This window comes from Chinchilla lanigera, unplaced genomic scaffold (genome assembly GCF_000276665.1).
Source record: "Chinchilla lanigera isolate Chin_1 unplaced genomic scaffold, ChiLan1.0 scaffold00003, whole genome shotgun sequence".
NCBI lineage: Eukaryota > Metazoa > Chordata > Mammalia > Rodentia > Chinchillidae > Chinchilla > Chinchilla lanigera.
This window is the reverse complement of record NW_004955404.1, coordinates 24,418,944-24,491,032: the sequence shown is the minus strand read 5'-3', so window position 1 is coordinate 24,491,032 and position 72,089 is coordinate 24,418,944. Positions and strand designations below refer to the sequence as shown.

At 34.0% G+C, this 72,089-nt stretch overlaps 1 protein-coding gene across 1 annotated transcript; it reads right to left on the bottom strand.

Moving 5' to 3' along the window:
- Positions 1–51,283: 51,283 nt before the first annotated feature.
- On the bottom strand, positions 51,284–54,639 carry Slitrk1 (SLIT and NTRK-like family, member 1). The gene has a single exon (XM_005374122.2). It carries the CDS (start codon positions 53,732–53,734, stop codon positions 51,644–51,646), a length of 2,091 nt encoding a protein of 696 aa, XP_005374179.1. The 5' UTR covers positions 53,735–54,639; the 3' UTR covers positions 51,284–51,643.
- Positions 54,640–72,089: the final 17,450 nt, after the last annotated feature.

Sequence of the window (72,089 nt, the reverse complement as noted above, 5' to 3'; positions counted from 1 at the left end):
TTTTAGATACAACAGACTTTATCACTGCAGTGCATAGGAGAAGAAAATTTCTAGCCATCTTTACTTTCAAGTAAATCCCTGTAGATGATTAACATGATACAAGTGACATAAGAATATGTGTGGAAGATTACTTTTCAGATATTTTTGATGGTACCAAAAACGGCTATAAAAATCCTTGATTTAAATTTGGGCTGTCTCCCTCATCTCACTACCAGATTTGAAAACAGTATTTAACCTTAAATTAGCTATAAAGTTGAACCAATCATCTGTCTTTCATACTAACTAGTACATGTGGTGCTCAAAAGAGTTTGCAAGTGGTAAAATGCTGCAAGGTCAGAAGTCAATCTGCTTTATAAGCAAAGAGAAAAAGAAAAGCAACTAAACTGAGGTTCTGTAGAACTGCACTTCTTGCCTAGCTTGATTTTACTTCTCATTAGCTAGGGGACCATAAGTAAAATATTTCTTCTAGATTTTAGGGTTTTTTTGGTTTCATGAAACAAGGAGCTGTTGATTGAGATAGATTCTAAGTCTTTTCTAGCTCTAATTTGTTTTATTTATAGCTGAAGACATTTTCTAAGTTTTGGTTCTCCTGTTGGTATTTTTTTCATTGACTGAACTCTTCCACTCCTGACTGACCTTAAGTAGTTGTACTATGACTTTCTTAAAACCATATTCTATGGCTATTATGTAGAGAATCGAACCTCAGGCTGTTTTTTCCAGTTTTTCAACCATCAGAAGTTTTCCCTTGTATATGTGAGAAGTATATCAAATGTTATGTTAAAAAACTGAATCACAACCATGTCCCTCTCCAAAAGTGAAGCAAAAATATTCTTTCTTCCAAATTTTCTGTCAAAGTGGCAATGCAAAAACTTTACAATATAATTTTGAGTTTAAAAAGAGAAAGACAAAAACTAGTCTTAACTTTTCCTTTTTTCATCATTCTTTATATTATCCAGTGACAAATTCTGCAAAATGTAATACTTAAAACATTGATCTTTTCTACACAGGCTACATATTCATATTCCTAAAATAACTTCCCTACATTTTTGACTGCCTTATTTTATTTTCCATCTAAGTGTAATGCAGATACAATATTCACCAGAAAGAGGATAATATGCTCACTTTGTTTATCCTTCACTTCTAAAGTCCTGTCACCACTTTACTCTGTCATTTTCACATTTTCAAAGGGCTAAGGCTATGTCCTGCCTTATCTCTTACTGTCTATAAAATATCAACAGTAAAACTTTTTACTTAATGTAGTTGTGCATTCATGCCGAATAAAAACTTAGATTAAGGGCCAGAGATACAATTCACTGATACAGCACTGGTCTTGTCTGTGCAAAAACCCCTGGGTTGGGTCCTTCTTAGCCCACCAGCTGTTCTTCCCCAGGTTAGACCTCTGGAAACCAAAAGAACAGCCTACTGGTGAAGAATCTACTCTTCGTAAAGGTAAAAAGGTACATTTTCACCTCTGTACATCTTTCACATTTAAGATTGTGCCTTGTTTTACTCCTGAGATGCGAGCTGCATGATAAGAATGAGGGAAATGAACCTGACTCCTTGATTTTAGTTTACTGTCTTTACTAGATAGCCTGAATCAAAAGATTTATGACAGTAGAGAAATTCAATTAAAAGTACTTAATAGACAAACAATTTATTAATCAAGTAGGAAGACATAATGAAAATTTTTAAATATCTACATAAATTGACATTGTCGTTCAGTGTACAAACAAGATGGATCTGTAGCTGTCATTTTCACATTCATATATCATTAAACATTTCCTGGTGTTTTTTTTTTTTTCTTTTTGAGACAAGAGTCCCACTATGTTGCCCAGGCTGGCCTCAAATTCATGGAGATCCTTCTGCCTCAGCCTCCCAAATGCTGGGATCAGAGGTGTGCACCACCACAACAGACACGGTTAAACTTTTCAACCATTTAATTTTCCTATTCTGATCGCATGCTCACATTATAAGGGGTCTTCAAAATAATTAAGTAAAAAGATAATTTAGGTCATGAAATACTCAATACAACTGAAAGAAGAGATAAGTTATAGGTATGGTCACATCCACTAGATACTGGCTGAACATTAACTCTGATTCTGTATTAGTTTCCTAGGTCTTCTACAGCAAAAGTCTTCTATAAAGTAGATGGTTTAAAACCACAGAAGTTTATCCTGTTTTTGAGCCAATAAATCTAAAACCAAGATGTTAGAAGGATATATTTCCCTCCGACCCTAGGTGCAATCCCTCTTTGCCTCTCTAGCTTCAGATAGTGGCAGTCAGTCCTTACTGTTCTTCGGCTTGAGGCACAGTTCAATCCATAACAATTAGGAAAGGAACTGGTTTCTTTCAGTGCCATCTGAGACACAGCTAGGAAAGAATGTAGCATCTTGCACATTCCCAGAATTGTTATTGCTGATGAGCACGCCTCCGAGTTAGTTAGAAATCTATACAATGGCTAATACTGATCGGTCCATTCATCATGTGGAACCAATAGCACATTTCTTAGACTAGAATGGAGCAGAGGCTCTAGATCTTGAAATGTGCTCTGAGGTAATAATCTTGCTGAGAAGCCTTTCAGAAGTCAAGAAAAGTTTGTTAAATTTCTATGGCACAATTTTAGTAGTGCTAAAATGATTTAGAATACATTTGTTCAATATAACAAAACAAAATGATACTGAAGAAAGTTTGTTTCCATGAGATGCATCATCATAATAATAAATCAGGAATGTGTGCTCCATAGCACACATCTCTGGTGTATCAAGCACACCCAAGATTGTACCTTAACTTGCTTCTCCAAATACGTCCTACATGTGTCTCTGTAGAAGGGAGGGCAACCCATTTTGTCCAAAACATAGGAGTCCTTTGTTTTTATATACACTGCTTCAAAGACAGTTAAGCAAGGATGAAATCATATTCAAAAGGAAGAGTCTGGGTGCCCGGAATGGCTCTGCAGGCCACACTTCCATGGAGATTCTGTGGATCCCACCCTCTCCACCGTCACCACTCATATGACAGTCACAGTTTGCAGAGTGATGGAAATTGGCGTTTTTCACAGTTATGTTTGAATATAAAAGAAAGGGTTAAGAATTGTTAGGCTGAATAATGATTATTCTGTGACTACAGTGAAGGCATGAGAGAGTTATATAAGGCATGTATCATGTTACTATATGTACTTTTGTGTATGAAGTGGTCAGTTATTTGTAGGACCATTTATTTAACAGAGAAATAGCTAAATTTAAGAAAAAACATCTGAAAGTTAAGGAATAGCAAAATAAAACAAATAGAAAACTCAAGGGACTACTAGGCATTCTATGAAACCTTACATCATAAATATAAAGCTCTAAATTTGGCCCTAAGCAGATATTTATTTATTTATTTTTACCCAGAATCAAACTCAGGGTCTCATAATTGCCAGGAAGGGTCTGTGCTACTGAGCTATATCCCTGGTCCCAGCTCTTTATTATATTATCCACTTTTGCCTTTGCTGAATCCATTTTAATTCATCCAATAAAGAGATGTAACACTTTATGTTATGTGTTTGTATATTTATATAATTTTACTGTTAGGAAACACTTTTGACACGAATAAATCATTAAGAAATTTACAATACTTTCTCCTCTGCAGAAACTAAGAAAATTTAGGCCTTGTCAGAGTATTGAAGAAAAGTTCTGAAATTGAACTTCTTGCAGCTGTAGAAATCAATGTTAGCAAACACTGGATAAAATAATAGGAATTTTTTACCAAACTATTTGTGGAAATAGCTTCACATTCAATATTGCTTTGAACACAGAATAAAACCATTCCAGGCATTATTTATGTAACAAGTTTCAGAGGGAAAAATAACATTTCCAGAACTTAACAAAATTAAGTTGTACAAATAACTGTTAAGTGTTCTAACAACATTAGTGCAAGAAACACTGCAATAAGAACTAAAATATCTTGACTACTAAACTGTGGTGATATTAAAAGCGTTGTGCATTTCAAATGCAAAAAGCTATACCTTCTATTAATTAACCTAAATATTTTTTGTCAGGCTTGGTATGATAGCACCAAGGGATGCCAGAACCTTAATTGTGTGCGAGTCCTGAATTTTTGCCAGTTCTGGATGCCATCTCATTAGCATATTCATAAGTCACAGCCTTGTGCAGGTGCCAGAATGCTGCAAAATGTTTCGAGACTATTTGTTGCAGCAATAGAGGAAACAGTAAATTAGCCTTAAGAAAAAAAAAATATATATGTAGTATAAAACATAACATTTAATAATGTAAAATAACTGCAAAGGCTTTTTAGTAATTATTCTACACCAAATGAAGCAATGGATTTTTATGTAAACAGTGTAAATGATAAGAATCCAGAGCAGAGGAAATAAAGCTTTTCTTTTACTGAATGATTTAGGAACAAGGTAGAGTTTTTAAATGACCAGTTAAAACTTTCAAGTGCAAAATACTCTGTGTTCAAGGGGGAAAAAATGCATTGAGAAATTGAGAAATAAACTACTGAAGATTTCAATTTTAATGAGGAATATAATTTCTCAATGCAAATAAGTAAATTATTTTCATTAAATAGTATGCTAAAAATGTCATAAAATATAATAATGCTCAACATCTAATCTCTTTCAAATGTACACATATTTATGCACATATGTGTAATGTTAATGAAGCTTTGTTAAGAAACTGTCTTGTTTTTAATCTATTTACTTCAGAAAATATCCAGTCACATTAAGAGAATATTGGGGTACCCTAAGATGTTTTAGTTTCTCTGCATGTTTCCAGAACCCACAAGAATAGTATCACACAAGCACACACACTTTTTGCTTTGCTGAAATTATTGGATCAATGTCTTACATACTCCCACTGAAACCTAAATACTAAGGTTATTTTATGCTTTATTTTTGTTTTGTATAGAATAAACCAATAAAGAATAAAATCTGTCAGCTTGAGTAATATTTTAGTCCCCAAATCTAGCATTGCTATATTTGATAAAAAACATGCATGACATTTATATCTTGAACATTTGTGTATATCTGTGTGTCCATGTGATATATGATTGTACGCATGTATGCATATATATATAAACACATGGATGGGTGTTTATACATTTATGTGTATACTTAAAAATATTCACATTCATACATATAGGTGACATCATTGAAATATTTATGAGACGTAAGTCTCCAGGCTAAATTTTATTTTAAAAATATTATGTTTGTACAAAATAATGCAATGCAATAAAAATATATGGGAGTTGTAATGAAGTATGAGTTTTGCTTACATTTAAATTAAACTTTTTACTCTTTAGCTTCTAAAAGATATTTGTATGAGCTGTGTATACTTCAAAAATAAAAAGCAAAAACAAAATCTTGAGGTCACTAATTCTATTACATTTTTTTTTATATTGGGCATTTAGACACAATGCACCTCTATTCTTTGCAACTTCATTCTTACTTAGTTCAGTTCATTTATTTGGACAACTATTAGGGGCTTTCCTGGGGGAAGACAGTGTAAATGCTCTGGGCTGAGGAAATAAGAGAACAGAGCACATTTTCCAAACTAGCTTACTGTTAGGTGAGCGAGACAAATAGTTAGAAATTGCAAAATGATGCAGAGCATACTATGATAAAGTTATGCCTACGGAGCTTCTCTCCTGATTCTCACCTTTCCTCGTTATAGAAATTATCTTCTTAATTTGAAATGTTATGCTAAGCAATCAAGACTTCAGGCAGACAAAAAGTGAGCAGTGTAATTTGATCTTCCCTTCATCACTTTTGAATCTTAGGTCTGCAGAGGAGTAAAAGACAAAGGAACATTTTAAAACAAACGTCTGTAATAGCTATGGATTTTCTACTGGCAGTCAGCCAACTTCACGTGAAAGCTAGAAACCTTTGTGAACCTAGAGACGCATAATCTTCACAATTGAAATTTGTTATGTTCATAAAACTGAACACTAATAACAAAAAGTACTTGTGAATTTTTCAAATTGAGGTAGTATTTCCCTCATTAATCTAATTATATTTTGCTGTCCATTTCTTGTTTCACTCTTAGAATGAAAGAAAAGTGGGAACACATTAGCAGAGAATTCTAATATGACATATTCTCTTTGACTGTACTACTAATCTCAGAAATAGTCATTGTACAATTTATAACTCATACTCTTTAAATTTCAAATTGGTTGTTGGATTAAAGAAGTAAATATTATTCCTACCTTGTAACTTCCTCAACTTCCTAAATTGAACAAATGGATTCTAGGGAGAGTTTATCTCTCACTATCTCTCTCCCTCCTCTTCTGTCTTTAAAATACACACACACACACACACACACACACACACACTGAATACGCAACTATATAGCCTGGACAACAAACTAAAAAAACCAGAGGTCATCAAGAGGGAAATCCTTTTGATCTATTCGGTCTGTATACGGATATTACCTAGAATTTAACAGGTCAGTCTATTACATAGATTTTGCTCATATTACCGGTCATTATACTTATTTTCTTGATACTTCATATCCCTGAATTTTAATAATGTTACTCACCTGAAAATTACATATCATGTATCTGAAAGTTTTGTCTACTTAAACAGCAGGGCTTCTTCCTTGAAAATCATTCTGAGGAAGATTATATTTGAGATGAGAATTTAGGTGGAAAGGTGAAGACACCAATGTCCCACCCTAATACTGAGTTATCTCTTTAAAAAGGCATAATTTTCCCAGTGCTTCAGTGCTCATTGTAATCAGGAATATCAAGATAAGGCTGTGAAGGAGCTACCCTTCATGGAGTAAAATACAGCTTAAAATTGAGATGCAAAAGTTCATTTTGGCATAAAAATCTTTTTAAAGGACACAGATAAACTTTTTCCTACGTTAATTATATCTTATCTTGACCTTTCATACAGACTCAAAATTGCATACATTTGCTTAAGTCTCATCTTTTTCTATGTCCTCTTCTTGGCTATGGAAATTTAATTTTAAATTGGTAATTTAGCATTATTCATTCTCCATGAGTTTTGAGGAAAATAACCTCTTAATTTTTTCCTTAGAAAATAAAACACTAATTCAAGATTTCTCTATTAAATATATTATCATCATCTATAATGTTTCTTTGTGAGTAATACAAATGCAAATCACGAATCTGTCACATCTCATTGATTTTCTTTTTCATTTCTTTTGACCTCTATGTGCCTCAATATCTGCAACCACAAATCAAAAATTTCTGCGGCATACCTTTTCTGCAAGAGTACAGTAAAACAAAAAACAGACAGGAAAACCATTTTAGGCTATACTTTAGACATCTTGTCTATAGAAAACGAACACACACGCACATATTCTTCTGATTAGACATTTTCTCTGTGTAAATATTATCAAAAATCACCCCCGAAGTCACTATTAAACTACAGTGGCTGAACTTTTGATCATCGTCTGAATTATATGTGTCCATCAGGGACCACGCAGCCACTGGGCTGAGGAAGGGTTTGCGGAAGCTCCCACTTTCTTCTTAAGATTTTAAATAAAAGTAGCAACTGATTGTTAATATTATTTGCCCTTTAAAATATGCATTCAAAATGCCTTTCTCTTCAAGTAGCTTATTTTTGTCTTTATGATGAAATTGCAGTACAATTGCATCAGGTTTTTCTTATGAGCAATTTTTCTTTAAGTTGTCAGTATTCTTGTCCACATAATAATAGCTGAAAAACATTAAAAATTATACCCTAATTTACAGTAAAAATAAATACTGGGTATTGATTTGAGGTAAAGTGTTCCTTTCCATTATTACTTACTGAAAGGTATTTATTCACCTATTCATCAATCATATGTTAGATATTTATTTTGTTCCCTTCCCAGTACTATTCTATAATAAAATATACTCAAAAGAATTATAAATGAGGGTAGACATTATTTCCAAGTGTCTACTTTCTGTATCTCAAGAACTAAACAGATCTCTGTGTACTTTCCATTTTATCACCAATATAACCCAAAAACATTAACACCTTAATGCTTTTGGAGAAGAAAGAAGCAACAGAGAACTTTAGAAAGTTGAAACAAAGTGGTAGAATCCAAACTGTGTTAACCCAAAACTCATGATATTTTCATTATACTTGAGAGCTAAGTATTCACAAATGATTTGACAGAAAATATAATGTATAAACCAGGCCAAGAGGATAAACAAGATTTTCCCAGACTGTTGACAGATATCCCATGATATGACAACAGTTTATGAAACAAAAGCAAGGTCTACCTTTGAAGACCTGAGTAATTCTACCCGTGCCTAATTGAATCATAGAGAGTACTATAACACAAGGAGTAGGCACAGGACATTGGAGGTAGTTGAGATGGTTTTGTTATAAGACTGACAGTCAAAGTATGAGAATGAAAAACACCAAGGTTAGGGAAAGGCAAGAAGCAGGATGATTTTATGTGATGGTATGTAACTAGTAAAATAGGCTGGAATTAGGACAGCCACAGAAAAAATGGAGTGGTTGGAGATAATAAAACATGTTTCTTTCACCACTGATGGTTTGAGAAATAGTCATCTGGATGATTTAGCTCCTGACTTTCTGTGAGAATTGGAGGGAAATGACTGAAGATGTTGAAGTTCCTATTTGGAAAATTGGGTAAATCTTGTCATTATCATATTATGAATTAAAGAAGGATGTGAAGGGAGGTTAAATTTATTACATCATGTTTTATGAAGGATTACCATAAAGCATATGGATACATAAAAGCAAGTGTGAAAGGAGAGCAGACCTTGGACAATGCAAGTATTTAGACAGTGAGCATAACAAAAGAATCAAAACACACTAAAAAAAGGGAAGGCATAAGAAATTTCTTAGAAATGGAGTACACAAATACTTTTCAATAGATAGTTATCAATATCACATACATATTCTAAGAATTGAAAACAAATAATTCTAAGAAATTAGAATCAAAATGGACCACCCAAGTACATAAAATGCAAAAAAATTTTCCAAAAGACTATAAGAAACATAAATTTAATAAATATAAGTAAGAAGTGGAGTAAAGGCACAACCAACATTCATGTATGCTGAAAGATGAAATGAGTTTATACAAATAAAGATAAATAAGGTAGTCTATTATATCAAAATATTTATTATGAAAAGAGAAAAATTTGTAAGAGACTGAGCTAAAAGGTAAGGGCAATAAGGTTAAAAATTTTTCACTCTCTCTTAATTATGTTTTATGGTGAGAAAAGTTTAAATAATCTTATACACTGCATAGACAAGAACCCAAATTAAGAGGAAGGGAGAAACAAAAGAGAGGAGAGAGATGATGATAGATGAGAGAAATTAGCTAAGAATTAAATTTTCAGATAAGGAACTATGAACTATGATTCAAAATGCAAAAGGCAATGGTCCTTGAAGAGAAAGGAGAGAAAAGGAAGGTAATTTTGTACTCGGCGCGCAGAAGAAAAGAACTTAAATACTGTAGTCATGCTAAAGACAGAGAAAAAAGTAAGTTGAAGGAATGATGGCTAAAGATGTATACTTTCACAATTTTTGAAAGGTAGTCATCTACAAATATAACTTGAGCTGAAGGTAGAATATAAGTTTGAGACACATAAGTAAATTGGTCATTAAGAAGTGTGAGAGAGGAGAAGACTTGGGAAAATATGACCTTCCTTTATAAATGACTCAGAAAAAGTCAGAGAACTGGTTCTTAGGTATTCCCGTTAGACACAATCTGAATGATTTTTCTCTGTTGGCTCAGGAATAGTTATCTTGAATGTGAAATATGAATTGAACATTAACAAGGCAGAGACAGGTGCCAAAGAAAAAGGTCACATCTTTCTTACTTCCCACTTAATTAGTAATCAAGATGAATCCACAAGATATCAGTTGTCCATGTCCATAACGTTTTCACAACATGCTTGGATGTACCCATAAAGAACTTAGCTTCCATCAATTTCTTTATAGAGAGAAAACTTTCTTTTACTTTTAATACTTCCTGTACAGCTGCTCACCACAGCCTGCAGTCTCCTAAGTCATTCTGAATTCATCTGCTTTCATACTCTACCTTGCTGCCTAGCCACATCAGATTTCAGTTTTTCCCTTTCTTTTCTTAGGGAGTTCCTAAAATCCTCTTCACTCACAATCTGCCACATGGACACTTTCGTTTCTCCTTTCAAGTTTCTCATCAAATGTCACTCCACTAAGCCATCCCTAAGCAATCTGGTGACTTTGTTTTCCGTCTCTGCATTTAGTCACACCTCCTTTATCTTTATGAAATTCTACCATATCGTCCAAACTTATTTTCTATTACTCTCTGAAATCATGTTATAGTAAGCTAAATTTTTTACTTTACTTTTTTTGATTGGCTTGAAAGATAACTTCAGGAAATCACAAATTTAAAAATGTATTTACTCTATTATCTGAAGTCCCTGCAATAGTCCCTTAAAAATAACATGACTCAAAGAAATTATTAATGAACAGTTGAATTGGTTAAAAAGCAAAACAACAACAACAAAACAAAACAGCAATTGCCTGAGAGTACACCTTTGGCAGAACTGTGAGGTGAGGTCCATCATGAAAATAACTGCGAAAGAAGAAGGGAGAGGAAGAAGACATGGAGGCAGTGGAGGAATCATATTTGGCTGCATATCACTGCTTTAAGTATGTTATTTGAAAGATTTCTCTCCATCTACTCAGAATAATATCCTCCAATGAAATTCTCCAAAAGTTTTGAACACGAGATGTGTAGGTAAAAATGGGTGTGCAATTGGAGTGAGAGGTTGGTTTTCACTTTATAAGCTTCTATACATTCTATATATTCTAAGAAAAAAGTTTAAAAGAAAGAAATTATGTGATATTTAAGCAAACACTTTCTATAAATATAATTTTGAAGATGTGATACTTACAACTTCCTGTTTTTAAGAAAATCAAATCTAATTATACATCATTTTAATTTTATTAACTTTTGCCATGAATTATTTGGAAAAATTCTGTTGAACTTCTAAATCATCTTCACCAAAATCTTATGTCTTCATTGTCACAAATTATTTCTACAGTATTATTATGTTATTAAATTGAAAGTTATACAAGCATGGGTGGACATTTTTATTTAGTAGCCTAAAAGAAAATAAATATCTTCCTAAGTTTCTATCATACTAAGTCTTAGAGGGATGGGCTTTGTCATCATTTTTTTGCTGTTCCCATAAAGCAAATATTCTACAGGGGAAATATTAAATCAACTTTTTCCCTTTTAACACACTTCAGTCTTCTGTATCGAATAGTAGATGCACAGGATAGAAATTCTGACAAGTTACTCAAATTCAGGAAAAGCATGCAACCACACAGTTTTTCCTAATATGATTAAGAGAGTACTTCAGCCAAAACAAGAACACATCAGCCTTGGCTATCAATATTACGGAATAAAGGAACTTTTGAAAATGTATGCAATATATCATATATAAAACTAATATTTTGCTGGGCATGGTGGCACACGCCTGTAATCCCAGCACTCGGGAGGCTGAGGCAGGAGGATCGTTGAGAGTTTGAGACTAGCCCGGGCTACAAAGTGAGCTCAAGGCAAGCCTGACCTGCATAGCGAGACCCTGTCTCGAGAGGACAAAAAAAAAACCAACAAACTAATATTTTGTTAACTAGAAGTTTATCTGGGACTAATTAATGGGACAATGTGAAATATTTTATATTTTTAAATTTTCTTAATATTTTGTCTTTTTTATTAAATTTTTTTAATATTTTGAAATTTCTTATAAATTTCACTAATTTTTTTTCTGAAGCTCCGTAGTATGCATTAACTAGAAGAGTAAGTTCCAAGAAATCTAGTGGGTGCCCAAAATCTCAGATAATTCTGAACTCTCTATACTTTTATTTATAATTATAAAAAATTTAATTTATAAATTAGGAAGAGGAAAAGAATAACCAAAAAAAACTAGTAGTGAAATAGAAACAATTATCATAATATACTTATTAAGTGACTGTATCCTCTCTCTGCTTCTGAGCATCATGCTTATGCTTCCTTGTTCTTACAACAACAAATGACAGGAAGCACGTTGTGGTTTCTCTTTATTATAACTACATTTCCAGAATCATAATTCTTGTACTATGTCGTAATTGTTAAGTAAAATAAGGATTACATCAACACACACAGTGCAATACTGCCAACGTCAATCTATTAATGGCTGTGAAGTGATCAGAGTGTAGACAACGTGTGTAGCTCTGATATCCTGGACAAATGGATAATTCATGTCCTCAGCAGGACAGAACACTGTGAGCTTTCACCACACTAAAAGAAATGTGAGATTTAGAACTTATCAATCATTCATTTCTAGAATTTTCCATTTACTGTTTTAGACAGGGATTGAGCATGTGTAATGAAAGGCTCAGAATGCAGAATACAGATTGTCAGAGAACTGTAAGTAGAGCAATTTTTATATAAATATGCCATAAAATGAACCAAAAATTAAACCAATCAAAAATAAAAAACACCAAATTTTCCTAAGTCACAATACTGATGGATGTCATGCACAGGAGAGATAAGAATGGCAGATAGTTTCCACCTGTGCTAACTGAATCCATGAGTGTAATCATTGCTACTAGGTCCTTTCTGTCTAGGAGAAAAGAGACAACTAGTTCAGACAAATAAACATAATTTAATGGATGGATTAACTTGAATTTTAAAAATAATATATTTATGCTCCATACATTGGGGAAAAGATGTTGCAAGAAATATATCTAAAGTTTAAAAATGAAACCTCAACAATACACACAGAACGATATAAACAATTTTAAATTACAAAGTATATGTACATTTTCTTTTCTAAAAAGATATAAACACTGCCAACCAATGACATTTGATAGAAAATTGAAAAAATTGAAATAAGTACTAGATTCTTATAGTGGACTTTCAATATAGCCTAAAATATATATAAAGCAAAAACTTCCTATCCCTTCATTGATCTTTGAAGGAAAAAGTTTTAAATTTTAAATTAAGTTTATTGGTACAATTTAGATGTACATAAAGACCATATTCATCAGAGGCAATTTGTATCTTTAAATATTTTGATTTCTCTTTTTCTGTGAATCCCTTCTCCTCCCTTCAACCCCTTTTCTCCTGCCTACTTACAAAGGTTTCCATTTCATCCATTTTTCTATTGTTTTTTTTCTTTTCCCTTTCCTTCCCTATTTCATTGGGACACGTTATTAGACAGTGAAGGAAAATGTTCCAGAATTTAACTGCAAAATTCATATTGAAAGAGACTAGAATTAGGATTTAAGGCAGGTAGATTTATAATTCAATGTTTGTATAATCATTAGTTCAAATATGAAAAGTAATATATTAACACCTGGTAAGTGTCAGGTATAATATGTTGAATATGATACATGTTCATGCATACAGCTCTTGACACTTACACAATTAATACTTCATTTTTGAAACTGTGATGGTATACTACAAGCAAAAAGAGAAATTTGGACATTTACAATAAGCAAATCTAATGTATCCTGAATTACTAATGGATACCTTGAGTGAATTACAGCATATATTTTATGCACATGTTGGATTTTCTACAACTTTTCTAGTTTTGTGTACTGTGTTTTATTGTTTGCATAGGTTTCAAAGACTGAATTCCAATTTTGGCTTTAGGAAATGATAATGCTCTTATTTTATTATTAAAATAATCTCTCTGTCAGAATATTTCAGAGTATTTCTTCTTTGTATTTCCTCTACTTAATTTCATAAATTTTCTTTCAAATAAAACAATTTAAAAATCAAGATTTAAAAATAGGATAAAATTAAATAATGTCTTATTTCAGCAAACCATTTTCAACACAGAAGAGCTCAAGCTGTTTACACTGTTTAAAACTGAGATGTGGATGAGGGTAAAGTAGAAATGAAATCAGATATTACATATTTCAATAATAAATAGAAGCTCAAATGCATTATAAAGTTCTAAAATTTTCTATACATGTGAACCAAGCAAAGCTGATCTCATCACAGCAAACATTTATCGCTACACTGACAGAGATGGTATAATACTACAGTTGGAAAGTTTGGGTTCTAATCTGAACTGAGCCTCAGCCTCATTATTTGTGCATTACAGATGGTAAAAGTTCACAACATTGTTGAGAAAATTTCACAGAAAAATATGTGACTGAATCTACAATGCACAAGTAGAAAATACTGTAAACTTAAAGCGGTCATAGAAATAGGGAAAACAAAGGCTTGGATGCTGATATAATAAGATTATTCTTAAGGATTCAAAATTGCAAATCACAAAGGTCTCAATTACTCAAAACAAATTATTTATTTGTATTAACAGAACTTAATATAATTTAGCCCTAATTGGATTACGGGATATATTTCTATCCAGTTGAGAATTTCATCCTAGACACAATTTATCTAAAAGAGTTCAAGTGCTTTTTTTTGTTTTTCTAGATTTTTGTACATAATCAAGAACGTTGCCAAGTCATACTGTATTCTAAAATTCCTAAAATATCTCAGTCCTCAGGCAATTTCACAAATTGTGGAAGCAAGTTCACCATAATGTTGAATTCTACAAGTGCTATATCTTGGTCTTAAGCACTCAATAGGAGAATTGCTCTTGAGGTAACATAGAACAAGATTAAAGTGACTATTAAATTGCACAGGTGCATTGGCAGAAGTGGATGCCTCATTTCCAATTTAAGAAAAATTCCCTTGCCAATCTTTTTTTTTTTTTTTTTTTTTTTTGCTAATGAGCCATATTGATGATGACAGATTTCCCCAAAAATGATACCACTACAAAACTGAGTGCATTAGTGAGATGAACATATGTTAGCTTCTGGAAATAATAATAAAAAGGAAGAGAGGAAACTATATCATATTGGTCCCTAACCTATTGTTCCGTATGTTCCAACTCAGGAATTAGGGGAAGCACACTATCATTTACATGAAAAATAAAATGTATGGAATTTGACAAAGTTACATTTTAATCAGACACATAAAAATACAAATAGGCCAACACAGTAAATAGTATCAAAATTGTGACAACTATTTTATCTATAATTGTGTTTCCTTTAAAGTGTTCTTCAACAAAATGTGTTTTGTTCAGATTTAAAACACTATAAAGTGCATGCTTTATATACTTCCTTTAGGTGATGATTCTACAGGCTGGTAGATTTTATTGCCTAGAAAATAACAGTGAAACTGACCCAATTTGTTCTCCTGTAATTCCAAGTACTTATTTCTAGATTGTTAGTTTGCCCTGCGTGGTGCATCTGAGAAAGGACGGTGACTTATGCTGGGATTTCTTGAGGGCAGTGAGCAATCATTATAGTATTTTTTTTAAACTGAAGGTTTAATTGTTTCTAAAATTTATTGTTAATAAAAGGTGGGATGTGGATGAGAGTAAAGTAGGAATACCATCAAATTTTTACATTATTCAATAATAAATAGAAGTTCAAAATACATTGTAGAGTTAATAAAATTTTTTTAAAATCCGAAACTATGTGAAAACGCACAAAGGGACTTCTATGGATTCCAGCAAACATTGCTCCTGCGGAACCTGTTGCTACATCTTTTCCAATAATACAAAAGCCATCTATGGCGATTTTTTGTCAGATTCCCGAATCTGCTTTGCAAATTTTCAGGCATTGCAAAACTGCTGAAGTAGTTAACATTCTACTTCAGTTTCCCCTTAAGGAACTTAGTTTGTTTACTTTGCAGTCTGTGAATGCTTCAGCAATTTTTATGCCCTGTGTCACACTATCCATCCTCAAGCCAGACCCTGCCCAGGGCAGAGCCACTGCAGTGAGTATCATTTCTATGCAGATGAAATAGCTACACTCCAGGATCCACTGGTGATAATTCTAACTTTGTCGATCTGGACTATCGAAAATTGCTTCTCAGAAATGATGATAAACTATTTTAGAAACCTGGATGAATATGTTGAATCTCTGTTGTGAAACTATGTTTTATAGTCAAAAAATTTATTGTATACTAACATTTTTCTGAAAAGAAAAAAGAATCTATGTATTTTGTTTTTCTGTACTTCTACTGAGCACACCATTAATAGGATCAGATTTCTATATAGTTGAGTCTTAAAATAGATATTACCTTTCCACTTCCTTTCAACAATCCTGACTTGGCTGTTTACTCTCTTGATATAATGAAATGAAAGACTTCCCCATCTCAAAAATAACGTCTGAAAAGCTCATGTTCCATCTCTAGAAAACAAAACAATGATCTCAGCTTTCTTTCTTTTGAAAAGGCACTTTTGATGGCTACACTGAAGAGGATCTAGGACATGCTGTCCTGTCTGATATATCTGATTCTGAATAAGAAAACATGCTGGACAGTCTAGTCCAAATTGAGATGATCCAAATGCTCAATTTTGAGTTGGTCTCCACTCCAAAGTCTTGAGTGCCTATATGGAAATAGTCCTTTTTAATCAGGTTCAAGGACCTGAATCCCTAAGAACATTGTAGAATAACAAATGGAGACATTCTTGAGATAATATAAGAACTGACATTTAATAAAAACAGAGCTACAGAATTAGCTGCTCTGGGAAATGTTAAAGTACATATTCAGACTCTCAGAAAACTGCACCATAGAAAGCTCTGGTAATGTTTAGGTTCCTAATATTAAACACTTTAAATGAACCACCTATCTTCAAAAAAAAAATTCTTTCTTTCTCATCTATTTTGGAATACACAGCACCTCTGTATATTTTTCTTTTCTTTTGTGAGTAGTGTTGGCAGTAGAATCTTAAATTCTTTTCTGTTTAATCTTTGAATCTTTTCATGGTTGCACCATATGTAAATCATGCAACCAAGATTATTTCTCTGTGCTCTAAATTATCTATCTACTTCATGAATGTGAGATAAATCCATATCACTTTCCACTGGCTTAAGATTTGTAAAAGCTTTATTTTCAAATACATTTCTTAATTGTCTCTTATTTGTGTTTTTAAATGTTTTCTACTTCTTGTCAATTATCTTCCTACAATGTATATTTATAGTAGAACTAATCCCTTAATATTTAGAGTTCCAATGCTTTTCATTACTAATAGGATTCCTAAATAATGTCATGACACTAATACACTGGACACTGTAAATACTACCCACACTCCTCAATATACCTGTTATAATTACCATAGATTCTAGTGCAATATCTTTTCCAAGTGATTGATTCAAATATTTCAAACTATCAAGAGATTTCCAAGTGTTTCTTCATGGTCCTTGCTTTGATTAGTTTTGAAATAAAAATCAAATATTATTTGTGTAAATAGGTCTTATAAACTACATTGCTGGTTGGAATAAATGCTCTTGTATTCAACAGGTTTAGCTGAATTATTTCATTTGCTTAAGAAGACAGTGGAGGGGCTGGGGATTTAGCTCAGCGGCACAGCACCTGCCTGGCAAGCGCAAAGTCATGAGTTTGGTTCCCGGTACCGGAAAAAAACAAAACAAAACAAAAACAAAGAAGACAGTGGAAATTGTGATTAAATACACGTGCAAAATAAAATCAAATTAAAGAGCATGAAGTCTCAGTAACAGTAGTAAGTAGTAACATTATGACTGCAACAGATATAGTATGAAACTGATAAATATATTTTCAAATAATTCTATATTATTTTAATTGAACAAAATTATAAACATATATGGTATGGCAATGAATGTGTATCGATATTGTATATTCACTTTTAAAAATATACATCAGACTCTAAGAAGTAAGAGTACAAAATATTAAAAACTGATATATCTAAATAGCAAAACTATAGATATTTCTATTTTTATCTTTATGTACTTACATTTTAAAATTTTCTATAACCAGATGTTGTGCTTATATAAGTAAAAAATCAAAACTATTTGAGGTGCACAAAGAAATTTTTTGTAGAGAATAAAAGCACAATATCCAACTGCTCTCAATATCTGTTCTCACATGAGAGATAATAATTTTGAAAATATGTCTATTTGTGTGAATAAAGTAACTATATGCTACTTTATTCTGATATAGTTACTTTATCAGAATAAACTATATCAAACTGATATAGTTACTTTATTCTTTTTGTCTTTTGTTTCAAAGTTATTTTCTGTGAATAAATTATATAACAAAGAGTCAGGTGCCATATACTGCACCATCAAAGTCCTGAACTAATCCCAGAGGCCCCAGATCAAAGTGGTGCATGGGCTGTGAACTCCATGGGGACCTGCTGAGAAGCAGACCTGAATACTCCAACACACCAAGCAGGACCCTTTTCTTTCAGCATCTGATTTGGCCACATAGGTGACTGAGGAATAAGTTTCTTCACCTCATTAACAAAAACGAGAGGTACAAAGTAGTTTAGACATGCAAGCTTCAAATATTTTAAGTTCATAAAAGTAATCTAAAAATATCACCATTAAGAATTTCCTGAGGTAAATCCCCCAAAATTATGATATGATTCAAGGAAATTACACAGTAAACAACTTACTCTGTGTAAGTTGGACTCAGGTGCGTCCTGCAACACACTGTTTGGGTTTGAACAATGACTTTTACACCTAAAAATTTATTCTGAAAACATTGAAGTAGTGTCATTCACAAAGAAAGTACGAAATACTCATCATTGGCAAGTTTATTTTCATATATGTCTTTAAATTAGGACTAGTTCACAGACCCAGCTCACTTCTACAGCCTCATTTACCTACACATACCTCCAATTTGATAGAACAAATTTTAAAGGACAAGATAAACTAAAAATAGAATCACCCTAGTATATCAGTGAAACAATAGAAACGTTATCATTTTCAGAAGACTATAATATTCTTTTTTTAATCCAGAATTATTAAATGATTTCTATGAAGAGTTCAAGAAACTTAGTCTGTAATATCTTCAAAAACAGAGGCAACTTTCCGAGTATGCATTATGTCAAGGGATGACACTGTATTTCTCAGCCGTAAATTTTTTAAAAATTTCTTTTAGGGTTAAGAGAATGTAATCAATTGCAATTTAAAGTATAAAATATTTGAATATACAGAATTAACATGTTTCTCTTTAGACCAACACAAATATAGGCTGTACCTCTAAGTATTTTTAGGGAAAAGAAGACCCTAAATCCAAAGGTTCTTAGAGTCTGTGCAAGTCATCGTCTTAGTTACTTTTCTCTCATTGCTGAGAAAAAAATACTAAATGCTCAAAGTTAAAGTGAGGAAAGCCTTATTTAGCTCACAGTTTATAGAGGTTTCAGTCCATATTCAGCTGGCTCCAAGGCAGAGTAGCAAGTGGCAGAGGGGCAACAGTTCTTGGGGGTGGAAGACAGCAAAAGCAACAAGAAAGAGACTGATGATAGAGACAAACTTCTTTCTATCCCTTACAGTTTTTTATATTGTATCCAGTCTCCTGGGGTTAGGGCAGTGCCAGTCCACTCAGTGGACTGATCCAGCAATCACCCACCATAACCATAACATGCTTAATCCCAGTATTGCACTAAGAATCACACACTTTAGATTCAGCCACCTCTGAAAAAAACCCTATCACCACATGAGGCTTTGGGGGCACATCTAGACCCAAACCATAGCAGTCATAAAATAGCAGTAGTCCAAAGTTGTCTGCATTAAGTATTCTAATTTAGAATCTGACATAGAAGAACCTGCCTAGGATCCCCTTTTTTTCTAATTTATACAGTGGAGAATAAGTGTGAAGTAATTATGACTTTACATTTCTCACTAAATTATTTATCAAATTTATCAGGAAAAAAGATATGCATATCTGGCAAAGCACTACAACCCAAAGACATTTAGAAATATTTATTGGCTAACTAATATGAAGAAAACCTGCTTAATAATTCCTTACCATACAGTGCATGTGTACTCTTCCGACAACCAAGTAAGATATTATTTTTCTCCTCTGGTAACTTGTTTGTATTCTAAATTTGTAGGGGCTTTCTTAGTATAGTTCGCCAGTTTCATTAAAGATGCATTTAAATAAATTGCCATCTATTTGTTAGTATACTTTTTATTTTTATAATTCCTTTGTAAACAAATGAGACAGGAATTTTACTTCAATTAATAGGGTTTTCCCCATGGGAAGTCTTGGACTCAGGTGTGTCTCTTACTGAATAGGCCAGTCCATTTTTAAATTTTATATATGTTTTGGCTATTGAATACAACATTTAGAATCTAAATCACATATTCATTTAATATATGTAAAAATCTGAATTTCAAAAAAATTACCATGGAAACATATTTAATTGCAGATAATCCTATGCAATCAGAAATACAATGAAGGGTACATGTTCATTTTTTATTTTTTTTATTTTATGGGAACATGTTCAAAGTAATGATAGCAGTGAACACATGAAGTTATATTTTTGTATATTCATCTTTTTTATACTATTCTATGTATTTGGATTGTTTCCTGGAAAAAATTTTTGAACTGCTATAAGGTAAATATTTGTTATCCTGGAATTCTAAGTAAACTGATTTTGCACTGAAGCAACTGAAATAGCCTATTGTTAAGATTCTTTCTGGTCCCTTTTTGTCTTCAGTGAGGATTAAAATATCCCACAGCTATCAATGGAAGTATTTAAAAGAGGTCAACTTATTATACAGATTTGCATTGTGAGATAACAATAAATTTTAAAATTCTATAATTATAAATACAAAATGTAAATAAAAACTATATACATATGTGTGTATATGTAGTCCTATGTCTCTTAATGGTCAGGATGTATTTTCATTCTTTTTCTGTTTGTTTGTTTTTTGTTTTTCTTCCAGGACCAGGAATTGATCTCATGACCTTGTGCTTGCCAGGCAGGCACTTTGCCGCTGAGCTAAATCCCCAGCCCCCGTGATGTATTTTCAGTGATGAGCATACATTCTGACAAAAGCATCATTAGTCAAATTCAGAACCATGCAAAAATCTTACAGTGCAGTTACACCAACTAAGGCAGCCACTACGTGGTGGGACTAGTTGCTGTATTCTTATACAACCATCATACATGCATTCATCATTAGCCAAAATGTCATTATTCATAGCATACACTCTATGTGTATCCATATAGTATAATTACCATCAAATTTTAAAAATGTACAGTAAAATATAAATGTGTGATAAGATGGAAGATTCTATTTTAATCAAAAGCAATGTATACTGAGTTTTTAAAAAAAATTATATTGTGAGGGCTGGGGATGTAGCTCAGTGGCATAAGTACTTGCCTGGCAAGCCTGCGTCATGAGTTCAATTCTCAGTACCAAAAAAAAAAAAAAATTAATATGATGTCTAAATGCCATAATGAATTGAATTCCTGTATGATAATTTGCAAAGGTGCACATATGCCTCTCCTTTTTTAAAATTCTGTGCCCTTTGATTTTGTAAAGCAAGATTTTACAAAGCTATGTTTTTTATTTTATCATTTGATACATCCATCTATTCCCTAAGTAACTGAATCAGAGATAAGAAAAATTAGTGGTATCAACCCCCCTGGAGTCCCTTTAAATATAGATACGTGTCTTCCTCAGAGAGGAAGTGTTTGTCTTTTACAAAAGTCTAAGAAGTAAATGGAAGTCATTGTTCTATAATCTTCTAAATTTTGGAGGGAAAATTGTGGTATCAGGGAATCCCATGCTGGTCTTAGGCCTCAGATTCTTCCTCACTGCTTTAAGACCTTGACTTGCTCTTAGTAACCTCACCACTCTGACAGACGTTCAAATTTGTCCTTGCCAGTCGTGGGTTGTTGAAAGCCTCTTCACCATATGTCTTTGTCTGTGCTTCCAAGCAGTCAAGCTCAGCTGACTGACATCTCTAAATACACTGACTAAATAACTCACTTGGGGCTTCATACAGCCTGTTCTAAACTCTTAATTCTCTGTGTCTGTCTCCCTCTAACAGCAATCCTTAGTCTCACCCTTTCAAGCTTCAAATATTTTTCCACTTATTTACTATTTGCAGACAAGTTTCCACTAGCAGCACATTCGAGGGCTTCAGGACAATTTTCGTTTTTGTGTTTTAAGACCCTTCTTGTACACAGTCTTTGCCATTTCCCTTTCCTTTCCTTCCTCTTCTCTTCCTCCCTCAGTCACTTCCTTCCCTCTTACCTCTAGAAAAATGAAAAGTAAAATCACTCTTCTGTTTGGATGAATCCCTTTATTTTTAAATTTAGTTTTGGAGAACTACTGATTCTGCCTGTTGCTATCTTTCTTCATCATTCTATTAATTTACTTACTGTTGAATTTCATTATACTTATTTTTCTACATTGATTCCTTCTTTATTTTCCACTAAATCCTTCAAAGACCTATCTGTGAACTTTAAGCTTCCTTTTCTATCCTACATGAAAAACAGTCAATTTTGCCTGTCAGATTCATTAACTTTATAATTATATTCAAATTATAATCAGCGTGGCTACTTACCATTCACCTCACAGACAGCTCACATTGCTCTTATCTGCCTTCATTGATGTCTCTACTCAGGATCAAAGCTCTGAGTTATTTCTGATTTTTCATTCTTCTTCCACCTATGTATTAATTTCCTTGTGAAATAGTATATCCTTTCTTCCATTTCCTCATTTCTGATCTATTATACATTTTCTGAAAGCCTTCAGTGGTTCTCACTGCCTGTTAGGTTTTTACTTATCTATAATATTATGCCCTCCTTAAAATTTCACACTTACCTATGAGTAATATTATTACAATTAGAGATACGAATGTGGAGAGGTTATATCTGCCATGGTAGGAGACTAATTTTAAGTGTATGTCAGCTGTATGTTAAATCAGAACTAGAGATCTGCATACATTCCCTGAGTTGTTCCTCACAAAAAAATAAATAAATAAACAAACAAAATCCATAACAAAAGGCTATCTGAATTGGGAGCCTAAATGTTCCCCAAAGGCTCCCAGTTTGGAGCTTCGACTCCAGAGAGTCACTGCTGTCGGGTGGTGGAAGTGCTGAGAGCTAGGACCTAGAGTGGGAGGTCTTTACCTTGTTAAGGCATGGCCCAGAGTGACCGTGGGACGCAGCTTCCCGCACTGCTCTCTCTGGCTCTCTGGCTTGCGGTGGGTTAATGGGGTTTTATCCACCACACACTCTCCGTGAGCACCATCCTGCACTCCCATGTGCAGTCTAAGAGCAATGTGTCTGCCTTATCATGAGCTGAACCTCTAAAACTGTGACCTAAAATCAACCTTTCTCCTCATAAATAGAGCTGAGATCCTGGACAAAGTGTTAAGGAATATGAATCAAGGCACACAGATTTCAATTCTAGTTCTCTTTTAAGGCCATGTTCAGCATACATTCAACATATTCAGAATTCTTGTTCCACTACCAATGCATAATGGTTCACCTCCTAGTACAGTGATTTTTTTTTTTTTTTTTTTTTGGTGTGTGGAAGTTACTTAATATGGTTTAAAACCTATCAAAACAAAGTTCCCAGAACAAGAATCTGATTTTTATTCTGAATTATTATTTCTAACCAAAGGGTGCATATCTAGGAAGTATGTAAAAAATACTTTGGATGAATTGAATAGCTATATTTTTCACTGACAAATTCTTAAGGCTTAAAGATTTGATGAACATTATTGGTCAATTTACACTGCATGCATTCAATAATTATTTTATCTACTGCCAACTGCATATCTAGAACTACTTAAAGCACTGGAAATACACCAAGGAAGTGGGAAAAAATTCATAAAGCTTAAATTACAGTTGATGAGAGTATTTTTCAACAAATAGATAAATGCAACATGAAGGATTCAGAAGAAGGGCTGGGGATTTAGCTCAGCGGCACAGCACCTGCCTGGCAAGCACAAGATTGTGAGTTTGATACCTGGTACCAGAATAAAAACAACAAAACACAAACAAACAAAAAGAAGTATTCAGAACATAATAAATGCTAAGAAGTAAAATTAATTAGAGAAAAGAACATGGTGGGGTAGAGGAGACATGGAGTCTACAAATTTAAATGGAGAGCTCACAGCATTCTGTTAGAAAATGTCCATTTTTTTTCAGAGATCATGAGGATATGAGAGTGCCCACCCTGTAGATATCTAGTGGTAGATAATACCAAGTAGAGAGGAAGGCAAAAGTACAGGAACATAACTAACACTTCTGAGGACACAGTAACGAGTGAGAAATGGGGTCAGGAGTAGGAACTGAGCTCAGACAAAACTGGGTTACAAAATACAAAAGAAATTCAAGACAGTACATTGCAAAACTCAAAAGGACTTTTATTTTCAAGGATAACAGATAAAGAGTGGTATAATATTAAGAGTAAGGGCCCAGTTAGAAAAGGAGAGAATGTACTACTTTTAAAATAATATAGGAACATTAGAAAAATAATCATCGTCTGATACTTAGATACTCCATACATAATATATGTAAGTGTTTAAGTAGAATAATCAGGTCATAATACACCTACAAAAATAATAGATTGTTTCTATTATTTTTTAATCCATAAAATTTTCTTTGAGGCACAATAAATCACCTTATTAAAAGTGTAGAGAGCTAGGAGGACTTTGCAAAAAGTATTATCATGAAGTCATTTGGAGAGAAGCTAAACTTATTTTCTCAGATGAGCTCTTCAAATGTGGTCCTGAAGGAAAGTTCCAAACCAAAAGACTTCATTAGATATTCCCTTGGAGAATAATATGGTTATTCTTGAAATGCTGCAAAGGAAGTAACTATAGTAAATCTGATTTAGAGAGGACAATTAAGTTAGAATTATTCAGTTCCAAGAAGTGGCTAAGGAAATATAGTCTATAAAAGTAAAAGCTTGTTACTAACAAATCACTCTTTTATATCACCAGTGTATGACCTAGAAAGTTATAGCTTCAATAAACGTACAGACCTTCTATTTACTGCTATTTCTTACTTAACCTTGTGACTAAGATTGAGGGCCTGAATAATCTCCCCATAAGAAGCAGGTCACATTACTATATACATTAGTCAATTTATGGGAAACATAAGAAAAGGATGATGCAATCCTATTAACTGAATTAAAAGTGAAACCTCAGGAAACATTTTAAGTAATTTTGCCATATCATATTCACACTGAGCATTGGAAGAAATGCACATTGAACATTCATTGACCTAAAGTAATGTATTGGCAGATTGTCTATGAAATTAACTGTCCCACACTTGAATTTCTTTTTGATAGCTTTAAATCCTGAACTTGCAATTCTTTTTAGTTATGAGGCCAAATTTCTAAATTTATTGGGACATTTCTGACTCTGAGTATTATGTTTTATTCTGCAATAAATAACATGTAAACTATGTGCTTTAGTTTTTGATTTGGGAAACATGACTAACATCTTGCTAAATCCTTTCAGAAGAGATAATGGAATTAAAGTGATCATTTTAGAATAAAAAAATTTAATTCTGTCTGATCCTAAAAAATCAGAAAGAAAGAAAAAGTGATAGGAAAATAGGTCATGGTAGGATATCTCAGGGAATTCAGAGAAGAGACACCATTAAAATTTTGGCAACATAACCTACTTCTTAAAATGTGAGCCTCTACAATATCCAGCAAAAACAGAACCTGTTCTACTGTCAAAGTCAAAGTCCCTTATATTGTATGCAGGCTACCCACCCTAGGGCAGGTATACCACTCCTATCCTTAATCCCAGTACTGGATCATGAATCAATCACAAACTCTGGATTCAACCACCTCTGAACACTCTCATGACTGCATGAGATTTTGGAGTGATATCTAGACACATACCATAACAGGGACAAACTGGGAATGATGTATTGCTAATCTCAAAATAAAATTTTTCATTTAATTCATTAGCGGCTCTAAAGTGAGTTTAAAATAGTCCTTTGATTCAAGTCAAATGAAAATAGATATAGGCATATGCATATGATAAATAATTGGTCAAACTATATATTGAATCACAGTAAAATGCAGTAGTACTACATTCAAGGAAGCTTATTATTTTAATATTCTTTCCTAGACACATTCACATGTTTATGTAGTCCCAGTAAAGCTAGAATTCAAAGCTGGGTCATTTTTATTTTAAAATTATATTACACCTCCTTTATTTTGCTCCCTTTATCCCATTATTTAAGAAAAAATTGTCACAAAATTTAACCTCATTATGTGTTCCATCTGCAAAACCAGTAGTGTATTGATCACATGTTAATAGCCAAGGGAAATATACACTGCCTTCCAGTACTTTGTCTCCTTTCTAGCTTGCTTCACCTCCAGCTATATTATAAAACAGTTTTTTCCTAATGATGTTGTCTGCTCCAGACAAGCATAGTTCTCCTTCTACTTTCAGTACTGTGCATTATTTCCTATCAGCACTTTTACAATAATAATATTTCTGTGACCTACTTTTGCCAAATAATATGTGACTCAAAATCTCTAATAATCAACTCTTTCATTAAGATTTTACAGACAATCCAGAATCTTCCTTCTGAAAAATGCCAATCTATCATTTATCAGTAGTGCCAAAACAGTTTTCAAAAGAGAAGTTGCTTTTTACATTCTTGGAAATGTCGAGATAATTTAGAGGGAGTATGTAAGGAATGAAACAGTCACAGTTAAATGAACATAATGATAAAAGTAAAACTCATCACAAAGTTAAGATTTATGACTACTCTCATTATGTACTGAAATGTCTCTAGTAGAGGTTTCTATCTGATAGTATTCAAGAATGATTTACTTGCTTATTTGAATGATTTAAGAATGATGTACTTATGAATTCAGTACTCATTTGAATATCTCTCTTAATCTGTGATAAATTATAAATGCCCTGATTTCTACAAAATTGAATATTTAGCTGTACATTTTTAACATATTTAGGTGAAAATAACATACTAGGTGAAAAATTTTTATTGCCATTAATACTGAAACAAACACTAATATCTTACTGAAGTATCGTGATTCATTCCTTATTCTTTTGAAACATATAAAACTATTTCTGTATGTTGTTTATTTTTAAACATGGAACAATTAAAATTAAATATTAAAGACTATTTGATAAAGTAGTAATCAGTTTAAGAAACCATGAAAAACAAGCTAATTTTATATAAATTACTTCCTTTCAAATGTTACACATAAAGATAATTTGACCTTATCCAAGCAATATTTTAAATTACTCCAATATATCCTCATATAATCCAATAAACAGTGGTAAAAATAAGGTCATACTTCTTTTAAAACATTTCTTTAACTAGTCTAAAGGAAGGGACATTAAATATTTAAATTGTTAAGTCAATATAGAGAATTATCTAGCAGTCAATGCACAACAAAAACCAATGATCTATGATCGTAAAGTTTCTATAACTATCTATTTCTTAATTCTTGAAGACTAAGTACATTACAAGAAATGATTGAAAAGAATATCACAATATATCATCCATAACATTGAAAAATAGATCAGAAAAATCTATGGGAGAAAAGTATGCTTATAAAATCTGTTTAAATATCTACGATATCTATCATTTATAAATGCAAGCCTATTAATAAGGTTTTAGCTCAGTATACCAAATAGTGATTAGACTATGAAACCTGGAAGTACTTGTGAGAACAGAACAATATATTACACATACCTTTTTCCTAGCAGATATAAGTAAGGCCCTGACTTACAAACTAGTTCCAGGAAAATGTTCATAAATCAGATTTGCTCATATGTTTGACAAAGTGAGTCTTACACACATTGGACACAAATATATAAGGTAAAGCATTTAAAAAAATAAACACACACACAATAATACTGTAAATAATCTCTTTTCTTTTAAGCACAGAGAGCACACAACAGCACCACTGTGGCAATGTCCAGCAGACAAGGGAGCTCCTTCTGAGATGCGTTCGCATCTATGAATGTTCCACTGGGGAGGTCTGTTCATATCCATGAAAGTTCGCAAATCAGATGTTTGAAGGGACACTTACTTGTATCACTATTTAGAATAACAATAATGGCTTCCAGTTTTTCTTCAGAAATCTCAAGATTCACTTTGGTGTATAATCATTGAGCCTGTTCATGTGTTAATGTATTTTGAAAATTGCTAACAGTGTAATTGGAACATTAAAATTTATTCATGTGTTTCAGAGACAAAGAAAGATAACTTCATAAAAAATAAAATGAACCCAGTATTTTTCCCAGGTAAGAACCAGTATAATGATTTCCAATACAAGTGAGAAATGTTTTAGATGTCAAAATTCTTGTCACTCCTTCTCCTAACATATTCTAGAAAAAATCGAAAGTAGGTCAAGTCGCTTTATAATATATAAACACTGTTGTATCTTCTCTGTGGTAATTTTACCTAGGCATTCAGCCTTTGTGACTATGACAAACTGTTACTACATATGTCATTTTGCTTCTTAAGTTAAATCTAAATGTATGACTAGTTGACTTGTATGTAAAACAGGTGCTAATTTGCCCTTATTAGTGAATAAATTAAACTGAAGTCTGAATTTTTCTCTTGACAGATTCAGGCAAAATAGAAATGTCTATTGTAATAGTGCAAATAAATTTTATTACTTTCACATTTACTAGCCAAAATTTTGGCATCACATAATGTGTGTCACTGGGAAGTGCTAAACAAAAGTCACTGTCTTTGAAAACATTTCTATCACCATTGGAAGAGCAGTGGATTCTATTTTGTTATTTCAGGCCAATAAGTAATTTAAGGGGTTGGGGATTTAGCTCAGTGGCACAAGCGTGAGGTTGTGAGTTCTATTCCCAGTACCAGAAAAAAAAAAAACAAAAAGAAAAAGTACTTGAAAGGGAGAAGTTGAGAAAGACAGATACCAATTAATTCAGGAACATTAGAAATTAACCTGGAATGCTCCTTAACATGGTGAACCACGCAGGATAAAATACTGTCAATCACTGTTGTTGGTGCAAAAGCAATTTGATTATTCTATGACAGAGCATAGAAAAATATGAAAAGAGTAGACACAGTTGTTTAAAGAAAAACACCATACTAAAATAGTTTATCATGAACAAAGCCCTGAAAGATGAAAGTTCTCCTTCCCACCTACAATTTAAACTGTCAACTTGGCATAGATATTTAACTTTGGGATTCTAAAAAAGTATATTTTTTTCTTTTTTTTTTCTTTTTTTCTTCTTTTTGTCTTTCTCATACAGGGTCTCACTATGCAGCTCAGGCTGGCCTTAAGCCCAGGCTGGTCTCAAACTCACAATGATCCTCCTGTTTCAACCTCCAGAGTGCTGGGATTACAGGCTTGTGCCACCACTCCCAGTAAAAAGTATATTGTGAAACCTATTTGTTTTTACAGTAAAATTAAAGAATCAAGACTTATCTTTAATATTCACTTAGCTACCAGTTTTGTATATAATTACCCCTGAAAAATATATACATCTGCATTATTAAAGGAGTTATATTTCCTAAAAGATGAAGGAAGGGTTGGAAAGAGTTACCTTCAATCAGTAGGAGAACAATAAAACATGTAAGACCAGAGTGATTCCCAGTGATAGCTAGTAGCTAACTGATACTTTCTGGAGGTATGAAATGGCTGTTATCCTGGATACCCCTACTTACAGCACAAAACATCATTTATGTATTTCCACTCTGTTAGCTTTAGTGGGACAGGAACTATTCTGATGATGATTCTGTAGATGAGTTTATGTTGGAACAAGCTATTAGGAGGTGGGTCTTAGTTGGAGAAAGGACGTCACAGGGCCATCACTTGAAAGTGTATGTCTTGTCCCTGGCTCTGTCCTTCTCTCTGCATGGGCTTACAGTGATCAACTTTCCCCACCATCTTCTTCCACCATGACGTTTCCACTTTATTGCACATTTAAGAACTATAGATGCTGAGCAAGGTGGCACCAGTTTGTAATCCAAACTCTCTGGGAGACAGGCAGGAGGATCTCAAATCTGAGCCCAGTCTGGGTAATTTAGCAGTTTAGTGAGACTCTGCCTAAAACTAAAAAACTATAAAAAGGCTGAGTATGTAGCTATGTGTAAAGGCACTGAGTCTAAACCTCAGTACTACAACAAAGTAAGGGGAAAAAAAAGCAATGGAGCCAACTAGCCAAGTACTGAAACCTCTTAAACCGTGAGCCAAAGCAAACGTTTCTTCCTTTAACTTGATCTTCTCATGTATTTTGTTACAGCAAAGAAACTCTCAGCAACACACCTTTCATTAAATAACTGATGAATCCATGAAAAGCCAAAGCCATGCTAATTAATAGCACCACCATCTTCTTCCACCATGATGTTTCCGCCTTCCACCATGACATTTCATGCTAATTAATAGCACCTTTTGTTTTCTGGTTTCATGATGCAGTTCAGGATGTCCCTCAATTCACTATTAGAGCATGCTGGTCTATCTAAACCTCTTATATGCTGGACTAGAGGCCATGCCGCACTCCCAATAATATCACTGTGAAGAGAAAGTGCTGCCACCACTTTTTCAAGTAACAATTAAACTCCAAGCACAGTTTACAATACCAACATTAATAGATTGACTACAAAACACACTTAGAAATTGTGAAATTACATTTAGTTATTGTTGCATTTTGTACATATGCAGGAATCAATCTTCAGAATTTAATGTATGTAAATTATATGTTATAAATAATTGGAAAAATAAGAATATATTTAGTGACCTATAAGTGCTCTGAGCATAGCGTGGTATTATTTTCAATTCCCAGAATAATCCCTGTTTAGTAAATAAATAATCTTTTAAAAGGCCAGCCTAAATCACCTGTGAATATTGTTTCAACTGTCTATAAATTCATGCTATTTAGTACACAAAATATGTTTTATAAAAGAATCAATAAAGTATATAAATGGTCTGCTCACAAAAATTTATAAAAACACAGTATAAATTGCATATAGATCCATACTAGTAATTCAATAACCACTGACCACTTTAGTTTTACAAAGCTTTGTATCCTATTATAGAAATAACTAAGTTCATGCATACTTCTTTTTCACAACAATCTGGTTCATGAACAGAAGCATTCCACAAAATGTTGCTTCTGTTCTCAAACTCTGCATCTCATGAGAAACAGTACCCTGGCTATCTTGCCCAGAATTATGGAATGAATTAATCTTATGAACCGAAGTATCACTGTACTAATAATGGCACCTGAGAATAACTGGCCCACTACAAGTATACCAATTATTTCTTACTCAAAAATTAAATCATAAATGTAATATTTTAAAAGATCATTTTTGCATTTAAGTAAGATGAGGCTTTCACCACTCCTGAGCTTTTCTACTGATACACCATGAAAACATAGGTTTCTCACTTGTAAATTGCCAATATTTTCACCTGGGTCCAGTGAAATGTCAAAAGGAGAGAAAGAATAAGAGCGGTAATATCGAGGAGTGAAAGGCACATTGACCATGGCCGTCTGGCAGTATCACATTCTCACAAGAACTGAAAAATTTCTTGCAGTCACAACCCCATTTCTGTGAGGCCTAGTTACGTCTACTGCAATGTCCATTTTCCAAAACCCATAAATGTGACTGAAGACACATCTTTGTTCGTTTAAGAAGCAAAATCTCACCTTACCACCTTAGGAGGCATGCAGGAAATAGAAGCCACATGCACTTACATAAATCAGAAAATGTCTTCATTGTAAACAGTACTGTCAAAAGAGAGTGAACATCTTCCTAAGTATTTTATCTCCACATCTCTGTTATTACCTCCTTTACTTTTGCTTCAGAGAAGCAGTGCTATTTAACAAGTGCAGTGTGCACTTATCTAAGCATACCGGCTGCATAAATATTCAGACTTGCTTCCATTCTCACCCATTTAGTTTAATGATGAGTCTGGTCTTACACCTGTTTCATTTCCTCTTGAATAATCATTTTTTGCCAATATTCTGTTTTATTGTCTCTCTTTTCAATCTACACCTGTTTCTGTGTAATTTGCATGATTTCTTCTATGATCATTTCATTTGCAATATGCTGTAATTCCTAAATCTATATCAAACTGGTTAAATTCTCTGTCTCTGTCTCTGTCTCTTTCTCTCTCTTTCTCTCTCTCTCTCTTTATTATCAGACCCAGATAATTTCCTACCTAAATATTTTTGGATACATCCTTCTTTACATATTGACCAGTTTCCCCAATTTCTAAATAATAGACTCCTGAAAGCAAAAGTCTTCCATAAAAAAGCAGTATCTCAGGCATAGAATAACTCACATTTTCTTTGTTAATAAAAATTTTATAGTATACAGTAGTAGAGGGACAGATACATAATGCCAAATATACAATTGAATGCCATACAGATTGATCTTGTCCTCCAATAGCAACTTCACTATTAATTTAACAAGAAATAATCACCCAGAATAAAAATTCCATTTCCTAAATAACAACACGTTCTGCTTGCTTCCTTTTCCTTGCATTGGCCAGTTCCTCTCCTAGTGGGGCACACTCATCCATGACAGCAAGATTTACAGCCCAGGTATAGTTCCAGAGCAAACTCGACAGAATCTGGCTCCCTATAGTTTTAAAGAAAAAGATTTGACATTCTACCTTTGGAAGGCATTCTTCTCGAGTAATTTGTGAAAAATAAAAATTTAGTTCTTTCCTAAATACTATTATTTTAGGATAGCCTGTTATTTTCAGCTGAAGTTAGTTCCACTGAATACACCAGAGTTTTGGCTATTTTTGAAAGAATGGACAATCTCACAAATCTATGTCACATTTCACCATGGCAACTACTGGCTGGAACAGATGAACATCAGTGTTAAAAATACTGCATTGTCTCCCTCGCTGGACTTGGTTCTTTAAAATTAAGTTATTTTCATTTGGATCAGCTGAAATACAGGATACAGTTCAATTTCCTTAACAATCATCTAAGGCCCTTGATAATTTCCTCTTGATATTCATTTTCTGTACACTTTATTCTCCACTGAATCCTATTTACATTTCTCTCTCTCTCTCTAGTAATTCCTCTCTTAGTTACTTTTCTCATTGCTGAGACAAAATACCTAACACCCAAAGTTAAAGGGAGGAAAGTTTATTTAGCTCACAGTTTATTCAGGTTTCAGTCCATAATTTACTGGCTCCAAGGCAAGGTAGCACATGACAGAGGGGCAGCAGTTTGGTGGCAGAAGACAGCAAAAGCAACAAGAGAGCAAAAAGGTGGGTAAACAAGTCTCTTTCTGCCCCTTTCATTTAATCCAGACTGCTGTGCCAATCCACTCAGTGAAGTGATCCTGCAGTCACCCACCCATAATCCCAGTACTCTTAACCCTGGCATTGCACTACAAATCAATCAAAAACTCTAGATTCAATTGCCTCTGAAAAAGCTCCTGCCCCATGACCTCATGAGGCTTTGGGTGACATCCAGACACAAACCATAACACTCCCTATGGGAGATACCTTCTTAAGACCATCAGTGGGTATTGGAATGATGGAGAATAGCAGAACCTATATAGACTTAGGTTTGTTTCCTATTTCCATGTGATGCCCACATAATGCTAGATTAATTATGTTCTTTTTTTGTTTTTCAGTGAGTGTCTCCATTGCATCTTCATTCTTCTGGTTTGGCTAGTAAGGGTGACTTGAATGCAGGCACTAAGATACAACTATAATAGTTTAGATAACTGAGACAGCTACTAAACACCTGGTGTTAGTATATACTGACACTATATACAGGTATTATATATACAACTTGGATACACTGGACAAAATGAAAATCCCAGTTCTAGGTGGGTTGAAGTGACACATTGTTAGATTTCATCACATTCCTAAGGATAGAGCAAAATTTGAGACTTGAAAATTGCTTAGCTTGGAATTTCTCGTTTAATATTTTCAGACACTGGTTGACCACAGGTAACTGAATCTGTGAATAAAGAAATCTTACATAAGGAGGAACTACTGGATTCATTTCCTTCCACCACTCTTTCTGAAATTATGTATTACCTTTTCCTTTAAAACCTTGCAGATGCTTCCTATTTCAAACAGCACACTTGCCAATAGGTCCTTCCTGTGAAGCTCAGCCTTTGATATCCTTTACTGAGCCCCTTCCATCCTTCCAGTTTATGTGAGAATTCCATCCTCCATGCTGGTAATTCCCTGAGCATATCTATTGCTATGTTTCTTTTAAAATAACTTCAGCTAGAGGGCCTACTACTCAGCAGTATTCTAAGCAAATATTCGAGATTTTATTTTTCAACTAGGCATCTCCAGAAATTCAGACTGTGAATCAGTATGTTTGAGCAGTGTCCAGGAATCTGTACTTAAAAAAAAAAAAATCACCCTGATGACTTTGACACAGACAGTATAACAATGACATTTTGACCAGAGATATTTTAGAATAGAAGCTCTTGGAAAGTCTGAGTTGTCTTATTTATCTTATTTTACCAAACAACTAACACATTGGCCTTTGCTTAACAGATGCTTGTTAGTAGAAGTGTCTTTCAGCACTTGGGAGAAACAGGAATCAGCGAAGGTCATACAGTCAATTTAATAAATAAACTATGTCATACAGAACTGAGAACATCTTTTCTATATCTTGGCTCAGTTTTGCAAGAATCAGTACAGAGATAAGTTATACTAAACAAAAATCCTCTCACTTAGCGATTTACCTGGGTTTCTAATTCTTATACATAAAGTCCTAATTACAGTGGAAGTATAAATGTGCATATTTATTCAAAGACAATGTTTCTTTACCTCTACTGCTAAATAAACATCTGTGAATACCTCTGGATATTGTAAAGCAGTCTAAATTTTGACCACTCAATAATTTTATTAAATTATGGTATATATTATTTATAAAAATGTGTTTCATTTTATTTTGTAACACAAATATAAAATTATTAGACTTTTACTTACTAATGAAACACATTTTGAGGTGACAAGTATTTAAATTGAATTTTTGAAAAGTGAAAGAAATTTAACATCTTGATGTCATATACTTTCATTATTGTAGGCATTGTTCTCAGTAGGCTATTTAAGGAAGTATTACATAAAAATTTTGCATCAGTTTACAGCCTGGCATTCTGGGATATATATAATTAAATTTATGTAAATGCAATATAACTGTAGACTGCATAAATGCTTTTAATGAAGTAAAATAAAAAAATTGAAATTAACATTATGTTTGTCTCAAATGGAAGATGTGCAGTTTTTATATCCATGATATGTAGTTAATTTTTTAAAATCCAACAAATAAAAGTACTTTTTCTTCAATTATCAACTTGAGCTAAAAGACCTACCTACGAGACATGTTGTCATTCTAAAGAATAATGTTTCTTCACACTTAGATCAAGCTGCCATCAGTTATTCCTGGCTATTTCCTGCTTCTAGTAGAATGCTTGACTTTCATGAGACCACTTTATAACTTTTTCTACTTTTTATTCATCACATTTTGTCCATGTCCTTGGCAGATTTTACTCTATACTCAAAACCACATATGCACTTGGTTTTTCATTTTCTTTCCTAATAGACCTTGAAATTCTTTTCTTAATGCCAATAATTAGTCAAATGGAGAGTTCCCATTAGCTGTGAAGGTTTTCTGACTAATGTTTCAGGGTGATATATTTTAACCCTGTGCACAATTTAGAGTACTATATTAAGTGCCTTCAATTTGATACTGTCTCCCTTTAGACAACAATATCTTTATTCTCCAGGCTGGTTTACAATTATCAGCTGGAATACAGACACACAGGGCTTGTTCACCTCTCCACATAACTTTAAAGAACATAGTTTTAGGACTGACCTAAAAGAGGAGCAGTAATTAATTATAAAATTACTCTTAATACAATAAAATATATACAACAGTACTTTGAAACGATCTTATAGAACACTGGTTCATTGTGACTATTATATAAATAACAGAATGCATAAAAATATTATGTATTCACATTTTAACTGAAAAATATAACACAAAACTAAATTGTGCTAACTATAAGTGAAATGCAGCACAAGTACACATTTTACTGGCTCACTAAATGACCACTGCAGAAGAGTCACACTTATATTAACATATTTACAGAAACAAATTTAATGATAAAATAATCACAGCGTAACTTTAGACTGCTGAAATAATGTGATTCACAGCATCTACAGTCCCACAGAATCAAATAGTCCCATTTGCAAATGTTTGATTGAGTCTGTGTAACAGAGATTTATTTTTTTTTCATAAATGGTGGAATAGGCACAACCTTTTCTCAGTGCAGTGGGTTCAAAGGAGGATATTTTCCTTCTGTCATTTTTACCCTGCTCTTGTACATATGGAAAGGGAGAAGTGATCTCTGCAGTTGCACTCATACTGCACAGCAAGGATCAGAATTGCACTTAATTGGGCCTCAAAGTGATGTCAATTGTATTGTAGAACAGGAGTGAAAGATTCAATGCGTGTTTACAAGGACCAAAACAATGAAAATTTCACTTTTTGGTTCCTATCAACTTTTTTTTAATTCCTGTGGCACACATTGTAGTAGGCAAGCACTCTTTGTCCAGAGCAGTAGCACAAACATAGTGGGTAAGTTCCTCCTGAAACTTGTGTTCTTTTATTTTCTAAAATTTAAGGTATGAATACTCTATCAGTAAACCTACAAATGTCAATATCTTTAAATATAGATTAATAATTTTTAATAAATTGTACTAAACCTTCCATTGAATTATTAAGGAAGTTGTGAGTGGTAGAACTTTTTTATATGGAAGGAAGGGAAGAAAGAAAGAAAGAAAGAAAGAAAGAAAGAAAGAAAGAAAGAAAGAAAGAAAGAAAGAAAGACAAAAAATTAGTTCTCTGCCCATGCACCAGGCATCATGGGGAGTATACCCAATCTTACCTTTTATTGTTGGTATGAATCCATCATAATATTAATAAAAATAAAGCAGTATACTAGTAAGAAATCATAGAAATTTAATATTTTAGTATAACTTATTAAAGTTCATAATATTGCAGCTGTTTATTTTTTAACATTGGAAAGCATAATTTTTTGTAAACCTTAATAAGGAAATTAAATTTGAAGATAAAAGCTAATTGGTTTATAAAGAAAACAGCCAAAGTTTCAAGATGTTAAGAATTGAGAAGCATTTTTGAAATAACCTTTGAAATATTTTAAAGACACTAATTAATAATTATCTATGATAAGAAAATGATTATTTTGCAATACACAAAAGAGTGTATGAATTAAAAAATATTAACAAGAAAAGCTTATCACTCTGAAATAATATTCTTTGGCCTAAAGTCATTGAAATAAAATTTGACTGCATGTTATAGTAACTAATAGATTCTAGTAAACATTTTTAATAAAATTTAAATGTTAAAAGCATTTTAGCAGCTGAAATCTTATTTGAAATTGTATTTTACCCATATTTCAGTTCTGTACAAGCTGTATTTAGTAAATTTCAAATAGGTAGAACATTGCCTTAGTTCTAAATCATAAGAAGTTTAGTAAATCTGTAATAAGGTCTTGCTTCATTAATTCTGTGAAGTATGCAAACACAGTATTTCCCATCTCATAAATCAATTAGACTTACAAATTTAAAAGAATAACAAAGTGTATTCTTGTTCTTTCATTTTTACATGTGTTCAATGATGTTTATTCTGATTTTAACCTTTGTGAATAAGATTCTACTCCTGCCTTTCTTCTTAGGCTATGGTGAATATGTTGTGTGTCTAAAGAAAATATTTCTAGAGGGACTCTAGTCGAGTATCTTTTAATAAAATATATTTGTATCCACAAGTCTTTGGTGAATTATAGCACTATGAATTGTTTCCTAAATATTCAATTTAATGTCATATAAGTCTCTTTTTGTGCTTACATATCAGATATGTTATAAGTACTGTTTCAAAAAGACAAAGATCTTTGATGTCAGAATATCTTTATCATTTTTTAATTTTTTTTATTTTTTTATTTTTTGGCTTTTTCTCCAGTACCGGGAACCGAACTCACGACCTTGCACTTGCCAGGCAGGCGCTTTTGCCGCTGAGCTAAATCCCCAGCCCCATCTTTATCATTTTAATAGATCTAGAAATAGGAGTGTTTATGAACAAACTTTATGCTTTGTGACTTCTAAAAGATTTTTAGAAGCATAAAGTCTAAAATATTGGTGAATATAAAGATGATTGCATTGTCATTCTGTAACCATATTTCAAAGCATTAAAGAAAATACTTTTATAAACTCTAACTAAATTAACATTAATCACCTATTATTTTCCAGATATGTAGAGAGGATACCGATACATAAGATACCTGCTTAGGGAAAACTTGAAATGTAAATTAAATCTAAAGCATCCTAAAATCCTTAAGATCAAAATTGCCTATTTATCACTGTGAACATGAGTACATTCATTATTTTAAATGAGGATAGAAGGTAAATTCTCTAATATGTGGAATTTGCTTACTGATTTAACAAAACAGTAGAAAATAAGAATAAATTGACCTTTTGTTCATTAAGTTTGGTCCCCTGTGATAAGTTCAGATAGAAAATCAATCAGCTTTTTAACACACTAAATTAAAGAAAATAAATACGTTTAAAAGGTTGAGTAAGAAAGTCACCCAATTTAAGAAACTGCATATTAATCAGCTGTTGGCTATCACTTTATTAGCACCAACAGTTTCTTTGTTAGAATTATGAAGTCCATGACAACTCAGTAAAGTAGGCCTGAAACAACTTTAAATTGTACCCTCTTTTACATACACACTGTTGGGAATAGTTAATGTTGTCATGAAACTGGGCAAAATGGATGAATCTTCCAGGACTGAATTAATAAAGTCTTTCACAGAATGTTCTATAATTCCTAAGAGAAGAGCTATTTTGAATCACTAGGTCATAAAGTAGTGATGTGATTCTGTACTTCAACAGATGGTACATTTGAAGAAAGGCCAAGATCTTCATGGAAAATGACACACAATTGGACATAGGAATGCCTGAAAGCTATTTAAAAATAATTGAAGGAATGGCTTTTATTTATTACTAACACTCCCGTTTGGATTACTATTTTCCCAAAATGTAATTGCCATCAAGCCTGCTACTCTTTTTAAAATTCTGATTGTTTATTGGTACAATTTAGATACACATAATCCATACTATTTCTAGACCACTGCAAATTCAATTTTCTAAAGTTTGAGTTTTACTGTTATGGCAACAGTTACTTTTTCTTGACTGTAATTTTATTTTTATTTATTTATTTATTTTTTGTTTGTTTGTTTTTTGTTTTTTCTTCCGGTACCAGGGATCGAACTCATGACCTTGCGCTTGCCAGGCAGGCGCTTTGCCACTGAGCTAAGTCCCCGGCCCCTTTGACTGTAATTTTAATTAAGTGTTCTGGAAAAGCAAATAAACAAAAGTGCTGTAGAAGACAGGGTAGTAACTGTGTGTGAAGTCAGTAAGTGTCAGAAATATACATTTGCATAGATTCAAAATATTTTTTGAAATATGTGAAGTCCTGTTGTAAAGACAGTTAGTTAAGCTACTTAATGCAGTCCTCCAAATTTTAAAGTGAAAACTTACTTTTGGTGCCACAGCTTTTAATACCTCTTCAAATTTTGAATCCTGAACCACAGTTCTATGAGTAACTGAGTCAACACAGGTTATATTAAAGCTTAACTGTGGGAGGCACGTTTGTTCTGATATCCTCTCCCTGTTTACATTGAGCTGGCTTGCAAAAAGCACGAGCTACTGGTACTACTATAGTAATAACATTCTAAATACACGCACAAATTGGGTGCTATGCCAAGGAAAACTGAAGACTTTAGTAGCTAACTAGTCAATGAGACTTCCTGGTGCAATCTTATAATTGATTTAAGTGGAGAAAAAAATTGTCTTATCAAATAAGTTTGAATTGCCCCTCAACTCCCAATTCTGTAAGTCAACTTGGAGGTGGAAAAAAAAAGTAAAATTGTTCATTTTCATTTTCTAGCATGATTGTGAATTTTCTAACACTTCCCCCATGCAGGCACAAATTAAGTAGATACAGAGACGTATATGTAAATTACCTTGATTTTATCTTACTATAATGGACATGTATCATAAAACATCATGTATACCCATAAGCTCATAGTTTTGTTATCAAAATATATATACAATGTCAAAAAAGACAAATTTTGACTAAGATAAATTTTAAAATCACTTCCACATTTTTATAGAAGTAAACGTTCTGTACTAAATCTACTTGTATATAATATGAAGCACTAGGAAATATTTTTCCTATCAAAAATCCCCACTAAAACGCAAGCATAAAAATGTATTTATTTAGGCTCTCATACTGCCATTACTTTTTAAAATATGTATCTTGCCACAAATTTTTTGTAGTTAGACATTTTATTGCTCATTACAGCTATACAATTTGAGGTTTCATTCCCTTTCCTATTATAGAATAGCTAAAATCCAGTACCACAAAAAATATTTTTGAACAAATCTTACCTAGAAGAGGTATAGAAGAGAACTAAAAGCTCAAAGTGTTAATTACTGTCCAATAAGTAGAATATGTATTTTGAGTGGAATGAATGAATTTAGTTGTATTGAATCTGAAGCAAATTTGTATTTACTTAAAGGTAGGTATGGGAAAATGTGAAGAAAAGATAAGATTATGTACAAGTATCTATAATTCCTAGAAAAAAAAACAACATGGATATCACAAAAATCTCAGAGAAATTTTAGGGGTATAAACACTAAAACTGATAACATATTGCCTGCTACAGAGTTGTGCTGTTAAAACATATTTGTTAGGGGCTGGGGATTTAGCTCAGCGGCACAGCGCCTGCCTGGCAAGTACAAGGTCGTGAGTTCAATTCCTGGTACCACAGAAAAACCAAAACCAAAAACAAACAAACAAACAAAAAAAACCAACAAAAAAAAAAGTATTTGTTTTTAATTCCCTATGGTGTGGCTTTGAATTTTGGCTTTCCCACTAAGCAATGTATTTTTAGACAAATACTTTCTAATTCTCAGATGTTTCATTGAAAACTGACGATTCAGAGAATTTACCTACCGAATATAATTTTGATATATCATGTGATATTTAAACTTGTGTGTCTAGTTTATTCATTTTAACATTATGGCTCAAGGTGTATCCATTTTTGTATAAATGACTCATATTTATTTTTCTCTAAGGCAGAGTAGTACCCCAGTTCATGTATATACCACATTTTCATTATCCATTCATTTGTTGATGGACATATACTCTGATTTCTCTTCCGTGTATATGATAAATCTTTCATTTTTGTTACCAGTCTACTTGTATGGAATTATGAATATACTTTGGTAAAATACATTAGTAATTTTTTTAATTGACAGAGTTAATGGAAAAGAATTTGTATGAATACCTTATCTAATTTTGAGATTGCATTTCATTTACAAAATATTTTAAAGGCATTTTAATAAACATATAATAAAAATCTAATTTTGGCTTTATTATGGTGCCTTAAAGTTAATCCAGTTCAGACACTGCAAACTCTCTCCCACAGACCAAATCAGTTCTGCCTCATTTTATGCTTCCTGTAAGCTAAGAATGCATTTTATATTTTTAAGCACTGGATTAATTGAAGATAATTTTTAAATATTATGTTGTAATACATAAAAGGATAATAAATTCAAACTTGTATACCCTTAATAGCATTTTGAATATTGTCAATAAAAATGTTAGGAAATTTGTTTCCTATTTTTTCACCAATCTACATAATATATATTTGTGTAGTGTACCTACATGTATCCTAGCTACTGGATCTTAGCTCATAAAGCCTAAAGTAGTTTTAACCTGGCTCTTTACAGAAAAAAAATAAAGGATTTTAACAATTTCATTCTAGTCCAAAAGTCTCCTTTTAAATACTTAGATTGAGGTTCATTAGAACTCAGAGCTCTAGAGGAGAATTCAATTCAGAATTCAGGACCTTGAGTGTAAACTCATCTTTGCAGTTCCTGGAAAAGTTTTGCAGCTCTGAACTCTGCAGGAACAGGAAGCTGTACAAGAAGATACCAAATGATGCTGTCATGCACATTGTAAATTTCTTTTTAAAACTGAGAGAGTTATCCACAACTTGGCCTTGTGCTTATGCAGAAATGAATGAAGCTGCAGATAGTCTTAATCAGAGAGACATTTATCCTCGTAGAAAGTCTGAACCTAATATTCTCATTACAGCTGTAGTAAAGTAACAGAAATAATTCCCATTTACATAGACAATGAAATTCAATCATCCTTAGATCATCAGGGACTGAAAACCTTAATAATGAAAATAATAAATAGCATGTGAGAGTACACTGTTATATGAAGAAAATACAAATTTTTAAAATTTGTGACATTTTCTCAAAGTTTTGACTGAATATTGAAATAAGGGGCTTCAGACCACAAACTTTTTATTCAAGTAAAGACAAAATAGAAGTCACCCCCAAAAGAGCCCGCCTTAACTATCTATTCCAAATATAGTTCTATCTTCACTTTTGTGTTATTACTAGTTTCTAAAGTTAATCTAACTTTGCCAGAAACCTTTCCTCTTCAAAAAAAATTCTATTTTGGTCATTGAATTTAATGGATTAAATTAATTGCTTAATTATTATGAAGAAATAAGCTTATTAAAAAGTTTAAGCATTTCAATATAACACATAATTGTACTTTTATGTCACATGAAGTGTTTTTACATAATTTATGTATTTCAATTGTTTTTCAGGAAAAAAATTTACTATGTTTACATATGCTCCTAGTTTGGGGGAAGTGTACAGATATTATATAAATATTTTATGCCTGTTTCAACATTAGTTGTACCTAAAATCAAGTTTACAATCCACTTTAAATAAACCTGCACTAAAAGTAATATATACCGGTGAAAAGCAACCAAAGCTTTACTTTAGAATAAGAAAAATATAGTTATTAATAACCATCACAAAAAATGTTGAATTCCATATCTATGCTTTACTCTTTTAACTTCCTGAGCTCTGTATTTTCCTGTTCACAAACTACCCAACACACGTAATTTGACATTGCAAATATACTGTGCTTTTTCCAACCTTCTCATTAAAAGGCATCACCAAGTCAGTTAATAAAGAAAAAAAAAACACCACAGAATTGTTCTTTTCTTTCCTTTGTCCTCACAACAACAATATCATTCTCAGCTCACCATTTCTGTCTGTCTCCACTGCTACAAATATTGTCCAAAACACCGTCATCTTATCCAAATTGTAACAGTAAGTCTAGGCCTTTTATTTTTGTCTTTTACAACTAATTATTCCTAAAGAAACCAGAACGATTAAACATGTACTACTTATATATATCATTTTTGCCTTATAATTTTTCTTATACTTGAAATAAAATCTCAGTCCCTCTCTATCTTCACCGAATACTGTATGGTTTCTCTATTCCGCCTTATTTTTGTCTATTTTCATTTTCTAGTCACTATGAACTTCTTTCTAATCTTTAAATGTTCCAGCTCAATTATAAGTTAGGAAGTTTTGCACTTGATAATTTATTTCCTAATATCTCTTTTCTTCTAAATCTTCTACTGTACATATCCTTAAATTGTCTTGCTCATTTCAATTGTCATCTCAGAAAGAACGACCCTGACCAACTACAGACAGGATCATCACACCACACTCCATTTTATTTCATTTATAACTTTTCATTACTCACTTTTATGGTATGCCCTACACAGTTTTAGTTTTATGATCTGTAATCCTCTACATAACCTAAAATTCAGATTAACAAAATCTACTCTGCTCTTTGTAGCTTTAGAACCTCTGTATGATATCTAGTGAGGGGGTCAATAAATATCTGTTGACTCAATGACAGTAAATTTATGATCATTTCACTTTTTTCTCTCCTTTATATTTGCTATCTACATTTGGCATAATTGACCTGCATCTCCCTGACAATGACTCCATGTTTTTATTTGTTTTTTTTGTTTTGTTTTTTTTTGGTTTTTCTCCGGTACCTGGAACCGAACTCATGACCTTGCGCTTGCCAGGCAGGCGCTTTACCGCTGAGCTAAATCCCCAGCCCCAACTCCGTGTTGCTTCACTAAAACACCTTGAGCAATGTGGTATTTATACCACTAACAATTACATTAACTCTGAAGAACTCATGTTATTATAAAGATCATAATGAAAATATTTCTCAGTCATGGTCTAAAAGATAACATGAATAAAAATTGGAATGCTTCCCACAATAATATCATACTAGTTCAAAATATTTACGATTTTTAAAAACTGTATTTATAAAAGAAATTCTGTTGCCATGTAATTAATCTAATTATACAATGTATATAATATTGGTCTTATAGATATGAAATTTAATGAGTGCAACATTAGTTATCCAATTAAAACTGCTCTATGTTTTAAGAAGTTGAAATATAAATAAATTTGACTGGCTATCATGCTTGGGCAAATAATGTCCAGAAGTTCTCCTATCTGATTATCTTTTTCATTTTTGTGATAAATTTTGGGTGTTAACAGTTCTGTGACATTCCAGGTAACTTAGTTCTTAGGGATTACTGCTGTTTATAGCTGTTGGTTTCTTGGCTTCAAGTCTTATTTCTCACACCATTAATCTACAGGATGTAATGCCTTCCTCGAATAACCCACTTGTTCTATGTCAATGTCTATCTGTCGAAATACCTCTGGAAATTAGAACCTGATGTTTGGAGAGCTGACAGTTATGATAAAAAGATAAGTGTCATCCAAACAAAGTTTTTCTGCAAAATGAAAAAGTTAACATTTGTGAGTAAGAAATGATGGGTTATCTTTCCATGAAAGCATGTTTTGGGGCATCAGAAAACATTTAGTCATTCAGGAAACAGAGGGATTAACAGCAGTAACATCTTTCCTTCAGTAATTTCAGTCCCTTTGGAGTAATCTGATAACTAGTTAAAGCAATTTCTATCTATTACCTAATAACTTGAGAAATTCATTCATTTCTGACTTTGATGACAAAGTCATGCTCAATCACTTGTACCATACAACGTAATAATGAGGAATACAACCAATGAAGTAAAGTTAATTGGATTCACTTTTGAGTCAAACTAGCTACAAAATTTATCTGATTGGCCAGAAATCATCAACTAATATCATATGAGTAATATAGGGCATCATTTTATTAATCTTTCAAAAAAATTAGATATAATCATTTAATCATGCAAGATTGTTTTAATTATATAAATCAGCTATTTTAATAAATAAAAATACCTGGACAACATGTGGTATGTAGGTAATAGCATCATTGAACTTCCTGCATTAGTTTGTAATCCTACGATTTTATGGAAGCAGCAGTAAATTCTGTGTGTGCTCACTCAGTATTACTCAAATCACATTACTATCATAAAAATGTGCCTTCTTTTCTCATTTCATAAATGTCTTGGAAATGTGAAACAGGATATCAGTGTAAAAAGGAAAAGAGCACAATAAATGTCACAAAATCTGGACAGAGCCTTTATTGTTTATGGTAATAGTAGCCCTTTTTCACTTTTTCCCCTTTCTTGAGAGACAGTGACTACTTCTTGGACAATGCTAAAAGTGGTTATTTATCATTTGTATTTGAGGCACTTCCATTTCTCACTATATATTGACATTTTCTATCGATATACTGCAGCCAAGCATATTTCCTTCCTGTATTTTTCTGCCAAGAAAAGAAATGGAGTTACAAGCAAAGGAAATGACACAGGAGTCAGTAAATGCGTGGCATTGCTTACTGCTCTCTGATTAAACCTTTGGACAGGAGCATGTGAATGTTGGTAAGTAATTAAATATTAAGCTTTGCTGAACAGAAAACAGTGAGGGAATTTTTAGCTTTATAATAAATTTATAAAAGTACATGTATTATATTAAAGCTTCTGTGATGTACTTTAAGCATAGAAATTACACTAAGATGTGTCCACTGACAATTATTTCTAAACTTATAAAATAGTTTATTAATTCTTTTAAACTAATATTTGATTTCTCAAATAGCTGGATTAAAAATTATCAATCATTCATGTATTATAATAAAAGCTAGTTTGTTTCTTTTTGGAATGGTTAGTCAAAAATACAAGTTAGAAGATATCAGGTTATATTTTAATTGAAAAAACAAAAAGAAATGAAAAAAGTCAGCAAATTGAAGTACCTCTTGCATTTAAAACACTTTTAAAGATTTAATCTTTTTGCATAATTGCTGATAAAGTTTCACTTCTCCAAATGGTCATCAGCCTAAATTGCTTGAAAGAAAGAAGCACAAAATGTTCTACTAGTGTTCTGTAAGCACTCTCAATGACTACTGTTCTTCTGTGATTACAGTTGTATGCAGATCTCACTTGCACAAGTCATAGATTCTCTGAGATTATTCTCTGAGTTAGACCTGCCTAATTTCTGAGTTAGACTTGCCTGATTCTCTGACTTAGACCTGCCTAATTTCCTTTTCCCAAGAAACTTTCTAAGATACAGTTTGTCATAGGTATATGCAGGTTTCACACTGCCAAATCCAACCAATCATAGACTGAAAATATGTTTTCAAAATTTGCATCTTCCCAGCCCTGCTAGTGAAGTCCTAAAATCACAGCTACAGGAAGGTCGAGTCAAGAGGGCAACTAGAGCTCAGGAGTTTAAGGCCAGGTAGCTATATATATATATATATATATATATATATATATATATATATATATATATATGTAGTCAAAGCCTGTATCAAAAAGAAGTGCATCTCTACTGAACATATACAGCTCTTTGTTGCTTCTCATGATTTCCTAAACAATACATATGACAATTATTGACATAGTTATATTGCATTTGGTATCAGAAATAATGTAGCTATTTCTGAATGGAAGAATATGTCTAGATTATATGCAAATCTGATAACATTTTTTTTTAAGGGACTTGAGCATGCATGGATTTTAGCTTTTGTGAGGAGATCCTGGGGTTAACCTTCAAAGATCGCAAAGAACAACTGTATTCTTTATGAAGTACTAGCTGAGTTAATGTTGCTAATGGAATATGTAGGTCTAAAACACTCAAAATTCTTTTACCTACTATATAATTGTCCAGTAAGCTTTATGTAGTGTTCAAATAGCAAATATAATTTAATTTCAAGAATATAATATAATATATACTTAGAAAGTAAGTGAAAAATGACTAAATAATTGGACAATTAAGGTCTAAACCAATGACCCAAAATTGCCAGCAAATTGAGGTAAAAGGGTCACGTTGGGCTTAAAGATTTGAAGAATATCTAAAATGATTTCTTAGGGGCCTGTTTTATTTTAAAAGTATACACCTTAGATGTATAATCTGTTTATTTTTCAATTTTTTTCTGAAAGCAATTCAAATTTTGATAGGTTATGGCAGAGTCAATACAGGTTTATATTTTAGAATTTCCATGTTTGTAGTACATGCTTTCATGGAATCAATAAATGGTATTAACACCAGAAAGTTCTTCACATCCTGCATGCAATTTTTGAAAATAACATTGTAGCAACATTGTAGATGAAAGCAAGTGTCATGGAATTATAGAAAATCTATTCAACTTAGACTCCTTCTTTTTAGTCCTGGGATACATTACAGTAAATGATGTAACTTTTAAAATGAGTGTGATTTTACTTGTCTCAGTTGATGGCGTCTACCATTTAAATACAATAATTGCATTTTGAAGATTCAATAAAAGTAAAAATTAACCAATACATACTAAAATTAAATCTTTGGCACATTCTATGTTTTCATTTTCTTCAAATAAACATGCAAAAATAAAGTAATGGTTATGAATCACGTGGAAGAATGCTGAGTTAAAAACCTCCGTGTTTTATCTTCTGCCAACTCAGACGCACTTTTCTATGCTTGTCCTCCCTATTTCCCCATCACTCTGTACATAGAAAATAACACTTACTTGGGCTTAATCCACAAGCTGAACTAACAAACTGTCCTTGAAGTCACCAATATAATTTTAACCCTTATTAAAATGTCTGATAACATTATTGACACCAAATATAAATAATTTTTAAAAGGTTCTTGCTATATTAATGTCAAATCAATGATTCCTTTTTTTGACAATTAAATAATACACTTTTATATCAACAATATAAGTTCTAGAATGCTCTTAATTATATCAGCATCCACTTAAAGTACTGCTTTCTTGAAAAATATCTTGTTTCTATTTCTTCATTTTTCCATTGTGTACAGCTAAAATCCATTTATCATTTTTTGCTGAATTTAGAAAGAATTTACCTAGAAACAAAATATCTCAACCAATACACATGACGATTACAGTACATTTTATATACAGGTAGAACAAAAACAAATGATGCTAAGAATTTCTGAGTGATTATATATGGTGAGATCACATCCTTTATTGTCTTGTACACTAAATATTTATATTGAAGTTAATAAAACATATCTGTCTTGTGTGTGTGTGTTGTGTGTGTGTGTGTGTGTCTGTGCCAGATATGGTGAGATGGTTTATCAAAATGGATGAGACTGTGTAGGTCTAAATAATACATACTTTTTATATGAAATCATTGGACATAATTTCTACATGAATTTTTAAGATTTATTAAAATAGTCTGATGGCCCTTGTTTTAGAATTTATGTATATATATCATATACATGATATATATGATATACATATTATTTGGAGATAATGATTTGAACACAGGAAATGAATGATTTTAATGACTTCAAATAGCATACTCATCAATTTTCCTATGTTTCACTTTACACTCAGCACACTAAATTTAGCATCACTGAACTAAGAACAAGTTTTTTTGTGTAAGACGTATTGGAATGATAAAGAGAAACCAGTTCCTACTTGGCTGGGAAGATACAACCTAGGTTCCTAGTTTGGTATATAGAGTACTATTTTTCTAACTTTCATTTTTTTTCAAAATAGCCTGCTTTGAGATACTGATGTATAGTCACTCCACCTAAAAAAGGTTTTGAATTATGAAGGAATTACATTTAAATGCCACTTCCCTCTTTGCCATGTAAGATATGAATTATTGCACATTTTCTTTTAGCCTCAGTTTTCTCATCTATACAATGGAATAGCAGTATCTTAATAAGTTCCCCTGTGATTTTAAAGGTTAAATTAGATAATTATGTAAACTGCTTAGCACATGTCTGGCACACAATAATTATTTAAAGATCATTGAAGCTCCTATCTTAAAAATGATTTTACCCCTTGAAACTTGTTTGCTGGAGAGTAGTTTTTTCTAACTGGATAAAGAAAGTTATTCCCCCTGTGCAAACCTTCTATGAAAGGTTCAAGTTTCCTCCTGTAGATGAACCATGCATTGTATTTGAAAATGAACTATCATGCCTCACTAGATATCTCTCACCAAAGTTACCTTCCAACAAATACTGGTCTATGTATCTGCCATCTTTTCTTTTTCTTAAGGTTATATATTGTTGAATATATGACTCTTGCCCTTCCACATTTTTTCCATCTATAAGACACCCAAGTGATATTTCAATAAGTATTGACACTTCATGTAAAATATAAGTAAAAATAACTGATAATACTTATTCCAGCATACTAGACCACGGTTTTACCATCATGAAATGCAGTCCACAACAAAATAATCAAAAGAGAAAATGATGAATGGCTTTAGAAATTGTCATGGTTTATAATAAAGATTTTATTTTAAAAATGTTAAAATAAATAATACATACTGAAGAACATCAGTATTCTGGGAAATTACTCCTTTTAAAATATAAGTTCTAGATGACAAATCTACTTAAGACTGCTCCAGGGGATTTCATTATCTCATCTTTAATCCCACCGTGTGTGTCTGTGTGTGTGTGTGTGTATGTGTGTGTGTGTGTGTGTGAGTGTCCTGTATTCTTTTGACATAGTTCTCAAGGTTGGATATGTGGTGAAATGCAGACCCCTTCCACACATGTGATTTCATAGCCTAACTGCTGGTAAAAATAGACTTGCTTAGAAACCTCAGAGGATTATGATTGAGGGCAGTATTACATTGGTTCATAAAACTCAAATAATTCGATGCTTTTCTTGTTAATTATGGGGACCCAATCAGAAATCTGGATGATGGGAGAGAAACACTTCTTTAGGGTAATGATTGATTTCCATAAAGATAAGTACTTCAGCAAATTTCAATATGCAGTTGCTGGGGCGGGGAGGGTGGGTGGGCACTAATTAGTTTTACCATTTTCAGCAGATGTTGAATTTAAAATGCCAGCAGCATCTCAAATGCCTGTCATTAGGGTTGTCTTTCATCGGGGAGTGCTGACCAATGAAATCTCCACTCTGTTTAATGAGACCGATCCAGGCAAAGTCAATTAAATCAAATCTCTTCTAACATCCTTAATATATCTGCAGTGTGGGCAGCACCAACAAAAGCAGCAGTGAGGGATTTCCAGTATTAATAAAAGCGATTCACTGCCGCATTAGGAGAGTGGGAGAAAGGGAGGGGAGTGTGGTGGGGGAAGACCTTACTTTAAGGACTGGGGAAAGCCTGTGAACTCTAAGCAGGGTTGAGGGACTGAGGGGAGAGGAGCTATGAAAAAGGCAAAAGGCTAAGGCGCTTAGAGAGAAAGAACCTTAGGGTAGCGCCAGAAGAGACCCAGCCCCGGCCGTCCCCCTCCCCCTCCCCCCATCCCTTTCACTGCACACCCGATTTATCAGTTGCAAAAATGAAGCTGGAAAAATGTAAGGACCCAGATTTGAAAACATTTTCACTTTAATACTGAAAAAATATGCCATTATAAAATCCTCGAATAGAATTAGTAAGTTTCACGTGCTTCCTCGGTTCTTTTTTCCTACTTTATAAGTAAGATTTATACCAGCACAGAATTGCTACCATAAGATCGCAGCCTAAGCACTAGAATGACATTAATTGGTCATGCTTAACTGCCTCAAAATCTTTTTTTTTTTAATAATTACACTGGTGCTATAATAGAAATCATGGGTACTTATTTTACATTCAGATGGAAGGCATTATTGGAATATGTATAGAAAAATAGTCCCCCTCAAAAAAATAAAATAAAATAAAACATCACCATTAAAATAAAAGAACCAAAAGCAACCCCTAAAAACTTCCCTTAACAAAATACATTGTTAACTCATAAAATGGACGGATGACTAGCCATGCAAATGTCTTAAATAAAACATTTACATTTTTTTTCACAGTAAACATACGCTCTGAACTGCCTACCAATCACAAATAATGGCGAAATGGCACTTTCTGATTATACTGCATCTTGCTTATAGAAAGTTTTCTACGGTGGGACTTATCAGGTAAGAGGGTGTGGAGGAGAGGCCATCTCCTGTCGCGGAGGGGGAGGGGCGGACAGAGTCCCTGGAGCGCGTGGGTTCCATGCGAGCCATGCAGCACTTTTTGTTTCTGTTTTGTTGTCAGAAGTCAAAGTTACTTATGTACAATACATTCATGCCTTCGTGCAACTTCCCATCCCTGCGTAGCCGGCAGGGAGCCATCACCCGGCTCTCCACAGGGGAAAAATAGATATCTATCTCTCTATATAGATGTGGATATGTGGATATATGTATATATGTATAGCGTCGCGGGGGCCAAACCCACGGGTCCTTCCTCCCAAGGTTAGAGCACTGTAAATTCTTCTGGGCTGGCCCATGCTGGGCTTTCAGTCAAAAGGAGCTCAGATTCACGAGCGAGCAAGTTGCGCTCTCCCAGCTGCCACAGTCTGCTCTTTGTTTAAGGAGACAGAGAAGGGGTCAGCCCCTCTCGGTTGAGCGAGTTCGCAGTTATTTATTTACTTATGTCCGTCAAGACTCAGGGCACGTTTAGATTTGGGTCAACGCTCCCGCAGCCCCTGGATGCTGGCGGCAGGGGAGGAGGGTGCGTCGCCTCCGGGCTCCCCTCCCCTTTCAGGGCTGGCGACTTAGTCTGAGAGCGAGTGAGAGCCACAGTCGTACACTCTATGGGCCCCGTCTGTGTTGTAAGGCCCATTGTGCCAGTAGGAAGAGTCACAGACTGTCTGCAGTGAATTAATTTCGGACGCTGAGGAGTTGGCATCCCTCCTCTTGGACCGCTTTCGATTCCTCAGGATAAACACGAGCATGCCCACAACCGTGAAGGCGGAGGTGACAAACACCAGCAGCAGTCCCGGGACCAACACGGAGATGGACACCCTGCTGGTGTCTAGGTAAGAGTTGGAATGCGTCCCGGTCTCCGCCAACCCAGTGCTGTTTTTACTGTGCGAAGTTAACGTGGGCGAGATCCTGGCGTACAGCTGGGGGCAGATCTCGTCATTGGAGAGGAGCATGAAATCCTTCCTGAAGAAGTTCACTGGCGTCTCGCACTTGAGGTCGCTCATCAGCACTTCGGAACCCAGGCGCTCTGCCCATTGCTTGAAAGGCACAATGGTGCAGGAGCACTCCCAGGGGTTCCCGTGAAGGTCTATCTGGATGATGGAGGTTAACTGGTCCAGCACCCCTGCCACCGGGAGGTACATGAAGTAATTGTTGTGCAGGCTGAGCTTAGACAGCGAGACCCCCGCGAAAACGTCCACAGGCAGGGACCTCAGCAAGTTGTTGTTGAGGATGAGGATCCTCAGCTTGGGCATGGAGTTGAAAGTGCCAGGGAGAATCAGCTGGATCGCGTTGTACTCCACGTTCAGATACTCTAGGTTCTGCAGTCCAGCGAATTTCTCCCGGGACAGCGTGTCCAGATAGTTGCTATCCATGTACAGCCACCTGAGGTCCAGGAGGTTCTTGAAAGTGTTATTTTCCACTGTGGCAATGTTATTGTTGCCCAGATCCAACAAAATGAGGTTCTTGTAATCCACAAAGTGCGATTTTCGGATGCTATGGATCTTGTTATCTCGCAGGAAAAGCTCCTGCACGTTGGAGAGCTTGGGCTTCAAATCGGCCAAACTGCTCACGTTTCGGTTGTTGCAGTTCATCTTTAAACCCGACCCTGGGATGTGATCGCAGCTGCAGCCCCCGGGGCAGGGCAAGCCGTTGACTGGGGGTTTGTTTCTGGCGCTACCCGTCGCTATCGCTGCAGTGGGTCTGATTTTGATCTGCCAGTTGCCTGGGATCTTTGTACCTCCGTTTGGAGCAGACCCTGGGGTGGCATGATCCTCTTGCCCATTTGTTTTGAAAGGAGTTGGCAGGGGGCCAGGAGCGAAGGTCTCTTCTTGGGCAGGGGGAGCAGGGAGACTAGAATCCACTCGGTTTTTCAAAGGACACAAGTCCTGTTCTGTGGTTTCATTGAGGTCTTTGCCCTGCAGTCTGGTGGGGGCTTCGCAGACCACTCTGCCGATCAGGGCATTCTTGGGAATGTTTTCCAGCCATTCTTTCAGGGAGAGTAGATCACAGGTGCAGTCCCAAGGGTTATCCTCTAGCAGGATCTCGGCAATGCCAGGGATTTGCTCCAAGACCTCCTCATAGGGCAGCGTTTTCAGCCTGTTTCCCCGGAGGTCGAGGTGGGTGATGGGCACATACTGGAACACGTTGGCAGGTAGAGTGCTGATGAGATTGTCATTTAAAATGAGGACCTCCAGCTTGTTCAAGTCCTGGAAGGCCCCCGGGTCTATATCCCGTAATAAATTGAAATCAGCCTGGAGGTATTCCAGATCGTCCAGCCCCAAAAAAGTCTGCTTTCGGAAAGATTTGATCTTGTTGTTGTTGATATGCAGCCGTTTCACCAGCTGCAGCCCCAGAAAAGCCCCCGGAACGATCTCATGTAAGCCGTTGTTTTCCATATGCAAACTAACCGCATTATAAAAGTTAGCGAACTCATTAGGGAAAAGTCGAGTGAGGGAATTGCCGTGCAGAAATAAATGGTAAAACTGGGAAGTCGGGGCGGTGAAACGCTGCAGACTTGTGAAGCCCTTTTTTTCACAGTCTACGTGTAGGTCCCCTTCTATCTCATTGCAGGAACAGATCTTCTCTTTGCAAACGTCCCCTGTAACGTTTCCAGCGGCAAAACAAAGAGACGTCTCCAGCAACAGAATCCAAAGCAGCATTTTTAAAGCGAGCAATTCATCCCCGATCTCATCACAAAGTAACAGCAACCATCCTGCTCGCCACAGACACAATTCAAGTTCATTTAGTGCTCCAATGTCCGAACCCAGGGAAGGAAAAGAAAAGGGTTTTGGGGGGGTGGGGGTGGATTCCTTCCTCCCTAACCCCCCCGCACTGCAATAGCCCAGTCGCCAGTCAATGATTATATCCACAAACTATCCAAGCACGTAGTGCAAGGCAAGCAAAAAAAAAAAAAAAAAAAAAAAAGTAGAAAAAAACCCAACCTACTCCCCCTCAACCCTTTAAAAATAACCCGAAGAAGTTAAATATATACATATAAATTAAAAAACACACCCTTACACAATCTTGTCTAGTGGTCCACACTAATCAGAAAAGAAACAATGCTAGTAATTACGAGCAAGTGCGTGTTAGAGAAACAAGCAGGTTTGCAGCGTAGTACAGGCGCACTGCCCGTGCATGGCTGTGCGTCGGACTGACCTTGCCTCTCTGATACAAAGCAGGGTTTTCAGCGGCTTCTGTGGTTGAGGCTGCCGGTGGAGTTCTCGCTGCTGTTGCAGGTTGCCCAGAAGTCCCCCCGAGGTGCTGTCCAGTCCCCCCGGTGCTGAAATCACGCCCGCCCGAAGGACTCACGCTGCCCAACCAATGGCGCTGGAAAATTTCCGCAATCGCTGCGTTTTGTGGTTGTCCATCCTCTTCCTTTCCTTCTCTTCAGCCTCTTTTCTGTGCTGCCGCTCCGGCTTACTAGCTCTTCTTTTCTTGCTCTCCTTCTCTTTCTTCTGCTCTTTCGGAATTACGTGTGGAGGGGGTTGTCTAAGGGAGGGAGAGAGCGCGAGAATGGGTGGAGGGGGGTTGCTAAGAAGCTCGGCTCGTTGCAGCCTGGTGCACTCTGAAAGATCTGACACCCTCTGCTGATCCGCAGTAGCAAAAATCCATCTGGTGAGGGAATGCTGAAGAAAAAAAAAAAAAAATCAATCCACGTACAGGGCAAGCGTTAAAAATGTGGGCATTAAAGGCTGTCGATCTACATAGACGCTTATTTTAAATGGATTATTTAATTCTTCTTGAGGGCTGGAAACTTTACCCTTTCCTTTCCTTCACGACCTCAGAGCCCCCCGCTAGTCAGGCATTAGGGAAAGCAGTGCTTTTAAAACATTTATTTCCCAGTGGTTTGAATAAAATTAGTGTCAGGGTGTCAAGCGAACAGCAATTTGAGGTAATTATTCCGCACGCCATTTTCATCGGTGCTTTAAATGCATTTCTGCTTTCTCTGCGGTACAGCGTTTTATGCCATTTGATGTCTTTGAAGCTTTCTTTTTTTCCTGGCATGTTGAAAGGGGCTATTCGGAACATATATATTACATAATATCATAATTGGATATGGAATATTTGTTGCAAGATATGTGATTTAGGCACATACTTTTCTTTTGAAAACTTGGTATAGAATTTTTGTCAGTTTGGTCAGTGGCAGTTAGGTTTCTCTGATAATATTTCTTGAATGTTATTTAAGCCTGCAAGATGAAAACACAATGCATACTTATGTCTTTGATTTCAGACCCGAAAGCTTTCAGCGAGATCCAGAAAAGGAGGAAGGGGGCAGAGAAAAAAAACCCAACTGGAAAGTGCTCCTAACCCACTGCTAGGCAGACACGCGCACATGCGCGCGCGTGCACGCGCATACACACACACAGGCACACGCACACACGCACACACTCACAAAGTTTCCACATTAGATCGGATGAATTTTAAACGCGAACAAGTAAATAACCAGTTGCATATTGAGAGCAGGGGTCGGAACCTCGGTCTCTAAAGCTCTCTGCAGTTGTTATCTGCAGGTACCCAGCAGTGCCTCTTCCAGCAGCTACTTGCCTGGGTCAGAGAGCGAGCGAGCATGATGCTCCCATGTTTTTCCCAATAGCCAGATTCCTCAAACTGGGAGCTTAAAGAAACCCAGTTCTACTTGCTTCTGTGTGGGACGAAAATGAAAGAACACTTCCTCGCACAGACCTGTTTTGGTGACTTTTATCAGGGTTAACACATTTTTCATCAATATTCTCCACAATTTTATGCATTGTTTTCCTATTTGAAATTTGCAAGACATTAAAAATTATTGTTTAGTCTTTTTTCCCCCCCAGTGGAAGCAGAGATGGTGTGTTTTCACCACTTTCACTTTTAATTATATCTTGGTCCATCTTACTAATGATTTGCATTAAAAATAAATATTCAGGGAGGTAAGCGTTTTGAGAAAGTTGGGGAGTGAAAAATTTGAAGAAAGGACTGGGGATGGGGAAACTTCCAAGGTTAGGAGAAGGCTTGGGGTTAGTAAAATTAATTTTTTTCTGGAGTGTGGAAAAATTCTTAGGTGTGCAGAACATCATACGTGTTCTCCTAAGCATATGACAAATGTATTGCAGTCCTGGTGAAATCTAGTGGAGTAGGGGTTTGTTCAACTCAAGGTGTATTTATGTGTGTGTGTGTGTGTGTGTGTGTGAGAGAGAGAGAGAGAGAGAGAGAGAGAGAGAGAGAGAGAGCATTAAACTACTAAACAGTTCTATTCTTATTTAATTGAGCCATTAACACATGTAGACAGAAGGAAAGAAGCCCAATCAGTATGAAGCCATTTCAAAAACAAAATTTAAAGCCATTTCACTAAAGAAATAATAAGTATAGAATGGGGAACTGCTGAGTGGAAGAGTTAAACTGAACTATCTGTTCTTGATAGAAATAGGCCAGACTGAAGAAAAATGCTGGCTGTTTCAAAAGAAAAATACTAAGGGTATTTTTCTTAGTATCCATCCAAATTCACGCTTCCAGCCATGTTTGTTTTTCTATGCATTGAGGTCATTATGTAAAGATCAGAAAGAAAATATTTGAATTGATTTCAATGAATAGAATTTAGGTAAACTAAACCTGGTTTCCCAATAGCATCCTCCTGGCCTACCCATTAAACTCTCTTCTGATTCTTTATCTTTCCTCTCAAAGCATCAATTACATTAGAACATTTACATTTAGAATCTTCCTTCTTAGATATATTATAAAATATTTCTAATCTATCCCTTTCAAATAGCTGATCCTTGTAGTCTAAGAAAAACAGTGTGGTAGTGCTCTGATGAGCAACTAAACCCAGGAAAACATGGAGCCTTCACCACCCAAATGGAGAGATCTGCTACAAAACTGGAGTCAAAGAACAGACACACAGCTCTATTAAAAATAAACCTATAATGAGCTTCCAAAAATTCTAAACATAATTATTTTATGATAAAATTATTTTAGAGAAATAAAACTCTCTAGAAATGCACATATCCAATTCAAAAGGCATACTATTCAATTACAGCAGTAAATTTCTCAGTAGGCATTTAAAACATGAATGGAAATTTATGCCTGATCTAAACATCTTAATGCCTTTGGGGAACATTTCTTAGGCATAAATTCTTCTCAGAAAGGTTCTACTGTATGTATTTGTGCTCAAGTGAACTTCTTCAATTGCTTGGACTCTCATTACAGCTGATCTCAGGAGCCATAGTTAAAGGACACTCCAGACGATGATGAGAATTAATAATATTTGCTCAGGGCTATGGTTTCACTTCCAGGCTATGATCAAAAAAGGTTTCAATTGCATCAGTAAATGTTCATTCTTATACTTCCTCAAACAAGATTCTCTCAGATAAAAGAAGTTAGATGTACATATCACAAAATCATTCTGATTACAGGTAGTGTTATTAATTTTTCATTTTTTCCTAAACCATATTATCAGATATTTCCATATGTGCAATAAAATAAGACTAGAATTTATGACAAGTATGAATTTAATATATTTTTATTGTTCATTTCATTTAATAATCACAGTAAGTATAAAAATTGTTTTAATTAGAAAAGTACTATTTTATTTAAGATATATATATGAATTCATTTTTCTGTTTTTCTTCTAAAATAATTTTTATCAGAGGTGAAACTACTGATAATTGATGTCTTCACAGTCAATTTGGTTCAATTTTCTTATCTTATAAGTGTGAAAATTGAGACTAAGGAATACTGAGAAACTTATCAAGGTTAAATAATATCAGTTGATTTTTCTTACGGGAACAACACTACAGATTTAAGAGCTAAACTTTTACTCTCATTCTTAAACCTCTATATGTTCTTAATACATAATGTTATTTACTTTGTTAAACTCTGTGGATCGATGTCCTTGTTGGTAAATTAAGACATTGTGGTTTGTCATTCCTTTCAATTTCTTAATTTGTTGTCATATTTCCATGTTCAGTAGAGTTGGAATCCAGTGATGAATATAGAAACCACTACAGAATTGAATTCATTAGTTCTGCATTTAATCTATTGCTAACCTGTCTTGTTTCACAGGATGAAGGAATCAGTCACTGGAATTCTTCCTTCCTTTACTAACAATTGTAAACTAGGAGACAGGGACATGAATCAATTTTATTTAAAAACTAATATGCTTACAATATAAGATTTCTTCCAATTTTTTTTCACATGTTGTGTAAACTGTAGATGCTATTCTAGAATGAGGTCCTAATGAATATATTATATGACTTCTCAAGGCAAAGTGCATAAAATATTTTAAATGTTTTACAGTACACTGTTTTTCAAGATTTAGCAACTTTTAATCAACAATAATATAGTAATCTCAGTAGAACACATCAAAATACTTTTACATTTTTATTTTGTGACTGAAAGTGTCATTGCCTTATTTTAATAGCACTTTAAAATTTATATCTCTCTGTGCTATAGGGTTGACTATGTTTGAGTAGAACTACATCTCTCATAAAGTCTTATTCATCTAATAAAACTTGTATGAATCACTACTTTGGTCTTGTTCAAAAGGAATTATCAAAAATGTGATTTTCTGAATTTGAACATCCTAATGTATTTCTTTACTTATTTACCATAAATTAGGCAATCAGATTTTTCCTGACAGAGTACAGTTTTTAAAATATACTGTACTATTCTAAAGGACATGAAAATGATATATTTATTGATACAATTGTTTTTTTGTTGATTCAAACATATATGTTACTTTTTTCAGTATACTTCAAAAGACTACAGATAACTACTCACGAAAAAAGGAAAAATTTTATTTTTGTTTTCACAAAGAATGTTTTATATTTTTAGAATAAAATGCATATTACTAGTAGAAATTTCATGAACACTGAAAATAAAAAATTGAAATTCTCAAAATTGCTATTATGCAAATATACATATATAGTTACATACTTTTAACACGTGGAAAATTTCAGGATTAATAAATATATAATATTACATCTGAAACTAAGTATCTTTATATGACATAAAATAATTCATTGAGCTAATTTTATGTTGTTACTTATTTACTTCTTTTGCAGAATTTTTGCCTTCATAAATAGTCCTGCAAAGAACAACCTTGTTCATAAATCACGGTGAACATTATTATTTATTTTCTTATTATGGATTCTTAGAACTAACTCTGTCACCCAAAAGGGTAGGAAAATATCAATATTTTTGATGTACATTGACATATTGCTTATGTAAATTTTTTTCAGTTTATACTGCACCAATAGTAGATGAAATTTACCATTTTCCAAAAAACTTCCCAACACTATTATTATTTAAAATGCTTTCCACTCAATTCATTATTCTTTCAGTGAAGCTGTTACAAATATATGAGTTTGAAATGATCAAAGTTATTCCAATGTTTTACAATTTAAAGTAATTGTTCATTCTCTTAATTTCTCTTCAATTTTTAAGGTATGCCTTGGTTTAAAATTAGTTAAAATAGTTTCTAGACCAAACCACCTATACATCTCACCCTTTTTCTCAATGAATTCTGTAGAACAACTGGTAACTTTTGTATTCTTTTTGTTAAAAAAAAAAAAATATATATATATATATATATATATATATATATACAGAGATTATTTGAAAGATTAATTTTCAATAGAGTGTATCATTCCTAAAGGCAGGGAGCAAATCCTTTATCATTTTACATCTATTCCCTAGCAGAATACTAGGCATAAAATATGTTGTGACATCTACATTCCAACTGTAGAATAAGACAGCAAGAGTTAGTGATAAGTTGAACATACAGATCATCAGGGTTAGAAAACTCAGTAACAATAAATTCACAAACTAAGGATTTAGGAAAATGACATATTCTATAAATTATTTGGATAGACTTTAAGTCTCATGAATTCTATGCAAACTCTGTGCTCACTGTATTTTCTCTGGTATCATCGTGCATATATTTATGAATTTTTCCATGTAAAAATGAGTCCTTAACCTAGAATTGTTATATCACAAAAACTACAATACCATGTGGCCGGTTGACAACCAATAATGTGTGGTGATACTAATATTAGGAATGTGCTGTTGCTTTTGAAAGAGGAACTGAATTATAAAATAGAGAAACGTAAAATATCATGGAAGTCTGAAGACCTAGTGAGGTTAACTGTAGATTATTAATTGAACTTTTAAAATGTATAAATTTAGGGAAAGAGTGTATCAGAGGATATTAAATTATAGTTAGGAAAGATAATTTTTCTTGTTTTATATCAAATAAAGTAACTAGAGATAGTGATAAGGTACCATAAATTTCAAAGAAGGTAGAGGAAATGATTTTGAATATTTTGCTACAACAAAGTTAAATATTTGAAGAGATATTCTTATCTTAACTTGAACATTATTATATAATGTGTACATATATCAAATATTATGTAGCATCCTATAAATATGTGCAATTTTGTGTAAATTTAAAAATTAACTAATAATTAACTAATAATACAATATTACGTTATTCTATTAGCCTTTTTTAGAGCTGAGGAAAATTTTTAAAGAACGTAGTTTGCCCTTTTCCTCCTTTTTCTTCCAGAAAATTCCTGTCATTAGCTCTGTCCTTCTCAGCAGTTACAGTATTATATTTGTCAAATTCCTCTTACATTTTCTTTGACACTTAGTTAACACAACAATTTTGTTGTGCTTTGAGAATATTTTTATGATACAGAGATATTCAATGTTCCATTCAAAATATCTGCATTTTGTTCAATTGATTTCCAAGAAATAAAAATTCTAAAAGTATTTTTTTGTTTATTGTTTTGTACAGACACACACTCTTGCATACAACATATACTAATATACCTCAAACACCAATTAATACTTATAGTTTACAGGACATAAGAATGCAAAAGTGCAACACTTGGACAATGTCACCATTTGTATTTTTTCCTTCACTCTTGAATACAGTATGTGTTTTAATCCAGAAGAATAAATTTCTAAAGATAGAATCACATGCACAGTTGCGGGTCAGGGAGAAAGACAGCACTCAGTGGAAACGGATGCTTTTGGGATGGTCATTAAATCACATCATGCAGGTGGTCAAGGGCTAATTGGCTGATGAAAAAGGTCAACCCCTTTCTTAGGTCTCTGATCAAGTACTTTATACTAGCAATTCCATTTGAAATCAGTACCTTGGAAAACTGGGAATCTTATGGACATTTTGAATATTCAAAGAAAAATGATTTAATATTATATCAAACTAGAAAACATGTTAATTTCTATTCTGTTGGAGTTGGCAAATCTTGGGTGTATACTTGAGTATATATTCTTTTTATGGAGAATCATGCCTATGTATTCCTAGTACTGATCAATTTGCTACCTTACAAGTTTTGCTTGGAGAGAAACTGTATACTATCATGGATGACTAATAAAAATTTAAATACTCCCTGGGGATATAGCTCAGCGGCACAAGTGCCTGCCTGGCAAGCACAAGGTCCTGAGTTCGATTCCTGGTACAAAAACAGAAACAAAAATTTAAATACTCATTTTCTCTAACATCACTTTAAAAAGGTCATATGATTTGGCCTGGCTAACTGGTCTCCGTTGGGAGTTTGAAATCAGAGTTAATGGCCTTAGAGAAGAGGAATACTAGTATACTCTAGTAATTATAACAACAGCAGCAGTAACAAGGCATCCAGCACTGTACCAAGGCATGTGGGCACTATGGTTTATATATGCAATAATCCCCGAAAGCCTCATATGCTCAATGGCAAGAATTGGGGAAGGTGATTGGATTATTTCCGTTGCTCCAGCCCACTTCCTGTTAGGAGGCGGTCCTTGTTGGACATTGGTCACTGCAGATATGACCTAGAAGCGTGTAACTCCCAGGTTTGTCTCTTCCTTCTCTGCTTCCTTGTTGCCATGACATGAGCAGCTTTCCTCCACCAGGCTCTTCTACCATCCCTTTTTCTGCATTTGATCCCACACACTAGACTAATACCTCTGAAAACCATGAGTCAATATAGGCCTCTCCTTCTTGATGGGTGTTTTGAGTACTGTGTCCCAGGAAGGAGGAAGTGACTAAGACTACCCGATTGGAGCGTAAGGCAGAGGAGGAAGTTATTTTAACTTGTTTTGTCCCCAGGCAAGGAATTAGCAACACTATCCTAGGCAGTCCAGTGCTTCACGTGGTTTCAGCCAACTTTGACTATAGGGCCGCTTTTGTTACTGTCCATACAGCAAATTGAGATCTTTCACCTCTCCAGAAATTCTGGGAGCCTCCTAGTTTCTCTTCACACAATGCTTTTTCCGCTTGAATAAATCAGAAAGTCTGACTGACCTAAACTGTAAACAAACTTATTGTGCATCCCTACTTTGCCAGGAAAATACAGGTTTATGTTGTTCTTTCTCTAAGTAAATGTTAGTAACACAATTTCATTTTTGAAACTTTGCAAGTTCATTCAGCAAATAAATTGTATTGTTAACCTGACAATGAGGGCACCCCTCCTTTTATGTTAATGAAGATCAGATAAGTAATGCAGTAGCTAGAATATTCAAAATATATGTAAAATAGGGAAAAAAATTCTAAATTTTAAATTGACATATTCTTGAACATGCCCTTTCTGTAATATATTTGTACAAGAGTTATGTATGGTTATAAGGAGTTGTATAGATATAATAATTTTGCTTCAAAGTAGGTATAACTTGGATAGCTAGCATTCATATCTGTTAGACGACACAGAAATCTTAAGCTCTCTGGGTTTATTTTTGAAGTGAGTATGTATAAATTTGAATAAGTATATAATTAGGCATTTGCCATTAATTCATATTTTAAAGAAAACCTAGATTTTATGGCATGACATGGTAGTGTGGAAAAAGCATATTTATGTACACATTCAGTAAAAGATTACTTGTACAGAAAATTGTAAAATACTTAAGGGCCTATGAAAGCATAATATAGTGCAAACATTCAATATTCAATTTTTATTATAATTCTTACTGTTGAAGTCTGCATATAAAATCTGAAAATTAATATTCTAGCTTTCCAATCAAAATGCAAAATAATCCAAATAATCTCCCAATCTGTGTTAAGAATGCATCTTTTTATTTCACTTCCTATTTTTGACTTACTGTAACTAATAGTTCTCATACTTCTGACCAAAGGTTTACTGTTCAGCTGTCTCCCTAACTCTCCTTCTTCAAGGATATGTTAAAATACCTTGATCAACATCTTATCAGAACAAGACCAGGTATTATCACTCAAATGACAACCAAAGCTTTCAGATGATTTTAACAGCTCAGAACAGAAAACCTTTGGTCAGAAATAGATTTTTATATGCATTTGATTTTAGCCAAAAGGTCAAGAAGCAATTCAATTTTCATAGGACAATTTGTTAATCACATGATTTTGGAGAAACAAGTCAATATTCCAATTTAAAATATCCTTATTTCTACTTTTTCATCAACTGAACATGTTGGTGTGTATATCTGTCAAATGTTTAATAAAATTAAATCTGTAAAATATCTGAACTTTTGTGCAAGCTTACATTTGCAAGGACATTATTTTTTGAGAAAAACTTTTAAGTATCTTAAATAAATGGTTACTTTCACCTGGTAATTTAAGTGGGAAGAAATAGCCTATATGAATATCATTTTTACAAGTAGCACAGAAATATGTAGATATTTTTATGTCTGTTGTTAATTTGTGCTATTATATGTACTCTAAGTTTATTGTCCACTACTTAGGAAAGAAAAACGAAGTGTAGATTTAGCATTCAATAAATGTGAGTATACATAAAATTGGACTTGAATGAATACCTGTTCTTTGAAAGGTGAACCTTTGGTACAAAATCTAACTTAAAACCTTTTCTAAGCTTAGAAATGTAACTGAGTAGTGCATTGCTTCTCTTGGAAAGCCAGCAAATTAATGTTTAGCACTACATAAAATAAAAATAAGAAAATAACATTTTACTAATGTTACAATTTCAGAAAGTATTTGTTATTTAAGTCAGAAGGCTAGACACATTTAATCTAAAACATTTTACAAATTATATAAATAATATAAATTAGATACTATAAAATATTAAAGCAATTCCAAACTTTCTTACAAATTGTATGACTGTACAAGATTAAATGAGTGTTGATCATAACTACATTTATATGCCTAAATGCATTTATTATAGCAAATATTTTATTTTCATTAAAAAGATACATATTAAACATTTGACCATGGAATATTTAGGAAGCACATGGAATTTTTAATTTCTAGTTTACCTTAGAATTGAAAATCAGAGATCATTAATATGTTAGCATACTTAAACATTGTCAGATTACCACATTACTTTTTTCCTAGTAGCAATGTGTTTTTAGTTTTTTGTTCTTTTATTGAGACAGGGCCTCTCTATGTAGTTCAAGATGAACTTGAACTCACTATGTAGCTCAAGCTGGCCTCAAACTCATGGCGATCTTCCTGCCTCACCTTCCTGAGTATTGGAATTACAGAAAGTAGACACCACCATGTCCAGTAGCAATGTATTTTCAAGTTTTATTTCTGTTCTAAAATTAATCTTAGGAAGTTTAATGAATGCTGTTGTTTTCCATATTTATTTTTGATGTGCACTATCAGAAACAGCCCATGATGAATTCTTATAATGAATTTGCTACCGATTATTGGTATTTCAGGAACGCAGTTAGACTAGGATTCAAACCAATCTTCCATTTTATCTACACTGTTTTCTGTTTTCACAGCCACCTATCAGCCCATGGTTTTTGCTCGAGGAAAGGAGCCACTTTTCAGAAATTGCCTTAACTACGAAGGATCACTTATAAACAATTCTCTGTAATAGGAAAGAGATTTTTAAAATGTATCTAGTGTTATGGACATAATGTAAGTCTGCAGATTTCATGTTCTGCCTTGACATTTTTGACCTTTATACTGTCACAATTACCTCACCATGAGTTCACTGGCTCTTTCTCAGTACGCTTTCCCACCCAGTGGCAAAAGCTCACTACCCCAATACATCTTTCAGCCAGACAAACTGCACTCCATCTCATTCTCAGGCCAGTATGTTTCACTTTTCTTGCAGACCATAAAATCATTCAGACACACCAATCACATCCTCACATGATGACTAGAGATCACTGTCTCATTATTACTATGATAGCCTGCTTCCTGCAGCCACTGCTGTTCATTCTGCTAGTGAATTCTCCCTCTCTGTCTACCAAACATACATTGTCCTTTCCCAGCAGGAAGTATGCGACTACTAAAGTACTGATGTGTTAGGTGTCCGTGTTTCATCAGCCCCAGGAGATTAGAGGGGGACTCCACCTTTCAACAATGGAATGTAGAACAAGGATCTATTAAAGAGTAGCCTTCTTTTAAAACCAATTTTCAAATTTAGAACAAATAAGTAAGAATCCATACAGTAGTAGGTTCTGCTTAGTCTATTGCAATAGTTATTTAATTACATGCACATATCTATCACCATTATTTACAAAAAACTCATTAAATTTTATTGATATATATTTATAATATATAAATGCTGGGAGACTCAGTAATATAATACATTTGAACCTTTTCTTAAGATGATGACAAGTTTCAATCTGCTTATTGATTCAAATTCTTGTAATTCTGTTCCATTAAAGGTAGTACATTGCCTTATTCAAGCTAGTTAGAACTAGTTTGCAATCAGCATTCTAGATTTGCAGATTTTGATCATGAGTGTTTGCCCCATAAGCATCAAAATTAAAATCCAGTGTCAATCCAAGGATTGATTAAAGGAATCTTCTCTAAAATTCTAGTTATTCTCCTAGGAAACTCTTTAGTTCTGAGATTTCACACATTAGCTCGATCTTCCCAGTGAGTCCGTTGAAAAAAAAATTGTTGCAGTTCAGTGCCTAGGAAGAGTAAACACACTTCTAATGCACTTTTTAAATTCCCTGTGTGTATATCGAATATTTTAATGTGGAATTACTTGCTATTTTCCAAAGTGCCACAAAAATGGGAGCTACTTGGCTGGATTTTCAATCCCTTCTGTAAAGAGATTGTGTCATGTTTATCTTTGTATTTCCAGTGTCTGGCAGAGGGCCTGGCACGGTGCAGCTGCATAGAATTAAGCAATTAATTAATAGCATGTTTGGTTCCAAAAAAGGATTTGAGGTAGTTTATAGGAAACATATACAATAAAATAACAAAATATCAGTAAAGTCCGAACATGTTTTTAGACAGAATACAAAATGGAAAATGCCATCAAGACCCAACTTGCAGTGCTTAAAATCCTCAGGGCTATTTTACTTTGGACACATTTTTCCCCTTTAGTATTATGAAGCCAAGTGAGAAATAATATTTTTGCTAGTTTCAGGGGCATGCTTATGCATTCTGTGTAAGACATAGTCCACATTTGTAAAATGATTCCTATGTGTCAAATTCCTAGATTTACTGTGATGGCTTCTTGTTCTACCCATGGCCAGTGAGGACATTGCAGTAAAAAAAAAAAAAATGTGGTTTTGCATTGTCAACCACCAGAGTTCATGCTCTGTCCTGCTCTCCAAATATGGTTTACCTTTAAAACAGTGTGCTTCTGTTTAAAAATAAGTATACTGAGTACAGAATATATTTAAATATCCTTTTTGGAGTAGCCAAATTCTGCAAGTAAATACTACATTGGAACTTACTTCATAATATTGCAAATTCCCTATTGATTTTCTTAAGAAAACCAAATATTGTCAAAAGCATTAATTTCACATGTACATCTAGGTGAAACGCACAGGCCAATGTCTTCAAACACAATATATATGAAGGTAAATATTGCTCTTACATGAGAAAATATTTTGAAGTGAATTTCCTTGCTTTTCCTAAATTATTACTTACTTTAACTTGAAAGAAGTGGATAGAGGAGATGCTGATCAAGGAGTATAATATTTCATTTAGAAGGAAGAAGATCAAGTGATAAATTTTCTTAAAAATTATTGAGTATGTTTTACTTTTTCATCACAAGGCAGTAACTACGAGGTGTCTGCCCTGGCTGGGCTGAACCCTGGACATCTTCAGGAATCCCAGGCAGTCTGCCTCTCTGACCAGCATGCAAGGCAGGTGAAACCTCGGGCAACCTCTAGAGCATTGGTGGCTACCCACCACACCCATGCTGTGTCTGCCCAGGCTGAGCTGAATGTCAGACACCTTTAGGAACCTCGGTGAGCCACTCTGGTGCCTCCCCTACTAGGGTGTGAGGCACATGGATCCCTGGACAACTTCTGGGGCCTTGGGGGTCACTACCAGAAAAATTCACACCTCCCTGGGAGCTCAGCTGAAACATGGAGAGAGTCAGTGGCCTCAAGGAGATTCCCCTCACACCTTCCCTTCCACTGTGGGAAGCAGGCTCTGTCCTGGGCATTATCTGAAGCCTCAGTGAACACAACCTGCATCGCGCCTACTCTTGCGGAAGCTGGGCCAAAACCTGACAGTCTCAGGAATGCCAGCGAGCCTCCTCTGCCATTCCCACACATGCCTGGGAGCCAACTGAATGCAAGAAAGGTAGGGAGCATCTGGGACCCCACCTTAGCACCACTCACCAGCACAGGAGCTACACTGAGCACTGTGGATCTTCAGACTCTTGCCCTGCCACTCACACACAATCAGGACAATGAGGCTGCACTCCAGGGAGACTCTGGATCTTCAAAAATGTCAAAATGAAGGAGCAAAATGCAATCCCAGACCTCCACACCATCCAAAACAAGTCCAGGAGGCATCAACACAGAAAAGCCTGGAAGTCATACCCCTGAAATTTCTGAAATGATAGCAACTGAAGTAAAGAAACAATTCCATTAGGCCATAGAAGACATCCAATCAGAAATAATGGTCAGGATATCCATAGAAGACATCCAATCAGAAAGAAATGGTCAGGATATCCATAGAAGACATCCAATCAGAAAGAAATGGTCAGGATATCCAAAGATGACATAGACAAGAAAACAGAAGAGCATAGACAACTTATGGAAACCTTCAGGGAACAATATAGAAAAGAACTAGAAGGTGTGAAATGGATGCAAACAGATATCCAGGAAATTAAAAATTTTGTTGAAAGCTTGAAAAACCCCTTGAATAAAGCTGAAGACAGACTTTCAGACCTTGAAGGCAGCATTGCCACTGATGAACATGAAAGAAGGAATCTCCTAAAAACAACAAGGAGCCAGGAAATAACAATTCAACCACAGCAAGATGAAACAAAGAGAAAGAATTCCAGATGAATAGGTATTAATGAAACAACACATATCAACGCAAATGACATAAAAAGACTATTTCCAGAAATAATAGCAGAAAATTTCCCCGGCATGCTAAAAGAATTGGACATGCAGATAAGTGAAGCATATAGAACTCCAGTTAATCATAACCAAAATAAATCTATACCCAGACATATAGTGATCAAGATCCCAGAAACTCAGCCAAAGCTCAGAATGTTAAAAGCTGTTAGAGAAAAGAAACAGATCACCTATAAAGGAAAGCCTATCAGAATCATGGCAGACTTCTCAACACAAACCATCAAGGCAAGAAGAGCTTAGAGTGAAATATTTCACGTACTGGAAGAAAATAACTTCCAACGTAGACTGATGTACCCTGCAAAACTACCTTTCAATTTAATGGAGAAATAAAATATTTTCATGATAAAGAACAACTGAAGAAATTCATGAGCACCAAACCAATCCTACAAAGAGCACTAAAAGATATTCTAGAAAGAGATAAAACAGACCACGACTTCAAAAACAACAACAGAAAGGAACCACCAAGCAAAGCAAGCAACTAAACAGAGGGAAAAAGGAGGCTCTAACAGCAGGAAAATAGCATGACAAAGATAAGCCAGTACCTATCAGTGATAGCCATCAAAGTAAGTGGTCTCAGTGCACCAAGGAAAAGGAGCAGACTTGAAGAGTGGGTTAGGAAACAAAACCCAACTATATGCTGTGTACAAGAAACATGTTTAACTCAAAAGGAAATTCATAGACTGAAAATTAAAAGATGGAAAACAATACTACATGAGGAACCCAGACAAAAGCAGGTGTAGCTATTCTGTTTGCAGACAACATGAACTTCAAACCAAGAACAATCAAAAGAGATAAAGAAGGTCACTACATACTTGTAAGGGGAAAACTTCAAGAGGAAGAGATAACAATCATAAACATATATGCACCAAATGTAGGAGCACCCACATATATAAGACAAATTCTAACAGACTTGAAAAATGAAATAAGTAGCAACACAATCATAACAAGGGACTTTAACACACCAGTGTCACAAAGAGATAGATCAACTAGAAAAAATTGGGAAAGAAATAACAGAATTTAACCAAATGTGTAAACATATGGACTTAGTAGACCTTTACAGAGTGTTCCACCCAACAGCATCAGAATACACATTCTTCTCAGCTGCACATGGGACATTCTCTAAAATAGACCATATACTAGTACATACAACATGTTTAAGTAAATGCAAAGGAATTGAAATTATCCCATGTATACTATCCGACCATAGTGCAATGATATTGGAAATTAATGACAAAAGAAAACTCAAAAACTCCATAAAGAGTTGGAAATTAAATAACATTCTCCTGAATAGCCAATAGGTCACAGATGAAATAAGTAGAGTTTAAACACTATTTACAATCAAACGAAAATGTGCATACAACCTACAGGAACCTGTGGGATGCAATAAAAGCAGCTCTCAGAGGGAAATTTATAGCAGTAAACTCCCACCTCAGGAAAACAGAACAGGCAAAAATAAACAATTTTATGCTGCACCTCAAGTTCCTAGAAAAAGAAGAGTAAGTCAAACCCAGAGCCCAAAGAAGGCAGGAAATTATAAAGCTCAGAGTAGAAATTAATGCAATGGAGGCTAAAAACACAATACAAGGAATTAATGAATTGAAGAGCTGGTTCTTTGAAAGAATAAATAGATAAACCCCTAGCCAACCTTATCAAAAAAAGGAAAGAAAAAACTGAAATACATGCAATAAGGAATGAAAGGAGTTAAATCACTACAGATCCTGAAGAAATTTACAAGATCATCAATACCTACTTTAAAAATCTTTACTCTCACAGAGGAAATGGACAGATTTCATACATATGAATTACCAAACTTGAATGAAGAAGATATAAATGTTCTTAATATCTCAATATCAGCCAATGAAATTGAGAATGTAATTAAAAGATTGTCAATTGAAAACACCCGGGTCCTGATGGATTCACAGCTGAATTCTACAAGCAATTTAGGGAAGATTTAATACCAATTCTTCTCAAAGTCTTTAATGAAATTGAAAGGGAAGGAATTCTCCCCAACTAATTCCTGGAGGCAAGTATTATTCTGATACCCAAACAAGAGAAAGACCCAAACAAGAGAAAGACCCCACCAAGAAAGAGAACTACAGACCAAACTCCCTAATGAATATAGATGAAAAAATTCTCGATAAAATACTAGCAAACAGAATACAACAAGTCATCAAGAAGATTATACAACACAACCAAGTGGGTTTTATACCAGGAATGCAGAGATGGTTCGATATGCACAAATCAATTAATGTAATACACCATGCCAATAGAGCCAAAGACAAAAATCATATCATCATCTCCATTGATGCAGAAAAAGCCTTCAGTAAAGTCCAACACTCATTCACGATGAAAACCCTACAGAAAATAGGAATAGATGGCCTTTACCTCAAGCTGATCAAAGCCATCTATGATAAACCAACAGCTAACATCATACTAAATGGTCAAAATTGAAAGCTTTCACTTTAAAATCAGGAACAAGACAAGGATGTCCACTGTCACCACTCCTATTCAATATAGTTCTGGAAATACTAGCTAAAGCAATTACACAAGAGAAAGAAATAAAAGGAATAAGGATAGGAAAGGAAGAATTGAAATTGTCATTATTCACAGATGACGTGATACTCTACACAGAAACCCCAAAAACTCCACCAAAAGGCTCATGGATTTAGTAACCAAATTCAGTAGCATAGGTGGATACAAAGTTAACACTCAAAAATCAGTAGCATTCCTGTGAACAAGTAGCAAACAGACAGAGAGAAATTAGGGAAACTACACCTTTCAAAATAGCATCTAAAAAGATGGGTGTTATCTTTAAGGTTACTCCTTAATGAAGCTAAATTGTAAACTTAGAAGTCACATGCATGTTTCCATTATTGTCTTATCATCATCAAACTTCTGTTATGGGTATCATTTGTCATTATATCTTGCAACCTGTTTGAATGTGCATATTTATATTTTTATGCACATGCGTATTTATATCCACACTTCCCAGTGTTCAAAAAAACATAGTAAGTATGCTGATATGGATGACAACAAATGAGTTTCTTTGCTGTCCATTCCCTTGACATAATCTTTTCAAGATAATATAACATATAATTCCTTTATATACGTTCTGTGCACACTTAAGATTAGCTCACTGGAGGAATAACTATAACAGATACCTTCAAGGAAGCAGCGCAGCAAGAAATTTTAGAAAAGAGAAAGGCATTGGAAATGGAGAAAAATGTTAAAGAATCGTGGAGGAATGTACTAGAAAAGCCATCTAAGCACTTTTAGTAGAAGAATGGAGGCCTGGAAATTGTATCCATTTAAAATCTTTAATTCAGATTTCAAGCTCATCAGTCCACACTTTGGCCACTGTGTGTCTGCTCCAGACATTGTCTGCAGGGGAAAGGAATAAATGACTTAATGTAAAGAAAGAAGACAAATTTTCAAACAAATAAATGGATGACTGTTACAACTGAAAGCTAACTTCACTGACCTTCTCTTTCACTTTGTATCTTTTCTACGTATTTGGCTACAGATTACAACACTCTATAACATCTTTAATCTTGGATTTTGTTTTTATTCAATGTATTCTATATCAATCCCTCACTTTTTTGCAATTCACACTCACATATGAAAGGTTCACAACAAATTTTTATTCTTTTGTTCCTCCAAATAAAAATAGGAGCCATTTTCTTATCCAAACATGATGAGGTGTCATTGTTAATTTGTTTTATCCTTTAGTAGCTCAGAAATAATAAAAATAATTTA

Excerpts from the sequence above, each read along its gene's own strand:
- Slitrk1 (XM_005374122.2), bottom strand. The coding sequence starts at position 53,734 with ATGCTGCTTTGGATTCTGTTGCTGGAGACGTCTCTTTGTTTTGCCGCT.